The 72,089-nt window shown below is 43.2% G+C and overlaps 2 protein-coding genes across 3 annotated transcripts; both read right to left on the reverse strand.

Moving 5' to 3' along the window:
• Nucleotides 1-7,103: 7,103 nt before the first annotated feature.
• Nucleotides 7,104-12,431, reverse strand: ptger3 (prostaglandin E receptor 3 (subtype EP3)). The gene is made up of 2 exons (XM_060066625.1): nucleotides 10,156-12,431; nucleotides 7,104-9,229 (listed from the first exon to the last, which is right to left on the reverse strand). Exons 1-2 carry the CDS (start codon nucleotides 11,044-11,046, stop codon nucleotides 8,852-8,854), a joined length of 1,269 nt encoding a protein of 422 aa, XP_059922608.1. The 5' UTR covers nucleotides 11,047-12,431; the 3' UTR covers nucleotides 7,104-8,851.
• Nucleotides 12,432-12,587: 156 nt separating this feature from the next.
• zranb2 (zinc finger, RAN-binding domain containing 2) lies at nucleotides 12,588-16,959 on the reverse strand. Of its 2 annotated transcripts, none has more exons than XM_060066626.1 (10): nucleotides 16,699-16,959; nucleotides 16,073-16,125; nucleotides 15,878-16,001; nucleotides 15,700-15,782; nucleotides 15,531-15,607; nucleotides 15,024-15,176; nucleotides 14,397-14,614; nucleotides 13,773-13,832; nucleotides 13,057-13,227; nucleotides 12,588-12,782 (listed from the first exon to the last, which is right to left on the reverse strand). In XM_060066626.1, exons 1-10 carry the CDS (start codon nucleotides 16,761-16,763, stop codon nucleotides 12,719-12,721), a joined length of 1,068 nt encoding a protein of 355 aa, XP_059922609.1. In that variant the 5' UTR covers nucleotides 16,764-16,959; the 3' UTR covers nucleotides 12,588-12,718. The 2 variants fall into 2 exon arrangements, with proteins under 2 accessions (XP_059922609.1, XP_059922610.1); XM_060066627.1 differs by having other exon boundaries at nucleotides 15,878-15,986; nucleotides 16,699-16,920.
• Nucleotides 16,960-72,089: the final 55,130 nt, after the last annotated feature.

Genomic DNA, 72,089 nt, shown 5'->3' on the forward strand with positions numbered 1-72,089 from the left:
CTCAGCGGATTGAGGTTATTTTAAAGTCCTTGTAAACCAATTGCAGCTGACGCTTTGGGAAGGGTTCAGCACTAACCGTCTAACTACTGTGAGAATGAGGGGACCATTGATGTTGGATAATGGTTTAGATGGATTGGAGCGACAAAAATCAGTATGCTTGGTCCAGGGTTGATTGGATATTTCATTAGTTAATCGAGGTTTTGTGGTGACTTCCAGGAAGAAGTTGAGAAGGTAACACTTTATAATAAGGTGCCATAATAAATAGCAAACTAGTCATTACCTAACCCTTTGTTAATATTTGTTAATTGTTACTAAAATATCTATTTGGCACAAGTTAATAGTTTTTTCATCATAAATTAAATATAAGTTGTTTGCATTACCCTAACCCAACCCTAACACACAACACTAACCCTAACCCTAACACACGGCCCTAACCCTAACACACGGCCCTAACCCTAACACACGGCCCTAACCCTAACACACGGCCCTAACCCTAACACACGGCCCTAACACTAACACACGGCCCTAACCCTAACACACGGCCCTAACCCTAACACACGGCCCTAACCCTAACACACGGCCCTAACCCTAACACACGGCCCTAACCCTAACACACGGCCCTAACCCTAACACACGGCCCTAACACTAACACACGGCCCTAACCCTAACACACGGCCCTAACCCTAACACACGGCCCTAACCCTAACACACGGCCCTAACCCTAACACACGGCCCTAACCCTAACACACGGCCCTAACCCTAACACACGGCCCTAACCCTAACACACGGCCCTAACCCTAACACACGGCCCTAACCCTAACCCTAACACACGGCCCTAACACTAACACACGGCCCTAACCCTAACACACGGCCCTAACCCTAACCCTAACACACGGCCCTAACCCCGACACACGGCCCTAACCCTAACCCTAACACACGGCCCTAACCCTAACACTAACACACGGCCCTAACCCTAACACACGGCCCTAACCCTAACCCTAACACACGGCCCTAACACTAACACACGACCCTAACCCTAACACACAAACCTAACCCTAACCCTAACCAGCGACACTCTGTGGTCAGTGAAAAAAAACGATTAACTTGTGCAAAATAGATGTTTTAGTAATAATTAACAAATATTAACAAAGGGTTAGGTAATGACTAGTTTGCTATTTATTAAGGCACCTTATTATAAAGTGTTACCGTTGAGATAATCTCCCTGCTTTAGACCCTGTCTCATGCTACTACCATCCATATATCAGGAGTAAATGAAAGATTAAATAAGGGGTTCATATTCTTTAAAGGACGTTGTCGTTTAGTGTGGGAGTAAAGTACAAGTGTATTGCATTCATTGATTATAGCTTAAATAACGATAATTAAATGGTCATTTAATCGAACAATTATTTATTTCATTCATCATTTAGTCTAAAATGTCATACTTTCAAAATTATTTTGCTAAAACTTAAAGAGATACTTCACCGGTGGGAATATGAAGGTTTTATGAATTAAATAATTCAATGTATTATGAATGTGAAGAAAAAATTGAAATCGGTTCATCCTAGCCTGAAAAAAGGCAGAAAGAGTGTTTTCATGGTCTCTCTGGCTCAAAGTAAGAAAACCTCCAACTACCACATTGCATTGCGCTCGATGCCCCGCCCACCTGTCGGTCTCCCGTCCCCCTCATTCCCCCTCAGTACGCGAGCGTCATTTCGGGAGAAAATTAGATGAGAAAAAACGGGCCAAGGGGAGACTGGTTTAGACTGATATTTATTTATATATTTATTTATATTACAATCGCGATTTTATAATGATAGAACGCCGGTTCTAAATGGGTGAAGTATCCCTTTAAATGGGCTTAATTTGTCCCGCAAGTAGTCCAGAAAAACGTAGTCCTTTTAAAGTGAAGCATGAATGAAATATTTGAATTTAACTGCAACAAAGTACAAAGTGATTTTATTTTTACTTGATAAAGTTATAAAATTAATCAATTATAAAATTTTGATTAGATTTGAAACAGGAAATATTTTGCAGCACAGCGCACAAAGTTGTCTTTGATAACCGTTTTCTCTTATCCTCCTTGTTAATTGCAAAAAGTCTTCAATATTGCTTTTGATATGGTTACTTATTTGTTAATTATAGCAACTATGGCAATGTACATTTTGAGAAGAATTTTTGATTTCTAGATATTTTTTGATGATATTTTTACGATAGACTGAGTGGGTGGTGATGAGGCAGTACTGGTTGGGTCTTCGGCCTGTGATGCCGATCCCAAATGGGGGCAAAATCCTAATCTCTCCTAGCACCAGAACTGCTTGAGCCGGCTCTGGCATTGGGTTAATTGAGTTCATGAATACAGAATGAGGAATATAAATGGATCTGATGAATTACAACTCCCAGCACCAACTTGTATGCCCCTCATGATGGGAATACACGTCACTGTTTGGAGTTGCAGCTTGTATTACCCACATGACGGTCACAATGTAAGCAATCAATGTCAAGTTTAGACATGTAATCCATGCCCGTGCTGAGCATCTCAATCCACTAGTCATTATGGCAAGGCAAGGCCACTTTATTTATATAGCACTTTCATACAAGAGGTAGACTCAAAGTGCTTCACATTGAAACACAGTCATACAATAAAATTAAATAATTAAATATAATAGATAAGTAAAAGAAAACAAAGGCAGTGTTTGAAAGAAAGTGCAACGTGTTTAAGATTTAGTAGAAAGCTAAAGCAAACATACAATAAATAGAGGTAAAAAAATAACGGTATCGTTCTCCACATACACTTCTTTACGTGCATTGAACTACACAACTACTTGTGGTCTGCTGCATCCTCATTCTCCTCTTGTCTCCATGCCAGAGCATCGTTCATAAATTGCCTTTACGTTTGTTCATACGGCGCAGTGTGTTATGAGGAATAAAATAAAAATTGTTCTACACCCCAACGAAACGATACAGAGTGTATCGACCGGGAAAAGTCATGAATAACGGCGCCGTTTATGCCAACGATTATTTTTCCTTGCTGCACCGGCAAGCATCCCTCCTTGCGCTCTTACTCAGCAGTTCCAGGAACCACAGTTCCAGGATCCGTCAGGTAGAGTGGAGAGAGGCCGCTCATTAACAACATCATTTGATTCAGATTCAGAAACTCTAACCGGGGTCTGCAGAGGGGCCCTCCTATAGAGGACGAAATAGCAAATAAAAATCGATATACAATCTTATTACTATAATATTACTCAAGTTAGTCATGATGTGCGCATGTGCCAAGCAGCCTGCAGCCCCCGCACACACACACACACACAGCACGCACGAACGGATACATACTCCGCATGCACGCACATACACGCCGCACACACACACCGCACACACACGCACATGCGCACGAACATACATGGAAATGCACACACATGCGCACACAAACACACACACACACACGCACACGCACACACCCCACGTCAAGGCAAAGGCAGCGACAAACTCGCCGAGGCTAAACATTATGTTTCTAAACATAACGGCTCCGCCATCGTCACACGCGCAGGTAAGAACACAAACGCACGTGCACACACCGCAGCGACACTCGCCCTTAAACATAACGGCTCTGCCATTGACACACACGCAGGTTAGAACACACACACACACGCGCACACACCACAGCGACACTCGCCCAGGTAAGACGTTATGTTTTTAAACATAACGGCTCCGCCATCGACAAATTCTCCCAGGCAAAACGTTCTGTCTATAGATTGTAGAAATTGCGATAAAAGAAGGGAAGAGACAATTTCTCACCTCGACGGCAGGTCGTTCATTTTGTCACATAAAAACCATTAAATTCAAACATCGCGCCGACCGGCATATCAACACACAAGTCATGTGATCTTAAAGAGACAGTGTCCCTATAACGCAACAAAAACATGTAAATAACACAGTATGGTGAATTATGTCTATAGAGTCCACCAGAAGACTACACTTTGCTGCTCAAATGTAATATTACTCTTCTCCTTGAGCCTCCCAAAATGCCTTTACATTTTGTTGCTCAAACTTAATATCACTCTCCTCCTTGAGCCTCCCGAAATGTCATGCGATACTGATGTCCCCCTTCCCCCCAGTGGATTGTTTTAGTTGTTTTATTTTTCTTATGTTTTGTGTGTATGCTATGTGTGACTCAGTGACTGTAGGCTACTGCTGCCTGTCTTGGCCAGGACACTGGAAAAGATGTTTAATCTCAATGATGATTATTATTTTCAGAAATTTGTTGCCTTATCGATTGGGGTTTTCACATTATTGCTATGGATTTAATTACAACTAGAGGTTGAGCATGCCCAATGCACGCGCGAAAACTCTAGTATCAATGATGATTGAAGATAGCTTGTCACTGTGCAGGTTTTCTCTGATTAGGACATTTCTGAACACATTTACTGAATATATTTAAATCAATCATGTTGTTATGCAGATCTGTTTTTACTTTCCTATGTGATCATTTTTTATCTAAAAGAGGGCCATTATTATGATTATATGGTATGAATATAATGTAAAAGCCTAATCCGTTCCCATCATAAGGCATATATTCATCATATTTTACCACTCAGTTACTTCGGTCTGCTTATATCAACATCCTGTGACTTCCTTTACTCCCCCACAACCAAATATCAACATCCTGACCTAGGAGCACTGGCCTTGGTGTACACATGCACAGCATAATCATAAGCACTTTTAGGCATTTAATGCATTCACCTCTGTAGACTCACCACACATAACAGCTAAAGTTTATGCAGATGCCAAACAAATTCGGTATGATAGGTTAGGCCAGGCTGACTAGGCAAATTAAGTGAATAATGCACCCACCTGTGGATGATGAGTATGCGAAAATTATTATTTACATGCTCAGTCACGCTCTCTCTCTCTCTCTCTCTCTCTCTCTCTCTCTCTCTCTCTCTCTCTCTCTCTCTCTCTCTCTCTCTCTCTCTCTCTCTCACTCACTCACTCACTCACTCACTCACTCACTCACTCACTCACTCACTCACTCACTCATTCTCTCACTCCCTCACTTGTTTTTTACTTACTTTTTAACAAGGTTCTGTGCAAGCAGAGAAAACATTTTGTTTTTGTATGTTTAGCACACATTTAATTGCACATTTAATGGGCAATTGAATAGTGGTATGGTCAATATTTGAGTTGAAACAGAAGGCATGCTGAAAATGTAGGCATGCTACACAGACAATGCACCCACAATTTCCTAAAAGTTGTTACAGTAAGGAAGTAAACAAATGGCGTGGTGAAGTGTCTGAACGTCTGACCGGTTTGAAAAACCTTCAGACCTTGTGTGTCTATTGTCTTGTATGGCGTTAGGGTTCACTGTATTTAATAGAATACAACACCATTTTAGTTTAGTTATAAATCTGAATTTTTATTTATTTATCGAGACGCATCAATATCTTTAACCACCCAAGACGCGGGGCAAATATTTAAGCTCTAAATGGAGACCTTCATAAATAAATAGAACATGTCCTTTCCATATTTATAAAGGATACTTCATAATAAGCTGCTCTGCCTCATCTGGTAAACAGTGGAGTTAAAGTTGTCGCAGTGCTGCAAGATAAATTCCATGGCTCGCAGTAAAACAACAAGTAATGGCTTCTTCCGGCTTGTTTGTGTCGACGTCGACGTTTGATTGATTATTTAGGAGGGGCTCGGTCGCCAGGCTCACCAGGAGAGTGTAGGGGTCAGTTTGTTGAGTTAGCAGTTCTCCGCTACCATCCCAACGGGGCGGGGGGGGGAGAGAGATTGTTTTCATCAACCTCCCCGAAATGAACAGCCAACCAAAGGAAATAAAATATGTATTATACATGATATGTTACTGCTTTCCCAACATTATAGATTTCAAAGCATTATAGATGCAAGGTGCCTTCATCAGCCACCCTGTGAGATGAGACATATTGAGCGTGTTCTATAGCGGTCCAGCCTTGAGGAGATGGAAGCACCAGACCGACATCCCCTCCATCTGGCCAATCAGAGAGCGGGGAAAACAGGGGGTGGGGGGGCTCTTCTTCCTCATCTTCTTCCTCCCCTTGTTCTGATGATGGTAAAATCCAACTGACTTTATAACTGAGTTGTGTTTGTACGCGGTGGTGACCAGGTAGGTTAGAGACGTCATAACTGAGTGGTTGCAAAAAGGATAGTATTATTATTTAGTCATTCAGCTTTTATCCAAAGCGATTTACAGTGAATTCATTACGGACTAGGCATCTTGCACAGGTTGACTGCGGACATGGGGGATCGGACCCGGTATCTTTCGGCTGGGAGTCTGACTCCTGCAACACTACAGCCCATCTGAGGGTTAACTGAGATGCAGCTGGGGTGGGGGAAAGCGACACTGTAGGGAGTTCTTGGAAGGAGTTTATCCAACCTCAAGCCAATACAGGCCTCTATAAAGGCAGCCTGTCTATCAGCACATGGATGGAATCAGAAGATCAAACTGCATGCCGGACTGATCTGAGGAGAATGGAGCCAGCTGGCAGAGAAAGCTTTCTGAGAATCATAAAGCATTATTCACAGTGTTATGGCTTTCAGGTGGTGTTCACTGGAACCAAGAGGAATGTATTTGAATACCGTAAGAAAATCCGACCTCACCTGTTCTGAAAAAACTGGGTAATATTGATATAGAACTTCATATTCTTTTCAATGTTGACGTGGTCATTTATGTTTGTTTGGGGCCTCTGTGTTTTTTCCAAACACAAAGGAAGAAAATCCACAGTCAAGTAATTATTAAGCAGTGTCTAATTGATATGACGAAAAACTTGAACTGAGAAAAACTTTCCTCAAAATAAAGATATTGAAAACAATAATGAAAACATCCTTAAACGCTGGAGAAAAACAATAAGGTTTTCAAAAGCAGATTTAAATACTAATTAAATACATCCAATGAGATATTTTACCCAAGCAACTTGCTGAAAACGGGCAACAATTCATTTGCGATAAGAAACAAGGTAACCCACAAGCTAATTTCTGTGCAAACAAGAAAACATAGAAAACACACAAACAAAAAAATAAACTGAATTACACTTTGCCTTTTGTGTTGTGATCATTTTTTTAATGTCTTCACTTTCCATTCAACAGCCATGTTGCATGGAAATGTCTCCATGAGACATTGGTGCAGTTTGTCAATAACTTAAATGTACATATTAGATCTTCTTTCACTTTAATCCCTGACATAAATACTAATCATTAACATCAACAAAAATCTCAAGAGAGGCCTATACTGCTTTCAGGTGGCCACCTCCCACACAGCATTCTGACCAATCAGCTTTAAGCTCACATTTTGGTATGATCCCAACATGATTAGTCTGGTGTACCCGACACATAATACTATCGGCCAATGTGAGAAGATCATAGAGAATTCCTTGCTATCCTATGCAAACAGTATCCTACTGCTGCAGAGGAAGATGTCGAAGGACATTTGTCTTCTAACGTAGAATGGCACAAACATTGATTTACTATGGGTACAAAATGTAACTTTGCAATCTGACAATTATGATACACAGATGAAGTACAAATGTTTTAAGGAGACACGGGTGTTCACCCAATCAGTCCTCATTAACTGTCACCCAGGAGTAGTTAGCGTCCTCTAAACGACGTCTCTCTCTCGAGATCTTCCCCAGTACCGTTTGGCTCGGAGGGGCTACTTCACTGTCTCTGCATCCAAACTGATCCTCTTGTAAGCTTTGACATCTTGTATTGGCATTTAAGAGTTGGCATGTCTCAAATATATGCGAGAATCTTAGATGGAGAAAAACTAAGTAAGCTCCATGCCTTGCAGAATTCGAAAGGAATTGGATAGACGGTACGACATTCACATTTCAATGGCCTTGTTTGCAATCAACCCGGCGGGATACATATTTTAACATTTATAGACGGCATTCACCACAAATGAACAAGAAAATGTGCAATTACCCCAACATATAAATAAATCATTTTTTGCTTAACAAATATTTACAATGACCATTACTAATCAAACATAATTGTCTCTTGCGTTTCACCATTGGAACAATCCTGTACATGCGCAATACGATAAATATAGTTTTATCAAGCGCTTTAAAGCTAGTACTTATAGTATATAAGAAAATAAAAAAATAAACAATACAGCTTGTATTGAAATCCTCTTTTCAACATTCTCCGTCAAGCCTCTGTGAATGTACAGTAATAGCTTAACGTTGTTAGAAGCAGCCACAGTTCAGCAGGCACTATAAAAGGTTCTGAGAAGACTGCACCATTCGATTATAGTTTTACATGGAATTGATTCACCATCCTTGTTCCTGATGGATCATGTTTATTTAAACTAATAGGCCACAGAGGTTTTCTGAGCACAACCACATCAGCAACAATATCATAAGCAACCATGTTTGGTGAGTCTGCAGTCCAAAGACACAGTCAAAACAAAGATAAACACCCAAAAAACATTTCCTTTCAAACTACAATCGAAACTTTGCAACCAGTCTGCAAGGTGCCGTGACCACATGCTGGTTAGGTGACTTTGGAATGGAATATGCGTTGTTGTTTTTTCAAGCAAACAAATATGAGTGCACATTGAGAGGACTCAGCTGGTGAACATGTACAGTACTGCCGCACAGCTTCTTGACTCCTTAAACACCTTATGCACCCTCCTGTGTACAGTCTACAAAATCAAAGTTCAAATCCAGTCTCCCGTCGTGCAGAAAAAAGAAACAATCCGTTTCAGAACCGTCTAATGAATCCGTCAATGTGCAGGAAATCCGATCCGATCCGCGCCACAACCCCGGATCCCGTCCCGTCTTGTCTGCTTCTATGTAAACAATAAACCGAAGTGGGCCGTCTACTCCGTCTGCTGCTTCTGGAGGCGGTCCGCCTCCGGCGAGACCTCCTTGTGGAGGGCGGTCAGGGCCACCTGGTTCTCGTTGCGTCTCTCGATGGAGCAGTTGGACATGGCGTTGGCCACCATGCAGAACTTGCGCAGCAGGATCTCCCTGAGCAGCAGGTACACCCAGGGGTCTAGGATCTGGTTGAGCGAGGCCAGGCGGATGGCCATGAGGAAGAAGTTGCAATCCAGGTCTCGACCCGGGGCTAAGGAGGAGGTGGATGAGAACACGGAGGAGGAGGAGGAAGAGGAGGAGGAGGAGGAGGAGGAGGAAGAGGGGTCTTGCTTGCAGTGATGGGATGAGGTCTGGGTGGAGATCATCCGCAGCATTAGCACCTGTAACGGGAGGTCGTTGATGTGGATGCTGATTTGAGACAAATGACACACTTTCAACTCTGTTTGTTTTAGTTGATGATACCTTTTACCTTGTTGTTATAAGTGGTCCGAGTGATTCTTTGGTATGGATACTGAGTGTAATGCTTGAGCATGAGAGCTTTTCTGCACTCATATTGTGTTATATAAAAATTGGTTGTTCAATTTCTAGTTCTTCCAATATTAATATATTTGTGATAATTTACTTTTGGTTATACGTGAACTATTTTGGTCTTGTTATCAATCTCATGTCACTTTGGGAAAAATAATGTGTGTGCTGATGTTTGGTTATTAGACCATAACGTTTTATCCTCCATCCTATTAATATATTTGTGATAATGTAGATTTGGTTATACGTGAAAAAATTTTCTGTGCAAAAGAACATTTGGAAAAAAATGCTTATTGTTAATTTCAAAATAATATGAATAACTGATCATAATTGATCACATACGCAATAACAAGGACCACCAAAAAGGCAAAATCTCATTATCAAGCTATCACAATATATAAATGATAGACAAATAGTTTACAAGTCATTGGCTGTAGACGCTGGTTGCTTGTCATTACCCAGCAGCACCATTGCTAGTCCTGTGGATAATCGGAATATCCTCAACGGGGCAATAAAATGTTTGACGGATAATATATGACCTCATTATACAATGAGCAGACCACCAAACAGGGCCCGGCTAAGTGGATTCGCCCGTAATGGCAAATGGCATTAGTTTATCAAAGGAAGCTTGCAGGACCACATAGTAGCCTACTTTGGCTTTTTGGCACGTACGACAAAAATAAACCAGTGTGAAGTGTAAAAAAGCGTGCGTGCGTGTGGGTAAATAGATTCTAGAAGTGGAAAAAAAATCCCATGGATAACGAGATGATATATGTCATACCAGTAAGGGAGACCAGCAAATTAGCAGGACGCACATAATCCCCAACAGTTGGATGACGGTCTCCGTGGTGAGTCGTTCCCACTGCTTGGAGGACTGGGCCGTGCCAGACTTGTTTCTGCAGCGTATGACCAGCCCCCGGATGGTGGCCACATTGCAGGAGAAAGTCACAAGCAGAGAGAAGATCCCTAGTAGCGCGAAAGTAATGGAAAAAAACATGTTCCCGGGAACATCCCTGTCCCCCGTGCTTATGAAGCACCAAGTCCCTGGCCACTGCAAAGTGTATTTGCCGACCCCTACGATGGGCAGCAGAGCGAAGATCAAGACCAGACACCAGATGATCACCAGGGTCTGTTTGGTGACACTTGTCTTCATGTGGTTGGAGTACCAGTGTGGATTGGTGATCGCCAGGGCCCTCTCAATGGCCATGACGCTGGCCATAAAAAGAGAACAGAGACCGAAAGTGGTCATGCACACACCGAAAAACGCGCACAAGTTGCCAGACGGGTCGATGCGCTCCCACTTGAGGCCCGCCTGGTAAACTGATATGACGATCGGACTGGTCAGAAGCTGCCCAAAGAGATCGGTCAGCGCCAACGAGCCAATACAAAGCAAAAACGACCTTTTCCTTATATTTTCCTTCTTTTTGTAAGAGAAATACACCAGGATAAGAGCTAGAGAGTTGCCCACCATGCCCGTGAGCATCATAGTAATTGGATATCCAACGGACACCGAGCTACAAGAGCCACTGTTGGTGCCATTGCCTTCGCGTAAATGTTTGGAGACGTTGGAATTCAACATTTCTCCGATGTTCTGCTGAGCCTCGAGAGAATCACAGTTGTCGGAAGTCATCCTTTCCGTAATGTTGATAATATAAAAAAAACTAGAATCCATCGCACGTGTCCAGCATCCTATAATCCACTCCTGCTGCTTGGGCAAACTGAGGAGCGCGGAGGCGTACCGGACTCTTTAAGCAGGAGAGGCGGGACCGACCGCGCCGCGCGCCAGCAACCCCCCTACCCTGCGGGACGGCTTGGCACATTTTGCCTGTTACTGCGGCGGTTCAAATCCAGACGCCCGTCATCAGTTGTTTAAACTGATTAAATAGATGATCATAATTTGTCTGATTTATCAGGTGTTTGAAACAAACTTTTGGCGTGACTTCGTCCTCACGCCTAATAACATTTTGTAATAAATAAATAAATGAGACATGATCAATGGGCCAATATATAGCTCATTGATCACCTGTTAAAAAGATCCAGACACCTATTAATCATCTGGTTATTTTGTGATAACGGATTAATCATTACATTTCCGATGTTACACAATTTAGACCCTTTCTCTGAGCTGAAACACACGTTTATCACAATCCAAAAAGGACATGCAATTATATCGATGTTCAGCAGGTCGGTCGAAACGTCCCAGGCTGTTAATTGAATCCTTGATCTTACGTTTTAAATACAAGCGCCACCCTTCGAGTGGAACGAGAACAGCACTAGGCACGTAAATAGGAAATATTTTAGTATGTTACAAAGCCAAGACATAGCTGTAGGCTATCCTACGGAGACCTATGGCGCACAGAGCTGCAAGGACGAACAAAACGCACTCTTGCCGAAATGGGGGGATGAGGAGAGGTTTGACCTCGTGCCGGTTAATCCCATAATGCAATTAAGCACAAAGAATGACATGAGAAAATGATACAGCCATCATGCTCCACTAAATTTGAATCCATTAAGGATGATGAAACACAAGACCACCAGTTAAATCAAGGCATTTTATTTACATGTTGTTTTACATATTACCCTTTTTTTTTTTAACAGAAGAAAAACACCCAAAAGCACATTCTATCAATGCTGCGTCATCATGGGAAATAATTCGATTTTCTTAACGTGTCTTTTCTGTGACGGAGGGCCAAGGTTTTAACCAACCATTTGATATTTGATGGGGTTTTTTTTGTTGTCAGGATCCGCTATAAGATTTCAAACGTTATGCTTGAGAGAATGTGTGCAATTAATGACAGAGCAGACAAAAAATCCAAACAATAATCCAAAGTAAAAGAAAAATACTTACCTTGAACACAAAACGCAGCAAAACCGACCCAAACCTCAAGTACTACCTTGAAAATAGCCTATTTCTTGCCAAATTAAAATCCATTTGTTTTTCTTTGAACGGAAAAAAAAACTAAACCTAAATTGATTAGGTTTTGCAGGCGAATCCAATAAAATAAAATAAAATGACTTTTAAAATGGATACAACCTCTTCACAGTATGTCTTGTTTTATCTTACATGACCAGACATTTGTATTTTATTTTGACACCTAAAGTTACACACACGCATGTCACAGAGCAGAATGTATTAAGGAGTGGCGGGTAGCATGAGAAAACGGATAGCGCTCTCGTATTTTAAGCGGGGAGTCAGACAGATGAGCTGCAACGTTTTATGAAATCAAACAGCATCAGGAACTTGGCCGGTCTTTTTTTTTTTCTTCTTATTTCAAACACAACATGCACTTATAACTAGGGTCCTTTTTTTCGCCCTGTATCATTGCTCTGTTTAAGGGGGGCATCTAAACCGATTTCTTTTTTGAACTGGAGCCCGAGTGAGAGGATCCGGAGGAATGTCCACGGCGTCTGGAAGAACACGGGAAACATCGCGGGAAGAAGACGAAGGTGAGCCACAGTGCAGACAAACATCGATTTAAAAAAAAAAAACACACCAAAACGAACATGCATCCACCACAAAAAAAAACATTGAACTAAAACAAATCTGAAATTAATTTGCAAGCCCTCTCTCTTATAAGAACGTACAGAGAAACCGTAGACATTTGAATACGATACACAATACAAAAATAAAGTGAATTCAGTGAGTGGGCCACTGGTATAGCGTTCCACGGCAAACCCAAACCTTTCAGACGACTGGGTCCGTGAGCGCCTGCGCTTCCTCCCCCCGGACGAGGACCTGGAGCGGCTACGCTTGCGCCCCGCCTCGGGCGACTGGCTGCGCTTGGGCGTGGACGACCGGGAGTGGGGGGAGCCCTGCCCGGGAGAGGACCCCTTCCTAGACCGGGAGCTGGATCTTATGGGGGGTGGAGGAGAAGGGATATAAACCAGGCAAGATAATCAGCGTGAGCTCAACCAGGGGGGGGGGGGGGGGGGGGAGCAGGCATTTCATGAACGCTGAGCCCAGGAGTGCTTTGCTATGCGCTCCCGAAGGTGGATACAAGGCCAGGGTACATTAATGATGGCGCTCATTAGCGTCGTTATGTACACATGTATCAGCTAATATGTTCCTTGGGTGGTTGATGACTGCTGCCGGGCACCATTAGCCGCTGCTTTGAAGGATGAACAATTGTCGGAGCAAATCTCGCAGGCCGTTCTTATCGTAATTTGAAGTCGGAAGTAGAAGTGTATATACATTGCCGGGGCCTAAATGTATCTTGGAATAGTGTCAGAACAAGACGCAGTGCAGAGTCCCACCCGTTCGGAGGCTAGAGCAGCATAGGTCATCACTGTGAAGCCCCTCGTTAGTTTATCTAGAACCAGGCCTAATCGGCGGCCTTCCGCCCCGACACATGCACTCTCTCTGGGGGGGATAGAGAGAGTGCACGCCACCTCATTCACCTGGAAGCAGACCGGGAGCCGGATCCAGACCTGGAACTGGAGGAGCTCCGAGAACGGGACCTGGAACACAAGAAAAAAACCCTTTTTCCAATATTTTCTATGCAGAGGCCAGAACGGGGACTCTGTACTGTGCACAAGAGACTGGTGCACAGTACAGTGCAGCCACAGTCACCTGGAGCAAGAGAAGTTCAAATACAAAAATGTTAATATGTATATAAATAGATATTTAATAAAAATACATTTTATGTCAAAGAACAGCAAATATGAGAAATTGTTGTACAAATATTTCAGAGATAAAACATGCATTTCTTATAAAATAAACTCACTGGCTAAACATTTTAGAAAACGTCCTGTACTGAAAGTACTAAAACTGTCTTAATTCAATAAAAACCAAAGAGAACAATAGACCACAACGTGAGAACATATTAAAAGGGTCATTCGATGTATCGTAGAAGCAGACATTAGGACCGCAGATAGGACAAAATCGTCAACGAAAAAAGCAGTTAACACAAGAAATCAGCACACAAAAAATACCCAGCAGCACGTTGTGTTCAAGTGGACCAGTAGTGTGGAAAAAAGAGATTGAGAGCTGATACTGACATTTTGCCTGGCGTTACCCTTTACCTGGACCTCGACCGAGAACTGGAGCTAGACGACCGCGAGGAGGAGCGTGAACGGGACGAGGCCGTGGGACTGGCCTTGTCCTTATCGTCCTCCTTCTCCCCCTCCTTTTTCACTTCCTTCACATCCTGCTCTGCCTTCGCCCCCTCCTTGGCCTCATCCTCGCTGGCGTCCAGGTCGTACTTGGACAGGTCTCCGTCTTCATCATCATCGTCGTCGTCCTAAAGAGGGACCATGTTAACCGTGTTATGTATTGTTTGAGGTAAAGGTTGCATCAGCAATGCTAGGCCTAAACACAAATTATCACATTCATCGATCTTTCCCCACGATCCGCTAGCTGCCTGCCCCATAAGCAGGCCGTCAAAAAAACACGTCTCTGTAGGCATGCCTATGCTCCGAGATCACACACAAAACAAATGGTACTACCAACCACTCAAAACCGTGGAATTCTTTACAAGCCCACACAGGCTTCGCTCCCGCCTTGCACAGATGTTGTAAATTTGTGCTAAACAAATAAACTCTAAAATAAATGATATTTAAAGTCACATCGCTGATATAACTTTTACGGTTCGGTGTAGGGTATTTGATCGTTCATGAACGCTGGTTTCGGCCCCGTGTGGGTTGACTTACATCCAGTTTGTATTTTGAAAGGTCTCCTTCCTCCTCGTCTTCGTCATCGTCGTCGTCTTCCTCCTCGACCTTCACGGGAGGTTTCTTTGCGGGCTCTTTTTTTGCCGGTTCGCTGCCGGGTTTGCCGCGGAACTTTTTCTTTTTCCGGCCAAACTATTGCCGAGCAGAGAGACAAATCCATAGTTTGTACGTGAACAAATTCCAAAACGCACTCGCAGTAACAGCAAGACACACCAATTAAAGTCACTGGATTCATGAACTGATGCACATTGCACTGCTTTTCCTGTACTTCAGTACTTAAAAGGAAGAATAAATGCACTTTGGTCTCTGGCTCCTACAACTACGCTGCATTCAGTCCAGGGGTTTATTTTTAGAAACATGCTTGTGCAACACAAAATTATTTTTGTAGCTACTCTTTTTTTTTTTTTCGTGCTTATATCCTTCTCAGCCTCACTTTTTTTTATTATATGAAGGGAAATGAGTAACTACAATGTTAATATTATTCACCTCATCATATTCCCCATCAGAATCTTCCCTTTCGATGTACTCAACGTTCTCCCTCTCGTTGAAACCACCGCCATAGCCTGTCAAAGGAAAAACAACAAAAGTGTGAACTTCCAGATGAGATGCAATGCAGAGTAATGGTTCTCGGTTTGTGGTCGGGGTCCCTTCTTACCCGTTCTCTCCTCAAGCTTGGCGAATTTGGGCGTGTTGCACATGTTGCACTCAGACCGCCTGGCCCAGTTGACGTTGCCACACCTTAAACAAGAGTTAATGGGATGTGAGCGTCCATAAATAATGCAACGCGTTTGACTGAATGTGTTGGAACCTGCAGCTGTAATTGGGTGACGTACGTTTTACACTGCCAGTCGTTTGCACTGAAGAGACCTCTACTCTTCTCTGCAAGGGTTTTCCCAATCTCAGTGCCTCCTGCTTTCATCATCTTCCCTTCTGTTGTTTTCTCTGCAGGAGTAGAAACTGATGACGACGAATGTAAGATGCCTAGCTTATGCAAAACAAGAGTCTTCATTTTTCAGAACTGAACTTACCTCCACCGCATCTGTTGCAACTGGTTCTCCTTGCGAAGTTCACGTTTCCACATCTGCAGAAACAGAAATATATAGATATATTAATACATATCTACATATACACATATATATACAGCAACTACAACAAGATCGCTTGTCAATAGGTCTAGTCCTGGAGTCACAGTAGATGACGTTACAAAGATAACTAGTAAAACGGGACATTTGTTAACATTGTTTTGCAGTCCCAGTGTAACCTTGCAGCCCCTGATCACCTCTTCTGATAGAAATGATTCGTCATTAATGTCAGGAGCAGCCAGCCAGGCAGCAGCCCAGGGTCGGCTACTTGCAGACATGCTTGCTAGCTAGCTAATCACATGCCTGCAGCTCCCCAAGAACACATGTTGGTCCTTGCAATGGCTGGACATATGTAGACGATGATTGTTTCCTATCGTTGTCGAGATGATCATGCAATGTGTGGTTACTGATTCGCTGTGGGCATTGCACGAAGAGGCGCTAACCACTTCACAGGCCTAGCGCTTGGTTAGCCGATGTTAGCCTCTAATAAATTCACAAAACGCCCCACGCTAATGCAATCCGCCACCATTGAAAACATCACATCCACTATAATAATACACACACTGACTTACTTCTTATCATGGCAAACCCAATCCCCATCGCTGACCCGAAAGGTCTTTGTTCCCGACGTCGACATGTTTGTGTGTGTCCACACTACTAGCTAGCTCGCTGGCTAGGGGCTCTCTGGGTGGACTGCGAAAAGTTCCCGGCGTCAGAGGCGGAGAGTGCTGCTGGTAGGACGGTCTCCTCGTTTACTCACACCCCTGCTGGTAGGACGTTCTCCTCATTTACTCTCACTCCTGAGAGTAGGACGGTCTCCTCCTTTACTCACACCCCTGCTGAACAGCTCTAACGATGGATGGATGGATGGATAGATGGATGCACAACTGTGTTATGGTTGTTATTATAATTCTGATAGATGGCTGGATACATGCATAGGTAGATAGGTAGATAAATAGATAGGTTGGTAGGTAGTTAGGTAGATAGACTATCTACCTACCTACCTCCCTACCTGACCACCTACCTATCCCATAGGTAGTTGATCAGTTAGGTAGATAGATTGATTGATAGATTAACGTTGTTTAATGGTTCTGCATAGATATAAGGCCTAGATGGATAGGTATGGGTTGTTATGTTAGAATTATCATATTTAGCTTTTACTATAATTTGCAACGTAATACAATTGAATTCATAAAAAAAATGCAGCTTTCATAAGGCTGCCATAACGTGACCTAGACTTGGCCTGGCAGTCCATCGTATTTCGTAAATCCACTTGTCGCCACTAGATGACAGTTGGTGCCAACTAAATGGTCATTGGAGCAATATATATATTATATATATATATATATATATATATATATATATATATATATATATATATATATATATATATATATTACTGCCTGCTTTGCCGTGGCCATCTAAATAATGATCTAACACATTCTTCGGCCTTATCTGACGTGCTAAAGGCACATCTTTACCTGAACTTAATTATAAAGTGTTTTTAAACCATGTTTTTAAATACATGTCCTTCATCTAGTATTAGGATAGGAGAGTATTAGGGTTGTTTGAAGGTTCTTTCACTTGCATAGCGATCACACTGGGACCTGAAATGACGTGTCATTTCCAGAATTTTTATTTGAATTCTTTCTTTATTTCCTCATCAGAGGAAACACTCATCAAAGGTTTTAGAAGGTCCAGAGGTCCAAAACGACCAGATAAAGCCTATTATGTTACACACCTTAAGTTTTAGTCTCAGAAAATTTCTGAAAGCTCTTTTAAGTCATTTTAAGATTATTCATTGCAGGCTATTAAGACTAACAATCCAAGTTAATATAGAAAAGAAAAGAGGGCGCATAGGAGGTTCCAGGCTCCACGCTGAAAGGTACTCTTGATCAAACGAAAGCTGTCATCCCTCTCTCGTGTATTCAGAGGCAATGCTTGGGAGGCTCAATGATGTGGAGGCTTCAGTTGTGTTTTAAACAGTGGGAGTCAGTAGATTTGGCCCTAGGGCAGGTGTCTTCTCTACGTAAGGGCTGTGGTGAATCAGCAAGGATTCTCCCCTTCTCAGGGCTACGTTGTGGTGTTCACAGAGCTCTGTGATATTAGGGGGAACAGAGAATGTGCTGTTTTGCTGACGATGGCCTATTATTCTGAAGGAGTTTGTTCTCATTGTTGACACTAGGGACGTCTGATGTGAGGTTCAGCTTCATCGTGGTTGTCTGCAACAAATACATTGATCCTGTTTCTGTGAATAACAAAGCTCTCTGCTGTAGGCTTTGGTTTGTCAGATAGGTGTTTGCATTCCAGGTGAGTTCATAGTCGACCAGAGTCAGATTCTGTGTCATTGCCTCGAACGGTCACTGGAGAGAGCTGTTGTTTTCTGGATGGGAGGAATATGAGTCTATGACCAGGTCTTTTGTGTTGCCGGCGTTTAGTATGAGGGAGTTGTCTTCACACTTCAGTGAAAAAGGGTGTGAATTGCAGATTTATATGTGGCTTTCTGTGATGTGTTTGTGTGTGTTGTTACTGGCGTGGTTGTGTGGGTTTTAGCAGTTGTTGAACAGTAGCCAAAGTCTTAAAAGGCAAGACACTTGCATGATAACCTTTTTTTGTGTTTCATTGTTCAATAAACAAAATGTTTTATTTTGTCAAGGAATATAATAAAATAATGTAACAAATATGGATGCCACGTTATATTTACAATGCATTCAAACACTAATGTGCCTATAGAATATGAGCACCAAATACACAAAGGATGAGCCAAAGGCAATGGCCTCTTGTCTCCGTCTCTTGGCATAGGATGTTTGACATCTGCTCAAATCAAACAGCCGTGGACTCCTTAGTCACAGCGGGTCCATCACCAGGAGGCAACACCAGTGCGGCCATCTTGGCTTTTGCAACTGCACTCAATTACTGATTGCTTCCCGCTGCCTCCCACAGCAAATCCTCCCCCTCACTCTCAAAGAGGGCAAGAGGATATTGTTGAGGCATGTCCTTTATGCCACCGACAAGATGGGTTCATTTAATAGAGTACACTCTAAGATGAGCCGAACACGATTTTTTAATCAAACTGTGTTTTAATCATTAACTGTCTGCGGGAGCGACATGCGGTTGATTTATGGTGCTTGTATAAGATGGGGAGATGGGGGGGGGCTAGGCCCAGATAGAGGATCAGAGCCAGCGGGGGCCTATCTTTTAATTTAGCCTTGATCTGTCACAGGAAATGACTCTTGGACCACCGTAATAATGTTTCATGCCACCGGCGGAATCCGAAAGTTTTATGCCGCTGGCCACAGCTGAATGTACCCTCACCAGCTCCCCATCAACTCTTTTTTGGGTTGTTTTCCTCATAAAGCGACACCCCCCCATAGCTGCACCGCATCAGACCGGTTTTCTTCATTGAAGTCATATTTCATGGCGGGATCCTTGTGTCTTCCCGCTGATAGTGCAGGAAAGCATCTTCAACTGGAGAGATTCAGCTGAGCCGGTGCTTTTCTGCTCGCTCGCTGCGTCCCACCGTGAGACGAACGAACAGATGAGAGGATAGATAGGCGATGAGAGGCAAACAAAGCTGTAAATAACTCATGAACAGACGGCTACGGTGTTGTGCTATATCGGAGCTACGTGTTATGTGCATTTCAAATCCGTCGAAGGAGTTGCATTGTACGGGTCGCTGGCTCAACTCGGGCGTAAAAACAAAGACAGCTTTAATTAACGTTTGATAAAGTCAATTTTAAGTCTGGTCTAACTTCCAACGTGGGCTTTTTTCTCGGCACACCGCCATGACCACCTGATGATCGCCGTCTGGATCAATGGCGGCTAATAACAGGGATGCTCCGCGTGTGTTGTCGATGAGAGCTTCGAGGCGAGGCGGCTGCGCTGTTAACACTCCAGTGGGCCCGTCATGCCTGAGCTACCCTACTGTTCATGCACAGTCGCTCCCCTGAAAGAGCTGGAAAAAAGAGGCAGCCATGTATGAACTAGGTAGGAGGAGGGAAAAAAAACGAAAACCCTGGCGTGAGCCAACCGGGCTTCCTTACCCTGCGTTCACACCAAAAGATGCAAAAAGTTGACGTTCAAAGTGAATGTAGAGACGCGTTGCTGCTTTGCTGCCGCAGCATTTGCTGCCGAGAAAACGGGCAGCGCCAGCAAAATTTGATTTGCAGCGCAGCGTGCCCGCGGGCGGCGGGCGCGTTCACGTATTTTGCGGCGCGTCAAATGCTGCTCGAGTTGAAATATTTAAACTTTTCGGCAGCAAACGCGTGATGACAGCCAATCAGCGTTCAACAGCGTTGCCACTGAGTGACATGCCGTAACAGCCAATCAGTGTTACTCCCTTGGAGTGACTTTGAGTTCACTACCTGATCCAGATCAAAGCGCTAAAATGGAGGAGAAGATAATAATTGCAGTCTCCGCATACCCGGTGATCTTCAACACCACCGTGGCCAGTTATAAGTGTCCAATACATATATATATAAGTATAAATGTCCAACCGAGAGATCCTAGCACCGATCCTAGCTAGCAGGTCATCAAACTGGGCTGGAGTCAACCTCAAATAGCGCTGGAAGCGGTCGTCATCCAGACGGAGCTCCTGCAGAAGACGGTGAAATTCACCGAGCTCTGTACGGCTCCGAATGGTCTCATGAACCCATAAACGACGGGCATTCCAACGTCTCTCCCTCTTCCACAACAGGTAAAGACATGCAATGCTCGTAATGTCGGCCATGGTTGTGAATGAATTCAGAAGCACCGCGGGCAAAACTTGCCGCGCAACAAAACTGCGGCGCAGCAAAACTTTTGCCGCGCAGCAAAACCTTTGCCGCGCTGCAAAACTTTTGCGGCGCCGCAAAACTTGATTTGCGGCGCCACAAAACTTCGGCGGCAACGCGTTCGGGCAGCAAATGCATCTTTTGGTGTGAACGCAGGGTTAGAGCTTCTGACAGATGGCTGGCAGAGGAGATGTGGATAGAAGAAAGGGGGGGGGGGGGGGGGGGGGGGCGGCTGGAGAGGTGGAGAAAGTAGAGGAGAATAGGAGAGGAAATGAGGAGAATAGAGGTAGAGAAGAGGGGAGGAGTGGAAGGGAAACAGGGGAGAGGGGCAGAGGAGATGAGACTTTACGAGGGGAGGAGAGGACAAAAGGGGGATGGAAGAAGGGGAAGGTTGAGGTGACAGGGAGGCGGGGGGTATTAAAGGGTGTCTTTATCAACCCCAACAACCCCCCCCCCCCCCCCCATGCCCACATCATGATTCAGCGGTAATCAGGTTGGCGTGTATTCCCTGTGTGCGCCGGTGACATCGGTGGGACTGTTGTTTAACCGAGTTTAATAAGACACCCTGCCCTTGTCACAAGCATGTGTCAACAACTGCGGGCATGTGACTGTGTGCACGTGTGTTTGTGTGCACATGTGTCCGTGTGCACTTGTGTCTGTGTGCACATGTGTTTGCGTGCACTTGTGGTTGTGTGCATGTGTGTCTGTGTGCACATGTGTTCGCGTGCACTTGTTTGTGTGCACATGTGTCCAAATGCGCACGTGTCTGCGCGAAGGCGCGTGTGTTTTCACCTCTCCAGACGCATATTTTTGCAGCCTCCCTGCCTGCGCTTTGGACACAAGGTCGGGGTAGCGGCGTGCAGGAGAGGCTCTTCACACCTAAGCGGTGTCGAGTCGTCCGTAAGATACCAGCAGAGCCTTTCTTGAATTATATACAAGCCAGCCTGTTAGCCAGTGCTGCCAAGATGTTCTTTTTTTTTTCCCGTTCTACCACCTTATCTCCTATGCTGTGATACTAACTCTTATCAGTGAAACACATTCGTTTTGGGAGCCGGGAGCATGGGCACAAATTACAGTAGCACGACTTCTGGGGAAAGGCGGCGCACTCAAACAATCATAGCGGAAACAACATTTTAGGGAGCGACACAACATGGAAGATTAATCCATTCTCACAGCCCTTTATCAAAATGTGCACATTGTTAAAGTAGGCTATGGCAATAAATAAACGTTTTTCTGTGTATCAAAAAGTTGATGTTCCTAAAATGCACATTTGGTTTGATCAGTGTTTAATCCAGTGGAACAAGCTGTACAAATATGTCAAATTGTCTTTTTGACTTTATTTAAATATTCCTCTTCCTCCTTGGACCTTGTGCAGAGTCGTTCTGGGCATGAGCCAATCCCAGCGGGCCGTGGACGCGAAAGCTCATGAGAAAGCATAGCATGCTGATTCATCGTAGGGTCACACACGCGCACACACACACACACACACAGGAAGGGAAAGGTCTCTAAAGAACCCGACCTGCATGTTATCAGCTGTGGGCGGGAATCCAGACCTGCCAGCTCCACACAAAAGGAGCCACTTTATTGTTGTATTTTATTCTTTTTTTATCTATATAGCAGACATTTCTCTTCCGAAGCAGCTCTCAGTGAATCAGGCATTAGGCATCTTACTCAAGTGTGTAGTATAGGAGGCATACATTTGGGATTGAAGCCAGTTTAACCTTAGCCTTGGCCTAAGCCACTTACGTATACTGCTCTATTCTATTCTATTCCGTTTTATACAGCGACGTATGTCGCGAATAGACAGTAGCAGGTCGATTTTTAACAGTTCTTGCTGACAATATAAATTTGTGGCGGTAAACAGATCTTGGCAGGCCAGAGAATTTTAAAAAGATAGTATGGCACACCCGTCTGTGCACAGCCATTGTTTCTCACATATAATTGAAAAGAGGGTAGGCGGGGGGTCCACAGAATTGTTTACAATTTCATAGACTATCTCACACACGGATTCCTGGGTGACTATGCAAAAAATACAAATCCTATGTTAAAACGTCTGTTGACTTGTTTGAGACTTACTTGCAAAGGCAAATACATTTTGTAGCGGGCCAGTGCGTGGGGTTTCCACGGCACCAAGTTAAACAGATAAACCGACACAACCAACACACAAAGCAGTTCAAAGGGGTGATTTATTCACAGGGTAAATAACTTCACCAGGGTGGGGAAAAGGGTGATCCAAAGTCTGTAGTCCGTAATCTGTGTCCAGGGGTCGTCACCAGGGAGGGTCCTCAAACAAGCGGTCGGTACGCAGGAAATCAATAAACTTCAAGGTTTCGCTCTCTCTTAGGCCGCACCGAGCTTCCAGCCGATCACACAGATCCTGCCTGTAGCTTGCTAGCCTGCCGCTTGCTAGCCTGCCGCTTGCTAGCCTGCCGCTTGCTAGCCTGCCGCTTGCTAGCCTGTCGCTTGCTAGCCCTAGCTCCCGCCCTAGCTCCGGCTTGTGGTAGCCTGCTCTCCCTTTTAACTGCAAGCAGTCCAGCTTAATGGCCTTCAGGGCTGCCTCGTTAATTGGAGGAAGTCCATGTATGGCTTGGGGGTGGAGCCTGCAGGTTGCCAGACCTACCACTCTCCTCACTCCTCCCTGGCGTCTGCCACAATTTGTATGGAACCCTTCTTTTTGGTCCAAAAAGTCACAGAATGGAGACGATTCACACTTCATTCAACTACTGCTAGTGAGGTCAGTTCACACACAGACAAATGGAAGTGTGAACATGATCATAATTATTAATAATCAGACACATTCAAACAAACCTTATTTGTTTTAAGTGCGTCATGTTTCACAGATATTAAAGCTCAGAAGTTATTTTCTCATCTCATTAAAAAACACTGTCTATTCAGTTAATTAAAATAGGCCACCGAAAGGTGTTCAACCCAGAGAAGGCATTACCACATTTCAGAATGTAGTTTCCTTAAAAAGCACACGTCATTTAATCTAACGTGAAATGCATTTAAGTGGTGTGTCCTCTTGTACAGATTTGTAATTTTTATGATGTTAAGTACAGCGGCAAAAGAGAGTGAGAGAAAAAGATGGAGGTGTCGAGAGCTCTAGCAAGAGAGAGAGAGAGAGAGAGAGAGAGAGAAAGATCAGAGCGCCTAGCTTGTCCGAAATAGAGGGAGAGAGAGAGACCAAGAGAGAGGGAGAGAAAGAAAGAGACAGATACTAACGAAATGGGAGACTAGCTTAGCCAAACAACACTAAGACAGTAATTAAGCGACCTGACTCCAATTAGAACCATTCTGTGAGGAAAATAGTTTTTTTTTTTGCCTTTGATGTAGCCAGCCATGCATGCAACTTCCCCCCCAATTCTCTTCCAGTTGCATAACCCAGCCAGACGCTAAGTCATGAACGCTCTTAGTTAAATTAAGCTTGCTCTTCCCCACCTCTGCCGTCTGCCTGACAATGAGTTACTTAAGGGGTATCCTGATTGCCACATAACACCGGCTAATGTATTAGAAATCTGGGAGCATAGCATCGCCACGGTCCCAGCCGCGCTTCTGTCATCTGGCTGTGCTCTTGGCTGGCGGCATCGTCCTGGCAACGGTGTGATTAATGTGATAGGTGGAATTTGTCTCGTTATGTTGACACCGGCTGATAAATGCCTTGTAAACAGCCAGTCACAGCTGTTAATGCATCATCATAATCCAGGATTAGGAGGTTCCAGGCAGGACCAATAGATGCAATTAAGCGCTGACAAAATTAATTCGACCGTACCACGAGGGTTTGTGGATCCTGCACAACCCCCCCCCCCCCCCCCACTGCCCCCCCCCCCCCCGAATTCTCAAGGAAGCCCCCAGAGTGTCTGGTGATGGTGTTTGTGTTGGTGGTGGGGTGATGGTGATGTCACGGATCAGCACGTTGCGGCGTCTTCTGTTAAGCAAACAATTTCTAACTCAATTTGTGATTGTCACAGTGCCCGCTTTGTGCAGACTTCCAATAGGATCAAAAGAAATTACAAACACTGCTGTATTTTGTCTCTTCATATGAATGGTGAAGTCTGCCAGGGAGAAGGCCGTTCATAATCCAGGATACACGTTTCCGCTGCCGTACGTCTTGCAGAGGCAGCATCAGGGGAGGCGAGACAGGTGATCTAGTCGTTAGCGAGGCGGGGTCACCCAAGGCAGCCAATCAGGTTCTGTCACTCATCCTAGTCACGCCTCATTGGTCCATCCGCCTGATGCGATTCCTTAATGTTTTTAACTCCACTTATTTTCCCAGCACCTGAGACTTGGATGGTTGGTTGGATTTTGACTTTTTCATTTTTTTCTTTCCAACCGGCTTAAACTAACACTCTCGCTCCCCCCCCCCCCCTCTTGGATCGACGTGCAGCGCCATTAGGGGAGAGATGGTCAATTGAGATGATCAATTTGCATAATGGAGCGTTAAATTGGGCCCATCACACACACATCTCGCCCGCCTGCTTCCTATGCAGGACTCCGTGAGAATGCCAATGTCTCTTGAAGGGGGGGGGGGACTCAAAGGGTGTGTGTGTGTGTGTGTGTGTGTGTGTGTGTGGGGGGGGGGGGGGGGGGGGGGGGGGCACCTCCACCGAGCGAGACCTCGCTCAACGGAGAGGTTTTGGTCAGCGAAGGTTACGCTCGCGGCCAGCGGATACGTCCGGGCAGAAACAAGTTATTGTACCGGAATGTCTTGGGAAAAATCTTTTCCGTTGACGGCACGGCCAGCTGAGATTCATCATTCCGCAGTGGAAGACACTCGGGGCGACATCGGGAAAAGTCCTTTAACCGACCCCCCCCTCCATCGACGCCAATATACTTTCCGAGGCGGGAGCCCGCCCCCCACCTTCTCCGTGGTCCTCTTTTTTTACTCCCAAATGACAGAAATCCGTTGTTCCACAGGGCTCATCTATTCCCGTTCCGCTAACGACGTCTTTAATTGCACTGTCTCTCTCCCCTGCGGCGACCGGCGGCCGTTCTCGGACATGAAACAGATCATTTTGATTAACGCGTGCCCAGGCAGCGCGTCGCCTTCTAATCTTAGGCAGATTAGTTGAGCATTTTAGAAGCATGTCGGTGCCTAAAGATCTGTGACAAATTGTATCCAAGGAGCCGCTCTGGCGCTGGGGGTCCGTCGACCGCTGTGATCGATGAGGGGCCTCTTGAGTGGCAGCCCGGGCCCAGATATAGCCGTCCTTGGAGCTCCGCCAGCGCTGTGTTTGACGATGGCAGTCGGTGCGTGTGTGCGAGTGCATTTGTTTATCTTTGTGTCTGTGTTTGTTCTTGTGTGTGTGTGTGTGTGTGTGTGTTAGTGTGTGTGTGCGTGTTTATCTTTGTGTGCGTGTGTGGGTGTGTGTAGGTTTATCGTTCTGGCTGCTTGTGCTAGCGCGCGCGCGTGTGTGGTCTATGTGCGTTTGTGTCTCTATTTGCTTATGTGAGTTCGAAGGAGGATACATATTTGGGCCGGCAAATAGAAAATGTTACAGGCACGGATGTATACATATTTAACAATACCGTCATTGGAAAATATTACTGTTGCAGCAGTATTTACGGATTAGGCAAAATTCGTCCTAGATCTATTTGAAATATAAAGAAAGAAGCATCAGCTTTGATCTCTTTGGAGAGGATATTTGCTATACAAGTGATGTGCGCTGGTGTCAGCCATCCGTAAATGGAATATTCCCACAGGGAATATTGTCTCTTGGTGTCACCAGCTTCCTGTTTGGATGCAGCCAGCCCATATCAACCTTCTGTCCTGACAGCTGATTGACATTAAAGAACTGAGGGATTGGTCAGGAGGGGGGGGAGGGGGCGGAGTGCGGGGTTGGGGAGGGGGGGGGGGGGGGGGGGGTAGATACTTTTAAGTGGAGCTCTTCTTCAGATGGTTGTTTGTGACATTGAGATAATATAAAAAGGGGCCGGGGGACTCACTCTTTTGGCAGTTTTGAGGGAGCGCTCTAGTGACGGGCTGAGATGAGTCCCTGCAAGGAAGTTGAATGATCAGTCATACTCCCTTTCTGAGGTTCTACCATCACAACTGATTTGGCTTCTTTTTTGCACCAATATGAAGTGCTGTTAACGGCGGTTTATAGGGCTGATGTCAACATAATGTTAACGTGAATTTCCTTATAAACCGCAATTCACGGCTGCTATTATTTATGCTCAAAGGTCAAATATATAGATATCTTTCACGTATTCTCCCGAAAAGAATTCGAGCATCCACTTTTTGATATTCAGAATCAACAATGTCCTTGTCCAAGTCAAGTGTGTGTGTGTGTGTGTGTGTGTGTGTGTGTGTGTGTGTGTGTGTGTGTGTGTGTGTGTGTGTGTGTGTGTGTGTGTGTGTGTGTGTGTGCGGGCCTGAATGGGCCAGCATTAGTATCGTATGTTTGACTTGGAGATGACACACACACACACACACACACACACAGACGCGCGCGTGTTATCGACCACGGAGGCTTAGCATGGCCGCGCGGGCGTGTGTGTGATTGCATGTGCAAACCAAGCACCGCTCAGCCTAGTCGGTGGGGGGAATTAATTGTCTTGGCTCGGCATGCATGAACAGAATCTAATTTACCTCTGTTGGTTTGAAACACAATAGTAAAGGTGTCTAAGTAGGCAGTGATGAAATACATAGGGAAGTCTTGTTCCTGTTGCGCGTCCGGTCTGGTTAGGACTAATGCAACACGCTGCCTTCCAGTCGGCGGCTGGCACTGAGGCGTGGGGCCGACACACCTGGTTACCCGCGGACACGGTACGTGCTTCGGGGGCGCGGAGAGAGAGCCAGGCTCCTCCTGGGGAAGACGAAACGCATCAGGAGTGCTCCGCAGGCAATCAGTTGGCTGGAGCATTAGCAGTTATTCAGCAGGCGGTTTAGGATGAGAAGGTAGATTAACTGGGTTTGAGTTTTAGGAGTTATTGACTAGGATGTTTAGGTTAAGAAGGTATTCTAAACTGAAGGTAGAGCAACTCGGTTTGAGTTTTAGGAGTTATTTAACAGGCTGTTTATGTTAAGAAGGTATCCTAAACTGAAGGTAGAGCAACTGGGTTTGAGTTTTAGGAGTTATTGAACAGGCTGTTTATGTTAAGAAGGTATCCTAAACTGAAGGTAGAATAACTGGGTTTGAGTTTTAGGTGTTTATTTAGCAGACGGTTTAGATTAAGTTGTTAGAATACATTAGGTTTAGTATTAGGAGTTATTTAGCAGACGGTTTACAATAGGTAGCTAGAATAAGTTGTATTTGATATTAGCAGTCCTTTAGCAAACGGTGTAGAGTAAGTTGGTTCGAGTATTACCAGTTATTTAGCCGACAGTGTAGATTAAATTGATTTAAATGTATTCTACACTGTATATATAAATTGTTTAATTTAGTATCAGGAGTTTTTTAGCAGACAGTTTAGCATAAGGAGATAGAATACATTTGGTCTAGTATTAGCAGTTATTTAGCAGATGGTTTAGAATAGGTAGATGGAATAAGTTGTATTTAGTATAAGGAGTTATTTAGCATAGGGTTGAATAGAGATACAGTTAATTAGCGGGTACTGTCTAGGACATGATTGTACCAGGTTCTCTTGGGCTGGCACTTCACTTTTCCCACCTCCAATTTATTCGATTTGACTCTTTATTCGATTGGACCAAAAACACTGTTTTGTCTTAGAGGATGAGAACATACGAGATCAAAGCGGGAATAAGTAGGATCATATTTTAGATGGCTGTGTGTACCACGGTCCTGTGGGAGCCACGCCCCTTCCCTCCCCCCTCCTTCTCCCCCTCCTTCCCTGGAATCTGACTCTCCCCCTCCAGACCCGTTTAAATGTCACCAGCAATAAGACAACATGGCAGGAGTGTGTTTGCTCCTCTTTCCCGCTCCAGGATCCATACTATTAGCATAAATGTGGAATCAATTATTCGGAGCTCTGCTGCCACTGATTATGCAGAGCCAATACAGGGAAGGAGGGAATGAGTCATAATTACAAGATGGCTGACCCCTTCCCTACCCCCGGCTTACCACCTTCAGCGGGCACGGTGCTGGCATTTCAGAGGTGAGACGTTACTGCCTGATAGGTAATCCACAGATGGTTCAGTGAGAAACGTCACATGCAGACAGCAACATGCAGCGCAGAGCAAAATCTATTCAGTGTGTACAACGAATGCTCCCCCAACACACGCAAACAAATCCACACCAAGTACACCGCACCAGTACAATCGTGTGCCTTTTACAGCGTAAAACAACACCTTCATTCAAACATCGCAGCACTTAACATAAGACCCACACATGCAAAACAGATGTTGACCGTCCACTGCCCAGCAGCCTCCAACTGTACAAGTGTGTGTCGGGTTCCCGGTTGAGGCGTTTGTGCGGTGATATTTCTCAGCGCAGCGCTCTGAAGGCTGAGAGATACACTTCAAATGGCTCTATCTCCTGAGGCGCAGGTTGCTCTGATGTGCCAGCCGGCCGGACGGACGGACGGACGGACGGCCGGCCAACCGGCTAGTCGGCCAGCCAGGGATGCAGGCTGCAGGCCCGGGCAAGGGGAGCAGGCAGAACACAGACGTTGTGGCTTACTGCCCTCCATGTCATCCCTGCAGGAACACGGGGGAGAGGGGGGGGGGGGGGGGGAAGAGAGAGAGAGAGAGAGAGAGAGAGAGAGAGAGAGAGAGAGAGAGAGAGAGAGAGAGAGAGAGAGAGAGAGAGAGAGAGAGAGGAGGGAGATGGCTGGAGTAAGACCGTTTTTTTTTTTTGAGAGTAAGACTATAAACTGTGCAGAGAGAGGACAGAGAGAGAGGCGGCTAACTTTCACAGAGAGGGAGTGATTGGTGATTGGAGAGAGAGAGAGGGGGGAGGGAGAGAGAGGGAGAGAGAGAGAGAGAGAGAGAGAGAGAGAGAGAGAGAATGGGAGAGAGTTTGAGTGAGAGCAAAGTGATTTAAAGAGAGGAAGAGAGTAGTACATAAAGATAAATAATAGGGTTTAATGATAGAGAGGATGGTTTTAAAGAGCGACGTGGGGAGAGAGAGAGAGGAGAAAGCAATGAGAAATAGCAAGAGAAGATTTCGAAAAACAAGCAATGGGTAGAAGTGGTATAAAGAGGGAATGGGCAACAGAGGTAGAGATAGGAGAGGGAGGTAGATAGATATAAATAAGGAGGAGAGAAGGAGATAAAGAAAGTAAGAGATACAGAAAGGGAGGGATACAGAGAGATACAAGGGATTGAAGCTTGGAGAAAGAGAGCTAAATAGGGGAGGAAGGGAGAACAAAAGACAGCGAAGGAGGGGAAATAATGAACAACAGAGAGATCAAAAGGGACGGAGGAACATGGTAGATGGTGTACATTGGAGGGAGAAGACAGAGCTAGAAGGGTGACATACAGATGAGAGAGAGAGAGAGAGAGAGAGAGAGAGAGAGAGAGAGAGAGAGAGAGAGAGAGAAAGAGAGAGAGAGAGAAAGAGAGAGAGAGGGAGAGAGAGAGAGAAAGAGAGAGAGAGAGAGAGAGAGAGAAAGAGAGAGAGAGAGAGGGAAGAGAGAGAGAGAAAGAGAGAGAGAGTGGGCAGGTATAAGAGAGATTGAGAGATGTGGGGGAAAGATAGAGGAGAAGGTGTGTGAGAGAGAGAGAGAGGTGGGGGAGTTAGGGGAGAAGTTGAGAGAGAGAGGCAGAGGGAGAGGTGGGGGGAGGTATAGGAAAAAGTGAGAGAGAGAGAGAGAGACGGAGGAGAAGGTGAGAGAGAGAGAGAGAGGTGAGAGACGTGTGGGATGTAGAGGAGAAGGTGAGAGAGAGTGGTCTGGGAGGTAGTGGAGAAGGTGAGAGAGAGAGGTGGTTCGCTGCTGTATACGGGGGGAAATGTCACCGAGGCGATATTAAAAAGCCACCAATGACTATTTGCTTAATGACACTCGAGACGGCATCTTCTACATCAGCCGCACACATTAACTCCTTACCCACAGTTGTGCTCAAAGCGCCGCCAATCGATTCTAATTACAGCGCTGCGCGAGTGAGTCGTGGAAATGGGCCTTTCTGCTCCGCACTGAGCGGACCCCAGACCCATTAGAGCCCGCCAGAGACACAACAAGGCCTTTCTGCGTGGAAAAAAAATTACAGACTTTGTCATGTGGTGAAATAGGTCTCACCGTGCTATGAATTATTCATAACGATTGGGCTTTGAAGGTTTACCCCCCCCCCCCCCCCCCCCCCCCCGTGCCCCACCTCACCCCAACACACACACACCCGCACACACCTCGTCATAGTGTTGAGTGGCCGTGTGCGCATGCAGACGGTTGGGGCCGGGGTCTTGCTGGAGATCAGAAGCTAGACCACCTCCTCCACCGCCTCTGAGATCAGCTTTGAAGAGCCGGCCTGCGAGGATTAATGAGGACGCAAGGTCGCCGGGGATGGCTTGTGGACCAACACACACACACACTCATGACGCACATGCACACACATACATGCATATACACACACACACACACACACACACACACACAAACAGTGGCATGCTCTCACACACACACACACACACACACACACACACACACACACACACACACACACCTATCTCCATATATATAGAGATGCATAAAGTGCAATAGAGAGAGCAGGTGTTAAATCAAGTGTAGACAGCAGAAGGACCTGTACTTGACCTGGCTGAGCCTGCCAGCTAAATGCATATCTAAATTAAATAAAAGGAAATGTGTTACTACATTGGCTACTTAGAAACTGCCCCCATCGGCTGAGGAAGACCTTGAGGGCCCCATGTGAAGTCTAAATTAAAAACCTTCTACAGTAGCATGTCATATTAGCTGAGAGCCTTTCTAATTATCTTCCATTCCACGGGCGTCTCCTGCCTCGAACATCTGAACGAACATCCTACCCCGCCATTACCAACACAAACGCTCCCTCCTGGCGCTCCTTTTTCAGATTCCAAACGGTTTGTCCATCACATCGAGCAGCATTGCATCGCGAAGGACCTGATTGAGGACAGCTGGGCGGTGCCGAGGGCTGGCAGATGTCAGACCCAACCGAGCAACCTGGCCAAGCCTGCTGTAAACAGCCGGCCGGTCTGAGGGTGGTGTGTGGGGTTTGGGTGGTGTGCGTGGGTGTTTGGTGGTTCGGATGGTGGTTGGCTCTGGGCGGTGGTGTGCGCGTATGTAGGGTGGTTTGGGCGGTGGTGTATGCTCACAACATATTTGTCCACAAGAGGACACTGTTGATGTAGAAAGAAAAGAAGACAACTTCATTCTGACCAGCCGTGATGGTTTCATCTTGTAATATTATTACTTCCAACTATTTAGCGCTTAACATATCACGTCTTCAGATGGAAAGGTAAGTGGGAATATGTTTGCATCATCATCGTGTTAAATTGCATTATTAAATAGTTGAGTCGCGAAGCTGTCCATTTCATACTCCATTTGAGACTATGTGCCTTTCTGTGTATATGTGTGTGTGTGTGTGTGTGTGCGCCAGTGTGTGTGTGTGTGTGCTTGTGTATGCGTGTGTGTGTGTGTCTGTGTGTGTAGGCGGGCGTGCACGTGCGTGTGTCTGTGTGTGTGTGTGTGTGTGTGTGTGTGTGTGTGGGGGTCTGGACGAGAATATTGCTGTATGGATAACCATTTCACTCTCTAATACCTCTGTTGAAATGAGAGTTTGAGAGGTTGAGATAACGGCAGATTATCCCACTGTGTTATTGTGATAAGCATGCTAAGGAACAACGCCGGGACACTGGGCAGAGCACAATTATGAATATGAAAGCCCATTCATTGAGCTAAACCCCCCCACCAGCCTCCCACCCTTTCCCCATTCTGTTCTGACCGTAATGGCCCCGGCAACAATAGATATTCTCTGCTGATTCCCAAATGACTTCCTGTCTGGTTGATAGCGACTCTGGTCTAGTGCGAGGGTTGGGGTGTGTGCCGTCGGTGTCACTATCCATGGGGCGCATCTCACGCATCACGCTGGGACCACCGCCTGGGCCGGTTTCTATCTGTCGTGTGTTTTGTGCACATAGAACCTTTAAGGAGAATGGTTTCACTTTCACTTTCATTTTCTCCTCATGTTTATGTTGCCGCAACTCTTGCAGATGCAAGTGTGATTGGAGGTGGTGAAGTGAGGTGGTGGAGTGAGGTGATGGAGTGAGTGTGATCATGGCTGTTTGTTTTTCAACTGGCTGTCTTAGGGGGTGTTATTTGCCTGGATTTAGCCACACTGAAATTATGCTGGAAGTTTTTCTACTTTGTATTAATACATCGCCATGGCAAAGCACAATGCACTTATTATATGATGGCAACTTCTTTGGCTTATTATGAACTAATTGCTTTTCACAGGGAAAACAATCTAGCATAATATCATCCGGAGAGTTGTTTTTCTATTGTGCCGAGGCAGTGAGACGCACAGGGGCTACATGTTGCTAACACAACATCCCTCTCGAAGAAAAGTGGATGTTATTAGAGGTTTACCACAGGTCTGATTCAATCAAGGCGGTTTGTTGCTTGGTTACCATATCATCATACATCAAAGCATCCTCACCCACCCTCCTCCCCCCAAGCAGACGAGCGAACCGTATGCAACGGTGGAGAATGGAGTGCTATGTATATTTGGAGACGCCAATAATACAACGCAGAAGCCCGCATAATAATGACAACTCATGGCTGGGTGTGCACTCTAAACTAAGTGTAATAATTCATTGGTTTTCTAGTTTTACCCCTTATTTCCCTACTTGGCAAGTGCTTTTATCTTCCATCTCACAACAAGCCTGCGACTGAATACTGATCCAGAATTCCCCCCAACCCCCCTCTTTATGCAGTCTGCAGTGTGTGTCTGTGTGAGTGTCTGATAGACAAAGAGAGAAAGAGGGAGTAAGTCTGTGTGTGTGTGTGTGTGTGTGTGTGTGTGTGTGTCTATGATTCCTCTTTCCCGTTTATGTGATGTGTGTGTGTTAGTGTGTGTGTGTGTGTGTGTGTGTGTGTGTGTGTGTGTGTGTGTGTGTGTGTGTGTGTATAGGCATTTGCCGGCGTGTGCGTATTTGTGGTGAGAGAGCGAAATATGTGTATGCTTCCTCTATCTCGCTTGTGTGTCGAGTGTGTGTGTTTGTCCTGTGGTATGTGTTCAAATGATCCGCCGTCGTTGTGTCTGTGCCTTCACACGCACACGCACAAGTGAGTGCATATGTGTGTGTGTGTGTGTGTGCGTGTGTACACGTCAGTGTGGCACAGAAGAGCTGTCTGGGCTGTCAGCCTGGCCCAGGTTTTTGGAAGTCCCATCCAAAAACTCACAGCTGCCGCGTCCGTCCTCTGTGACAGAGCCGGCACACTTTAATGTCGAAATACACTCCCGCAATTAATTCTGTTTTCCATTATGAGCTAATGTCACATCACAGAGGCGATCGGGGCGAAGCCACGAATCAGTGAACATAGTGTGAGCGCGTTACGAAGTCGTCGTCGTCGTCCCCCCCCCCCCCCACCCGTTTCCGAAACCAATTCCCGCAGGAGGGTCTTTGATGAGTTTTTCACGTCAGGTCTGGCAAATGTGTTTGAGCGTCGACTGTCTGCTCGGGCCTGCGGAGTGGAAGGGCGGGGCACTTCCTGTGGGGTGGATGGAACTTACCTCCCTCCAACCAGGCGCTCTCCTCCCGCGACGCACCTCCTGGAACGGGGTGCTCCGAATGGGTGTTATTGGCAAGAGAGAGGGCGGGACTTCCTCTCATGCTTTCGAGGGAGCGTTATCCGTCTCAGTGACTTGGGTTAGGCGGGACGGGCAAGGGAGAGGGCGGGACGGGCAAGGGAGAGGGCGGGACGGGCAAGAGAGAGGGCGGGACGGGCAAGGGAGAGGGCGGGACGGGCAAGAGAGAGGGCGGGACGGGCAAGGGAGAGGGCGGGACTTCCTCTCATGCTTTGGAGGAAGCGTTTTCTATTTCAGTGAGATGGGTTAGGCACGGAGAGGGGAGAGATGGCAAGGGGCTGAAGGGGATAGAGGGTTATCCGTCTCCGTTACGAGTTTTGGATACTGCTTTGTCAAAATCTGGCCTGCCAGCACTGCTGGCATATTATGTTGATCTATCTGCCTGTCTATCAGTCTATCTGTCTATCTGTCTATGCGTCTAGCGATCTATCAATCTGTCTATCCGTCTATCTGTCTATCTGCCCATCGACCTATCTATCTATCTGTCCGTCTATCTGTAAATCGATCTGTCTATCTATCTGTCTCTCTGTCTGTCTCTCTGTCTACCTCCAGGGCAAATAGAAGGGTGGGGCCGAAGTGATGAACTTTATTTGATGAAATAAAGGCCCGAAAGTCATTTTCCTCTAAGGTTGGGGGGGTTCTGACTGCAATAATATAAAGCAATCTTCATGGAAATAATCGGGGATTATCCGGTCACCCTCGCTCACCCTCGCCCCCCCACACACACACACACACACACACACACACACACACACACACACACACGCACACGCACACACACTTAAACACACTTCCTTTAAAATGGTTTGGGTACAGCCCAGTGGGCAGGACAGTCCTCCCCCACGCCACTGTGTCCATCCTCCAGAGTCCACCAGGGCTTGGTGCCAGTTCCCTCTGCTCCCCCGGTCATTTATATTCCCTCTCACCATGAGGGGAACGGCGAGAGAGAGGGAGACAGAGAAAGACAGAGAGAGAGAGGGTGGATGGGAGATAAGGAGGAGGGAGGCACCCGTGCCAGTCCTCATGGCACATGCTTTCCGTGCTCAGAAGGGTGCTCCCGTGCCAAAGGCCACCCCCTGGGGTCGGCGGGATATCTAAATAACATAAGCAGGGATGGGATGCCCAATTTGAACTCCCTGGGCTCCTGATCCGTGGCGGTTTCCATGACAGCCGCCGCCAATCAATACCCCAGAGGCTGCTCTGATTGGCTCAGGGGAGAGTACAGTCTCGGAAAAAGATTTACAGGGATATTTTCGGCCCATGTTGATAATGCTTATTGACAGCCTTTGTGTGTGTGTGTGTGTGTGTGTGTGTGTGTGTGTGTGTGTGTGTGTGTGTGTGTGTGTGTCTGTGTCTGTGTCTGTGTCTGTGTGTGTGTGTGTGTGTGTGTGTGTGTGTGTGTGTGAACGTGTGTGTGTGTTTGTGTTATATAAATGTGAGTGTGTGTGTGCAGGGGGGTTATGTGTGTGTGTAAGGGTGTATGTGTGTGTTTAGGAGAAAGAGTAAGAGAGGCTTAACTTTTGTGGCTTTAGTCCCTTAAATATGGGAGACGGCACCAACCCCTTCGCTACTCCACTTTCGTCCCCAGTGGGACGTACTCTGAGTGCCATTGGGCAGCGACGTATGTACTGTATAATGGGCCCTTAGGCAGTGTTAATACCACTCATCTCCCAGCATCAACTATGTGTTGGTCAAATTGCAGAGTGCAGTCAGAGAGTGTGCAAGTGTAAAGCACGTGATGATGGGATATCTGCTGCTCTTGCGCATACACTTCTACCGCCTGAAAATGTTTCACCTTTCACACATTCTTCGCGTTTGTGTTATCACATAGCCATTGGATGTTCGCACATTCGTACGTAGGCTACACGTCTTCCCAGTATTACGTTCAGAATCAGATATTCTCCTCAGGAAGGTCCATCTCTGCTAATGGAGAGAGATTCAGCCCAGTCAAAAAAAAAAGAATGTTGGCTTGCCAAACTAATGGCGTGGACTGCAGATGGTCTCAGCCTGTTAACTAAGGCAAGACTCAGAAAAGATGTGAAAGAAAACAGATGTAACATGGAGACCCACTGGGATAAGGAAAGATAAAGTGAGATGATTGACTTGTTGGCAGAAACTTTAAATCTAAACTTGTGGACTAATAATACCTCTTGAAACCTGCTCAGAAGAAGTGGTCTCCTTGGGTTTACCTCAGTGTTGCGTTAAATCTTCAAGCGTCTGTGATTTTAAATTGTTAATATGTTGTACAAAAGTTTCCCTTCGAGCTATTTTGTCGCACCTGCTCGGAATCTGTTGCTGATACACTCTGTGATATTACATTTCGGTTTGGGATTTGCTATGCGTCCTACGAGGACACTTCAAGATGCCCAATCATAATATGCATTTGGCATTGAACTTTAGCCAAAAATTGCAATAAAAGTTTTCAAAAGCACTCCCTTCACCAACATGACCTTCAAAAACACTGCACAGAATGTGCATTCTCGGCGTTGAAAATCTGTCAAGTGTTATAATTTGCAGTAAAGCAATTATTTTGTGATATACTGAAGGAACATGGAATGTTCTGCTGCCGGATTTCCTCATTAATTTTCACTCTGAACCGGACCTAATCTATTTATATGCCTGTTGTCGTCGTCGGTGTGTTGCTTCGAATCAGGCCTCGGATCAAAGTGACAGCTTGCAGCGGCTAGCTGCGTCGGCCTTCTTGCGGTGCAATTTCCTCACCACGTCAGCGGTGATTCCCCTGAGGTAAACAGGCCACGAGCTGAATAACCTGCCAGCCTCACAAACAGCAACAACAACAACAACAACAGCAACATATAGTCACGTAACCACACTTGGTGTAACGATCCCAGACCACAGTCGACCATGCCTCTCTCTCCCAGCAGACCGGGGGAAGAGACAGGAAATAAGTGACAGGGGAGTGCCGTGTGTGTTGGTTTCGGGCATTAGGATCGCGTCCCACGGGCATCCTCCAGTTCCCGTTCTCTGTTGTCGATCCACGCAGGGGGCCCCCTGCTATGCCCGGACCAAGGCGCTGTGCGGATCAGTCGTGGCCCTGCTGGCGGATAGGGGTCTCTACTGCATCGCCATCGCAGAGGGAAGGCCCGTCATCGCTCTGATGATGGACTGGTTCTTGCTGTCCCTCTTCCTCCGCGTGTGCGCATGTGTCTCTCTCTCTCCCATCCCTCATCATCTCTTTCTGTTTCTGACGACGTGTCGCCCCATCGCTGTCTCGCTCGCTTCCTGTGTGTGTGTGTGTGTGTGAGTGTGTGTGTCGTGTTTGTGTGTGAGTGTGTGTCTCTCTCCATCTCTTATCCTCACTTCCTCTCTTAATACATGTCTCTTTCGTTCTGTGTCTTGCTCGCTCTCTCTCTCTCTCTCGCTCTCTCTCTCCCTCCCCTCTCTCTCTCTCTCTCTCTCTCTCTCTCTCTCTCTCTCTTTCTCTTTCTCTTTCTCTCTCTCTCTCTCTCTCTCTCTCTCTCTCTCTCTCTCTCTCTCTCTCTCTCTCTCTCTCTCTCTCTCTCTCTCTCTCTCTCTCTCTCTCTCTCTCTCTCTCTCTCTCTCTCTCTCTCTCTCTCTCCCCTCTCTCTCCCCTCTCTCTCTCTCTCTCTCTCTCTCTCTCTCTCTCTCTCTTTCTCTTTCTCTTTCTCTTTCTCTCTCTCTCTCTCTCTCTCTCTCTCTCTCTCTCTCTCTCTCCCCTCTCTCTCTCTCTCTCTCTCTCGCTCTGGAGTCATAGCCAGGGTTTTTCAGGGACGGTGAGATAGCCACAGTCTGCTGATGTCTACCCACTTTCTTCCCTTTCATCTGCCCCCTCTCTCTGCCTTCTTTCTCTTGCTCCATCCGTATCTCCAAGGTAAGTTGCACCTGTGTTTAGCGGCAAAAAACAACTGAAACCAACCACCATCTGACATTTTTTAAGGTCGTATAGCTCACAGGGAACGGAGATAACACTCATCTTTATTTATATAGCACCGCTTTAAACCTGTGTTACAGTGCTTAACAGGGTGAGTCACAGCAGTAACACACGGCAATTAACACAACAAAGACCAAGAATCGTACGTTGAATATGGGACAAAACATGAGGATGAAAGGTAAAACAGTATAAAATAAATAACCACTTTAAAAGGTGAAACATAGCCTACGTGGGAACCCGGCACCAAATGTTTGGCAAAGTGCTAGTATCACAGCGCATGGTTTAAGAACCCGAACAAAGACAAGGAGTCGTGTGTGTGTTAAGATATTAGTGCACAGCGGTGTGTGGTCGAGGTTTTAAAAAAACAAACCAAAACAAAACTCTGTCGGCGTTGTGTTTCCCCTCTCTGACGCCTTCAACACCCCTCGCTGGGTTCGTGGGCAGGCTCTGTGATTACGGAGACAGGAAGAAACATCAAAGGATACATGTGATAGAGTCCAATTATTGGAGTGTCTGGATCCAAAGCCGATATGTAGAGCACGATGTGCTTCCACAGCCTTTCATGCCGTCTGATTCTCACGCCACGGGGGGGATGAGGATTTCTCCGCCGCGAGGAGTAGAGACCCGCTCGATCGTGCCAAAGAAACGCACAAAAAACGATTCCTAATGCGTTGATTAAGGACGGTGTGTGTATACGTAGAAAACAAAACGGTTAATAAGGATTACAATGACTGCCGATTCCACATTGGTGTCTGCTAAATGGGAAATTATTATCTTGAATCCTGAATTATGAATTAGGATTAGTTCATGAATAAGGAAAAACAAATCTCTTTGTTTGTCTGTAGCCGTCTGCCCAGACAGAATTTACGCTGGAAGGGAGGGAATCACAGAGATGCCTTAAATACTCTCTTTCAATTCAAACAAATTGAATATAAATTTAACACAAAACTATATATTACGCATACGAATATGTCCCACTGTAAAGCTGTGGTTTGTACAGTCCCTCTCATCCTGTTGCGGGAGACATCATTCATAGAAATGAAGAAGGACGAATCATTAAATCAATAAAAACAGAAGATAACATTTTGTGTTATCACACTTAACAAGATAAATTGTGAGGTGGAATGTGAATGTCATGACTCATGAGGCAGATGAAAATCATACATTTATCAACGTAATGTAAGCGAATGTCCAACCATTGTTGTTCCATCGTTCGTTCTGAAAAACAGAAATCACTTTTGATGCTTGTAGCTCAAAGCCAGGAAAAGTAATAGTCTATTACAAAACAACAGGAAAGGCGAACAAACAATTTTCTGGTATCAAAGGCGAAGCGCTTCCATACAAATATCAAACCAAATCAGTTTGAGGGGTTGGTTTGAGCATCCATACAAATATCAAACCAAATCAGTTTGAGAGGTTAGGTCGAGATGTTTTTTGGGATGATCAGTACATTAGCGAAGGTTGCATCGGATCAGCAATGTAGGTGGTATCATTCCATCACACAGCAAGCCAAGTTTTGTGCAATTTCCTTCGTTCCGGTGGAAATGTGAGTGGCGTCGGAGTTTGGCAAAAATGATGGGTGAAAAAGTTATTTTTAGTTTGCAGAGAGCCTTAATCTACCGCCGGAGGGATGAATCTTGGAAGGGGTACGTGATGGATCTTCATAAGATGGTATCTTCCTTCTCACTTGGCCTTGGGGTGGTGGTTACCACAGCGAGGGGGAGGCTGCCGTTCACAGACTTTTCCGAAGCGTATGATTTTCTTTGTTTTCTTTATTTTTCATCCTTTGTTACCGAGATTCACCTGAAGCCAGAGGGGGAGAGCGAATAGAGTTGTCAGGGATTGTAAACCCTGGATTTTCTGGCTGTGTCCTTCTGACTCTTGACTCATGTTTTTCAAGGGCACCCCCACAGTGTTCCCTTGTATTCACTTGTCGACACAGCGATATCTAAAAAAGTCCTTTCACCCTCCCTGCTGGTATGGTATGGTGCAGCGAAACACGCTTTTTTTGTTGTCAACAGCACACGACATCATCCTCATCATCATCATCATCATCATCATCATCCTCATCGTTCTCCTCATTCTCCTCCTCAACATCCTCATCATCATCAGCATCATCGTTCTCCTCAGTCTCCTCCTCCTCATCATCATCCTCATCGTTCTCCTCAGTCTCCTCTTCCTCATCATCATCATCATCGTCCTCAACATCGTCATCGTCATCTTCCTCCTCATCATCCTCCTCATCGTTCTCCTCAGTCTCCTCCTCCTCATCGTTCTCCTCAGTCTCCTCCTCATCATCATCATCATCATCATTCTCCTCCTCCTCATCATCATCATCATCATCATCATCATCATCATCATCACCACATTTTAAACACTGCCCGCTACCGTACTGTTATCGAGCTCATGCAGATCTCAACAACAGCCGAGTGATTTAGCGGTCGGACGGACTTTAATCTGTTTGACTTCCTCTGCGGACCGCTCCAACTGCCCTGGGCAGGCGACATGGCCCTGTGCGTTGAGCAGCACATTGATCTGAAATTCCAACCCGGGGACCATGGGCCAGCTCTTAAATATTTGGTTTTAATTACTGCCACAACCTTTACTCTGGCAGGTTACTGTTGAAACATAATCCCAGAGGGAGCGCTCCAGCGAGCGCACCGCACCACTATTCAGCCGCCACAGAGGAAGTGTGGGAGCCTTTCCCCTACACCCCAGTGTCTGTTGTTATTAGGGAAATGGGACACGCACCCGGTAGACTATATAGGCCACTGCCACCGAATAAGTAGAGTGGATGTGGGATATGGTACAACGAAATGCCATGCCCAGACGCTATGTATAGAGGTATAAATAGTATATGCAGCAATGCGATGGAATTTCATACACACTCTATGCTGCATGGGCCTATATCTGTCTAATAATCAATAGCACATATTCGCTAATGATACAAACACGCATGAGTGTATATGAGATTTAAATAGAGATACACGTAGAAAAAGCAATCCAGAGCAACACAGAAAGAATATATTATATCAAATTATACGTTTAACATTGTCCTGTCCATCAGGGCCCTAACAGCTATGTGTCATTATTATTGTCTTTTTGTTTTTTAAACAGTTAACCGGATTACTTGCCTTGTTTGCTCGGTTTTGCGTCTCTGTATTCCGCGGCCATGCTCATCCAATTTGCACCCGTCAGAGAACAGAAGCTCTATTTTTAGCCGCCGCTCGTGGCCCACCAACGGTCATGCTAGGGTAGTGGAGGAAGCCGGGATCTCCTCGTAGATCACTCTGCCTGGGGCCAACATCTGCCATGGGCTCCTCAGCTGGTTCTCCTCAACTGACAACTCACATCCTTTTCCATTTTCCCTCAAATTAATTAGTCACCGAGGTAAAAACAATACTCTTGGTGACGGGATTATTCTGAAGGCATTTAAAAAAAAAAAAATAACATTCCTCCTCCTTCTGAATCCTCTCTCCCAAGGCCATCCCACATGAGAAGGGCTGTTTTTCTGTGTTTCTTTTCTGGCAAGGTACTGAGACCTATTCCTTCAAATGTGCCCATATTTCTTGAAAACAGCCTTACAGCCTTATACAACCCTCATACCACCAGCTCTTAGCACAGCGCTGATTTATGCTTTTGGGGAAGAACAATACGTTTGGAGCGCCGAGAACCTTATTCGATTCCCTGTTCTGTTTAAAAAAAAATAGCAGGGGTGGGGTACTGGTTTTAGTCAATATAATGTGTGTAAGTGTTGAGATGTGAGATTAAAGCCATAGTGAAAAGAATCGACTAGATCTTAGATATTCTCGATGCCTCTGTAACGCCGGGAATCTATTTAAAGGTATGTGATACCGTGATACAGTCGCTGTTAAAATAGATATCCTAGCGAGTTCTTCCGACCGCCAACCATCCCGGAGCAGGTGGGTACTGATTGAAAATGTGTGGTTCTATATTTGCTACATAATGATAGTAATGCAGAATCCAGGACTCACAAATGTAGGCCAAACATTTGGGTCTTACTATTTTTTGGGCAAATGTGCAAAGCAGTGCAAACTAGGGGTTGCACGACAGTGATTTATTTCGCGACACGTCAGCATAATGAAACAAAAACGTTGATTAGCTGTTTTCTCTCTTGTCCATAATTAGCCGTCACTGATGCTTGTTTTGCCTGGTGGCGGCTTGCAGCTTGCCAGCGCTAACATTAACATGTGTGGTCTGATGTTTCATTGGGATATGGTTACGCATAGTGTGGTGGATAAACCACATTTAATACTTCAACAAAAGGAGAGAGCCTGAAAGACAAAGACTTTATTATCACTCGTGAACAAGTCAGAAAGAAAACAAAGCTGGGCCACACCTCAGATCCCTGCCTATATGCTCCATTCTGCCCATACATCGTCCATCCATACGTTATTACCTCATCCTATGCGTTCTTCCCTTATTTGGCGATACTGCGCCGTTAACCAGCTCTCCCTACACATCCTGTGTCCCACCACATACAGAACACGTCAGCAACGCACATTATACAGGTCAAGCCTGGGGTCGCTCCAGAGGCCGACTGAACGCGTTCACCTTGGCCCTTGGGAGCCATAACGGTAACATATAGGCCGTTGTATGAGGGAGAGAGGTACCATGTTTACTCAATGTTTCTCCACACTTCCATATCCCTATGGATCCATATAGTGTATAGGCAAGATAGTAATTACATATTATCATTAAATGTAAGAGTACATTTCTACCAAAGTGGTAGCAACGGTCGACAATTAAACGCCAGCACTTGTGTGAGTGTTGATATCTATTGTCTTTTATCTTTCTTTGTGTAAAGAAGGTTGGCTCAACTGATACATCCTATTTGAACATTTGAATTCACACATTTCTCCTCTATTAAGCCCTGTAATTTTACCACCGCTGCACAAAGTAATCAAGCCAGCACCCAGTTGTCCATTTGCAAACTTAATGTGGCAGGAGATGCGTTGGTGTGTAAATATCAAGCAACACCGTGAAGCTGATTATTTGCCAATCAGAAAAATGCATGGAGTTCGTTAATACACAGTATATTCATGTAATTCTAGCTTTGTTTCATTCATGTATTTTTTTTGATGGAAAGCATGAATTAATGGGTGGAACAGTGGATTAATAGGAATGAGTCAGTAAATCAACAACGCTAACCTCTCATACAGAAGTAGTAGGGGTACTTCAACTTCAGAAGTACTAAATACTGCACAACTGCTGTGGTTTTTTGAGTACATGTTTGTGCGCGTGTGTTTTGCTAATTGTCTAGTCTGTTTATTTTGATTACGCCTTCCTTCATTCCACTGATAGCAGCTATCTTCTGACAGAAAATAATAAGTGGAATGGGGGTGTGGGGGGTGGGGGGGAGGAGGACTACCAAGTGTTTTGAAAATGCAAATCCCCCAGCAGCTATAAACACAGATAGACGTCTTAGGAGAGGTTATCGCCTGCATGAGTCTTGCATGGTCGCTAATGTGAAAATGGTGTAATTTGAAAACTCTTTTGACAGTCTCGCTGAAGAGAACGCATTTTTAGACCTTTGCTTTTAAAACACAGCACCGTGAAAATTAAAAATAATAGTATAATAAGAGCATTTTGCCACGCCATATTATTGATTGCCGCCTTTCGCCTTTTTGATAAGGCAGTTATTTATAGGAAATAGAGAAGCTAATCAATTAAATGATCACAAATGCAAGGCCAGTTTATTTATATTACACCCTTCAAACAAAAAGGTCATAGGCCTTACATTTAACATTATGGAGATATTAAAAGCACAATCAATAAAAGGCAATCTATGGAGGCAATTTAAGTTAAATGCTAACTATAAATATAGCGTTGGGCCCATGCTCCCTGTAAAATCACTCATGTCTGTATCTTTCCCCTTTCCACCAGCCCCACATTTAAACAATGTTTGTGGGTTCGTGCTGGGGATTTCCAACCGGTCTACCACGGTCGGTAACCCTTGGTAGCTGTACAGCAAATGAAAGTCTGTGTGTTCTGTTTGCGGGTCCTCTCTAAGGTAGGGGAGAGGTCTAGAGCAGAGGGAACAATCCTTGCACAGAAGAGGTGAATCACATCCAGAGTTGTTTGGTGGTATATGATCTCAGCCAAGAGGCTGGGGAGGCTAAGAGGGTCCTTTGACTGCTAGAACCAAATCCAAGAAGGGATTGAGACATCATTATTGGGTTGTGTACCCAATTGGGTTGCACATCCTTTCCATCAGAGGCCGTTCCTAATTAAACAACTGTTGAAGCGCTGGTAAAAGTTGCAAAAAACGAAGTTCATTACTTTGAAGCATGTTTGACTCTGTAAAACTGATTTGATGAATTGAAGATTTTAGGCTTCAGACTTGCAGAGATGCAGAGATAATTGTGAATGGAGAAATGTCTGAGAGTGTCTTGGGTGACTCATCCAGGGAGATCACAGAGGCTTTATACTCAGTGAGAGGCAGTAGGAGGCCCTTGTTGCTCTTTTGGTATGATCCTGTGCTGATGCAAAGTCTGCTTAGGAACAGGTCATCAGGCTCACCACAAAGGCAATGTTGGTTTTGAAGTCTATTTTGATCATCTCATTTCTATTTTTCTTTGTAACTCAAAACTACACACTCGTCAATTCCTGTGGAGCAGTGTGGGTTATACCGATTGTGTTGGTTTTACAGCCACAAGGTTAACCAAAAGCCAGATCCTTGGCCTTTGAGGTTTTCTTTTTTTCAGCTCCAAGCTGTTTCAAGGATGTGAGGCAGGGTGAAGTAGCTCTCTGCCAAAAACGTTTCATGTTGAAGACCAAGGATATGTTTTAATTAATGTTTGCAGGAATTATGGAAGATATGGTCTATTGACAACACAGAAGTGAGCACTTCAAGGCAAGACAGCTCCAGACAAAGACTAATCTATTTTCTGTCAAGTTTTTATTATTTTTTTACTTAGGAAACTTCGCACTCCTAACTTTTCCGTGAATACTTTGTACATAATTGCTGCTACCTCCTCACCATCTCGTTGTCCTCTAGGACCACTGAGTAAAAGTACAATGTATCCATTGAAAATGTGCAGATGGTAATGTTATTTCCCCAGTGAAAGATAGAGGTACAGACTTATTGATGTTTAGAAAAGCCACGTTTTTCTGACACTTAGCCGAACTGATGCTGATGACACGATATTGCAGGCAGGGATATGTTGTTGTCGTCTGAATACAGGGGGACATGTTTTCCCTTCTTAAGGGTTGGACGTGACCGGTGTGGGGAGACAGAGGAGGAGAGTGTCTGGCCTCTGCTCTTGCCCTCGCTCCCCAACTCAAAACACACACACACACACACACACACACACACACACACACACACACACACACACACACACACACACACACACACACACACACACACACAGACACACACACAGACACACACACGAACACACACACTCACACGAACACACACACACACACACACACACACGAACACACACACACACACACACACACACACACACACACACACACACACACACACACACACACACACACACACACACACACACACACACACACACACACACACACACACACACACATAAGGAAAGGGGCAAGTGAGTCCTGTTGCTAGGATACAGAGCTAGGCTCTTAAAAGGAGAAGGAAGCAGAGCAGAAAACAGGGCCAACGACTCTTCCCACAAACAATCCAGTCTCTTCAGCCATTGAAAGAAATACAAATGTCAGTGATTAATAATCGCAAACCATGTTTTTAAAATGACACAGGTTTCGCCTCATTGCATTCGCGAATGCTGTTGGGGAAACTACAGTGATGTCCCTCTTCATTGCTAACCCCCCCCCCCCCGCCGCCTGCCGCCCCCACCTACACCAGCACCACCACCACCAAGTGATCCATGTAAATTAAGGAATTAATTCATCATTCCCGGGTGCCCCTGGGTTATCGACACATTGAGCCTATCAATTTTCCATTTTGTATTCTTTCACCCGAGTTATCACTGTGCATTAAAAAAACATTAACGCTGAGCCTGGCCGCTCGGCGCAGCTTGCCTCCCTGCTCGCTGCAGCCAGGTGGGTGAAGTTCATGGTGGTTTGTTAAAGTGACTTTTTCTTCCCATCAATCAACGGCACTACTGACCCTAAAACCCCGCGCCGTAATTGCCTTCAGGATTAAAATGGATTGGAGGCTCCGCTGAAAATCCCGCATGCATTCCCATTAGTTTTACCAACAGGATGTCTTCCCGGCTCGCGCTGAAAGAAGTAAATAAACACATGGATTAGGGTCTTATTTTTTTGGACATAATTATATGAATATTCAAAACGGTTTCGGTGAGCAGATTGCCCAAGTCTAAAAAAGCACATATTCAGCATATTCTGTAAATGGCCTCAAGGCCTAGCGTGCACTGTAGGCTACTTTTTCCTTTGCTTTCTTATTGTATTTTTATAGTCCGAGCAGGTGATACCACAAACCCACCCTTTGTGTATAGCATGAGAAGGTGATGTAATTATATTGAAGATTACATTACATTACAGCCTACTCGCCCATTATTATTACAATGAAGGTCAAACGACTTAGATTGGGCATAATATGATTACCGTTGAGTCAATAGACGACAGGCGCCCCTGTTGTCGGAGAAGAAAAGAAAAGATGCAATCAAATGCATGGCACATAGGCAGTGTTGTCATTTGTGTGTGTGTGTGTGTGTGTGTGTGTGTGTGTGTGTGTGTGTGTGTGTGTGTGTGTGTGTGTGTGTGTGTGTGTGTGTGTGTGTGTGTGTGTGTGTGTGTGTGTGTGTGTGTGTGTGCGTGTCAGTGTGTGTGTGTGTGTGTGTGCGTGTCAGTGTGTGTGTGTGTGTGTGTGTGTGTGTGTGCGTGTCAGTGTGTGTGTGTGTGTGTGTGTGTGTGTGCGGCGCAAGCCAATTTATCGGAAAACAGCAGCATCACCAGAGATCCTCATTTGCATTCTTGAGACACGAGACATCCTTGGAATTTTCATCGTTCACCAAGCGCCGCTTGTGGGGTCTGCGACAGGACGTAGCACAGAGGCGCTGCCCAGAATAGAAACACGCCATTTACATGCATGGCTCTGAACACCATGTGACCTGCTTTGCCTTTAATGAAAGGATGTCGTCCGCCCATCCCACCTCCTCCCCCTCCTGGCTGTACTTGGGCCTTTGTGTGATTCATTCTTCGACATTGTGATCTGAATGTCCGAGAAAGCCCCATGCTGTTAGCTGAATTTCCACTGGTATGTGTTCGGGTGTAGTTAATTGCCGTGTGAGAGTGGGCTTGTGTGCTTGTATAGGGGACATTTATGGGACGTGGCTCGGCCACGGCTGCATAAAGCTGTGTTCATGTGTCGATTGGTATTCTTTTGTGCTTGTGTTAATGTATGGAATCAAATGTATCCATCATATATCCATGTTTCAACTCTAAATCATTTTCCATCTTGCGGGAAATCTTCTGAAACACTGGGAATCTCTCTCTCTCTCTCTCTCTCTCTCTCTCTCTCTGCTTCCTCCATCCTTCCTCTTGCACACATCCCGTCATTCTCACTCTCTTTCCCCCTTCATTCTCACTCTCTCTCTCTCTTTCGACAAATCTGTCCCATGACAGCCATCCCTGTCATTTTTTACATCTTTCAGTGTCTCTTTTCTCACCCCTCTATCCTTCTCTCTCTCTCTCTCTTCCTCTCCACCACTCTCTCTCTCTCTCTCTCTCTCTCTCTCTCTCTCTCTCTCCATCTCGCTACATCTCTCTCACTGTCTTTAAGTGTCAGACCTCTCTCTCTCTCCACAGCTAGTGGGTCCGTCTTCGTCCACCACTGCACCTGACCCCTTTCTGGTTTCTCTTGTCTGCCATTTTCTCTCTGTAACCCCCCCCACGCCATGTGAGGTCTCTATTAGCCAGAGGGCCAGCTCACACAGGAGAACACAGAGTAACACAGGAAAGGCTCTCCTCGCCTCTGCTGTAACAACAGCACAGTGCATTAGCCAGCGCTTGCCAGCCAAATGTTCCACTTTATGACCCAAAGTAGCAAATTCTCTCTCCCACTCTCACCCTCTCCTCCTTCACTCCCTTCCACGTTCCCACATATCTGAAAACACATTCAGAGTTCTGTAGAGACTCTTCGCTTATATTCATATTTTATTCCTGAAGAAGCCTGCAGTCTTTGAATGCAACTTTCCATATACTATGTTTATTTAGGGCAAATTATGTATTGGTTCATTACCCCCCCCCCCCCCCCAAAAAAAGTAGAGCTGATTTTCCTGTTCTTTAATTCAGTGTTGTCCTGTTTTACTGAAGTCAGAATATGCTTCTTAGTGCTATTTCAAGCGACCGGTTCGACCCCAATCAACTGCAGAAGTATTTTTCTCCAGAAAACTGTTGATGAGAGCATTGTTCAGAAGAGCAAAGTGCCAGAATTCCACAAAACTTGTTAGTTGTAAGTTGTTGTAGCATTGTGTGTTTGTGTGTGTGCGTGTGTGTGTCTGCAGGTCTGTATGTGTGTGTGTGTGTGTATGTGTGAGAGAGAACATGAGTGCACATTTGTGTCTGCCTGATTACCAAACTCATTTAATATAACCTTCTGTCCTCATTATAATATTGCATAAAGCAGGTGAAAATGGTTTAGACAGAAAAATAAATAATCTTAAAAGGACCAGCTGATTTTTTTAATTTAGTCTATTTCTGTTTGGGGTGGGGGCAATGAGTGAAAACTTGGCTTTTTTATGATGTGAGTGAGAGTGGGACTGAAAAGGTTGGACTGTGCTCTCACAAGATAGTAACTTTACAAAGAATCTGTTATGTCCCGTTTCATGTGTTGTTCCCCTAATGAAAGAAGTGCTGCAGTTAATTAAATAGTAAATAGCACAAATCCTCAACAGAGCACATCTGCTTTCAATTATGCCCAAATTCAGCCCATGAATGATTTGACGATTCTTCAAGGCATAAGATTACAGCAGACCAGTCAGTCTAATCAAGACTACTTAGTATGGGTTGTCTAAACTAAGGTCAGTCTTCAGGACCTATATGGTGTTAACTATGATCAGCTTCTACCCCTTTTTATGAATCTGGTTCTACTGTTGCCTCCAAATTAAACCCATTTAGTTCATAGTCATTGAGTGTTTGTACACCACAAAAGACCTTTAACCTTGACAGTAAGTAAGCTGTGTCCAGCAAATAGTGAGAGACCGCCTGGGATTCCCCGCTTCAGCAAGGCATTGAATGCTGAAATACAAACCCTTCGTCCTCTCAGCATTGAGCTGTGTAACTCAGGGCCAACAAAACGGAAAACAAAATGAAACATTTAACGACCTTCTCCCGTAAATACTTTTGGAAATAGTGTTGTAACATATGATGAACATGTTAAAGATTTGTTGGAACATGCTTATGAATCACTTTGGAACCATAATGAATTCAACTAGTTTTCTGAATATAGCAATGATTCTGCACGATTCATCCACACAGTGTCTTCAACAATGACTGAACAAGTCATCATAATGGTGTCTAAGACCATGAATCTGCACAAACCATCATAATGATATCTAAGGGAGATGAAAACAACGAGTCAGCACAAAATCATCATAAAGGTTAACCAAACAGTGATTTGGACACAAATCATCATATTTGTGAATAAAACAACGACTGCGCAAACAAAATCATAATAAGGGTAAACAAACCAATGACTCGGCAGAAATTATCATAATAACTCAGTGGGCCAAAAAAAAACATAACGACTCAAATTTCAAGGGACCCATTTCCCGCCGGTCAGCTGTGTGTGGATAACAAGTGGCCTGACTGCATGGCAGGGTTCACCCGTTAGAGTGCACCCAATGCCTCTAATCCATCCTGACACATAGTTAACCAGCTGTGAACCCCAACCCCGGCGTGACACATCGCCCCGGCAACCGCCTCTCCTCCTCGATCGCGCTCCTCGTCTCGCTCGAAGTTGACGTGCAGTGCCGCCGCTCCCATAACGCGCACTACGCGCTGCGCGTAGGGCCTCAAGTCCTGAGGGGGCCCCCAAAAAAATAATAATAAATAAATAATAATAATTCTTACTTGTATACTTCTGGTTTTAAGTTTGTATTTATGGATAACTATTTAATTTAAAAGATTTTGGACATTCCAATACTTGTGTGTACTGTATGTATGTTTTGGCTGTTCTGTGAACTGTGTTTACAAAGTAGATTTAACTTTTGCGTTTTAATAAAATGTTAAACTGGCAGAAACCAATTCTTTTTTTCGTGGGGGGGGGGCATAAAGGAGTTATGCTTAGGGCCCCAAAATAGCTAGCAGCGGCACGACCAATAAAAAACATCAGTGTTACCCCTTATGTTTTTTTTCATGACGACCAAAGTAAAACAACAGTGTTACCCCTTATGTTTTTTTTCATGACGACCAATAAAAAACAACAGTGTTACCCCTTATGTTTTTTTTCATGACGACCAATAAAAAACAACAGTGTTACTTATGTCCTTATGTTTTTTTTCATGACGACCAATAAAAACAACAGTGTTACTCCTTATGTTTTATTTGACAAAGACAACAGTGTTACCCCTTATGGTTTTTTTCATGACGACCAATAAAAAACAACAGTGTTACCCCTTATGGTTTTTTTCATGACGACCAATAAAAAACAACAGTGTTACCTCTTATGTTTTTTTTCATGACGACCAAAAAAAAACGACAGTGCCACCCCTGTCTACGTTTTTGCGGGGATCCAAAAATGAGCTGTTTAAAGTGTTAACCTCCGACCTTAACAATGCCCCAACAAGACACCGGACATAGGCATCACGAAGGTTATACTTGACTTTATAATTCACATGAAATAGATATAAGAGTCTTCCAACAGAAGACATCAACCGGACTTGAACCCCGGTCTCCAGGGGGTTATGCAGAGTGCACTCCACTGCACCACTGAGGCGATGACATTACACAATAATCAATCATCAATAAAGAGGATATACATGACATTAAAATGTATGTGTGTATTTCTATTATTTTCCTTATGTTTTTTTTCATGACGACCAATAAAAAACAACAGTGTTACCCCTTATGGTTTTTTTCATGACGACCAATAAAAAACAAGTGTTACCCCTTATGTTTTTTTTCATGACGACCAATAAAAACAACAGTGTTACCCCTTATGTTTTTTTTCATGACGACCAATAAAAAACGACAGTGTTACCCCTTATGTTTTTTTTCATGAAGACCAATAAAAACATCAGTGTTACCCCTTAGGTTTTTTTTCATGACGACCAATAAAAAACCACAGTGTTACCCCTTATGTTTTTTTTTCATGACGACCAATAAAAAACCACAGTGTTACCCCTTATGTTTTTTTTCATGACGACTAATAAAAACATCAGTGTTACCCCTTATGTTTTTTTTCATGACGACCAAAGTAAAACAACAGTGTTACCCCTTATGTTTTTTTTCATGACGACCAATAAAAAACAACAGTTACCCCTTATGTTTTTTTTCATGACGACCAATAAAAACATCAGTGTTTCCCCTTATGTTTTTTTTCATGACGACCAAAGTAAAACAACAGTGTTACCCCTTATGTTTTTTTTCATGACGACCAATAAAAAACAACAGTTACCCCTTATGTTTTTTTTCATGACGACCAATAAAAAACAACAGTGTTACTTATGTCCTTATGTTTTTTTTCATGACACCAATAAAAACAACAGTGTTACTCCTTATGTTTTATTTGAAAAAGACAACAGTGTTACCCCTTATGTTTTTTTCATGAGGACCAATAAAAAACAACAGTGTTACCCCTTATGGTTTTTTTCATGACGACCAATAAAAAACAACAGTGTTACCCCTCATGTTTTTTTTCATGACGACCAAAAAAAACGACAGTGTTACCCCTTGTGTTTTTTTTCACGACAACCAAAGTATAACAACAGTGTTACCCCCTATGTTTTATTTGATAAATATAGACCCTTATGTTTATTTCATGACAGCCAATAAAAAACGACAGTTACCCCTCATGTTTTTTCCATGTTGACCAAAAAAAAACGACCGTGTAACCCCTTATGTTTTTTTCATGACGACCAATAAAAAACAACAGTGTTACTTATGTTCTTATGTTTTTTTTCATGACGACCAATAAAAAACAACAGTGTTACCCCTTATGGTTTTTTTCATGACGACCAATAAAAAACAACAGTGTTACCCCTTATGGTTTTTTTCATGACGACCAATAAAAAACAACAGTGTTACCCCTTGTGTTTTTTTTCATGACGACCAAAGTAAAACAACAGTGTTACCCCCTATGTTTTATTTGATAAATATAGACCCTTATGTTTATTTCATGACAGCCAATAAAAAACGACAGTTACCCCTCATGTTTTTTCCATGTTGACCAAAAAAAACGACAGTGTAACCCCTTATGTTTTTATCATGACGACCAATAAAAAACAACAGTGTTACCCCTTATGTTTTTTTTCATGACGACCAATAAAAAACAACAGTGTTACTTATGTCCTTATGTTTTTTTTCATGACACCAATAAAAACAACAGTGTTACTCCTTATGTTTTATTTGACAAAGACAACAGTGTTACCCCTTATGGTTTTTTCATGACGACCAATAAAAAACAACAGTGTTACCCCTTATGTTTTTTTTCATGACGACCAATAAAAAACAACAGTGTTACCCCTTATGGTTTTTTTCATGACGACCAATAAAAAACAACAGTGTTACCCCTTATGTTTTTTTTCATGACGACCAAAAAAAACAACAGTGTTACCCCTTGTGTTTTTTTTCATGACGACCAAAGTAAAGCAACAGTGTTACCCCCTATGTTTTATTTGATAAATATAGACCCTTATGTTTATTTCATGACAGCCAATAAAAAACGACAGATACCCCTCATGTTTTTTCCATGTTGACCAAAAAAAAACGACAGATACCCCTCATGTTTTTTCCATGTTGACCAAAAAAAAACGACAGTGTTACTTATGTCCTTATGTTTTTTTTCATGACACCAATAAAAACAACAGTGTAACTCCTTATGTTTTATTTGACAAAGACAACAGTGCAACCCCTTATTGTTTTTTCATGACGACCAATAAAAAACAACAGTGTTACCCCTTATGGTTTTTTTCATGACGACCAATAAAAAACAACAGTGTTACCCCTCATGTTTTTTTTCATGACGACCAATAAAAAACAACAGTGTTACCCCTTATGTTTTTTTTCATGACGACCAAAAAAAACGACAGTGTTACCCCTTGTGTTTTTTTTCATGACGACCAAAGTAAAACAACAGTGTTACCCCCTATGTTTTATTTGATAAATATAGACCCTTATGTTTATTTCATGACAGCCGATAAAAAACGACAGTTAATCCTCATGTTTTTTCCATGTTGACCAAAAAAAACGACAGTGCCACCCCTGTCTACGTTTTTGCGGGGATGCAAAAATGAGCTGTTTAAAGTGTTAACCTCCGACCTTAACAATGCACCAACAAGACACCGGACATAGGCATCACGGAGGTTATACTTGACTTTATAATTCACATGAAATAGATATAAGAGTCTACCAACAGAAGACATCAACCGGACTTGAACCCCGGTCTCCAGGGGGTTAGGCAGAGTGCACTCCACTGCACCACTGAGGCGATGACATTACACAATAATCAATCATCAATAAAGAGGATATACATGACATTAAAATGTATGTGTGTATTTCTATTATTTTCCTTATGTTTTTTTTCATGACGACCAATAAAAAACTACAGTGTTACCCCTTATGTTTTAATTTACAAAGACAACAGTGTTACCCCTTATGTTTTTTTCATGACGACCAATAAAAAACAACAGTGTTACCCCTTATGGTTTTTTTCATGACGACCAATAAAAAACAACAGTGTTACCCCTTATGTTTTTTTTCATGACGACCAATAAAAACAACAGTGTTACCCCTTATGTTTTTTTTTTTATGACGACCAATAAAAAACCACAGTGTTACCCCTTATGTTTTTTTTCATGACGACCAATAAAAAACATCAGTGTTACCCCTTATGTTTTTTTTCACGACGACCAAAGTAAAACAACAGTGTTACCCCTTATGTTTTTTTTCATGACGACCAATAAAAAACAACAGTTACCCCATATGTTTTTTTTCATGACGACCAATTAAAAACAACAGCGTTACTTATGTCCTTATGTTTTTTTTCATGACACCAATAAAAACAACAGTGTTACTCCTTATGTTTTATTTGACAAAGACAACAGTGTTACCCCTTATGGTTTTTTCATGACGACCAATAAAAAACAACAGTGTTACCCCTTATGTTTTTTTTCATGACGACCAATAAAAAACAACAGTGTTACCCCTTATGGTTTTTTTCATGACGACCAATAAAAAACAACAGTGTTACCCCTTATGTTTTTTTTCATGACGACCAAAAAAAACAACACTGTTACCCCTTGTGTTTTTTTTCATGACGACCAAAGTAAAGCAACAGTGTTACCCCCTATGTTTTATTTGATAAATATAGACCCTTATGTTTATTTCATGACAGCCAATAAAAAACGACAGATACCCCTCATGTTTTTTCCATGTTGACCAAAAAAAAACGACAGATACCCCTCATGTTTTTTCCATGTTGACCAAAAAAAAACGACAGTGTTACTTATGTCCTTATGTTTTTTTTCATGACACCAATAAAAACAACAGTGTAACTCCTTATGTTTTATTTGACAAAGACAACAGTGCAACCCCTTATTGTTTTTTCATGACGACCAATAAAAAACAACAGTGTTACCCCTTATGGTTTTTTTCATGACGACCAATAAAAAACAACAGTGTTACCCCTCATGTTTTTTTTCATGACGACCAATAAAAAACAACAGTGTTACCCCTTATGTTTTTTTTCATGACGACCAAAAAAAACGACAGTGTTACCCCTTGTGTTTTTTTTCATGACGACCAAAGTAAAACAACAGTGTTACCCCCTATGTTTTATTTGATAAATATAGACCCTTATGTTTATTTCATGACAGCCGATAAAAAACGACAGTTAATCCTCATGTTTTTTCCATGTTGACCAAAAAAAACGACAGTGCCACCCCTGTCTACGTTTTTGCGGGGATGCAAAAATGAGCTGTTTAAAGTGTTAACCTCCGACCTTAACAATGCACCAACAAGACACCGGACATAGGCATCACGGAGGTTATACTTGACTTTATAATTCACATGAAATAGATATAAGAGTCTACCAACAGAAGACATCAACCGGACTTGAACCCCGGTCTCCAGGGGGTTAGGCAGAGTGCACTCCACTGCACCACTGAGGCGATGACATTACACAATAATCAATCATCAATAAAGAGGATATACATGACATTAAAATGTATGTGTGTATTTCTATTATTTTCCTTATGTTTTTTTTCATGACGACCAATAAAAAACTACAGTGTTACCGCTTATGTTTTAATTTACAAAGACAACAGTGTTACCCCTTATGTTTTTTTCATGACGACCAATAAAAAACAACAGTGTTACCCCTTATGGTTTTTTTCATGACGACCAATAAAAAACAACAGTGTTACCCCTTATGTTTTTTTTCATGACGACCAATAAAAACAACAGTGTTACCCCTTATGTTTTTTTTTTTATGACGACCAATAAAAAACCACAGTGTTACCCCTTATGTTTTTTTTCATGACGACCAATAAAAAACATCAGTGTTACCCCTTATGTTTTTTTTCACGACGACCAAAGTAAAACAACAGTGTTACCCCTTATGTTTTTTTTCATGACGACCAATAAAAAACAACAGTTACCCCATATGTTTTTTTTCATGACGACCAATTAAAAACAACAGCGTTACTTATGTCCTTATGTTTTTTTTCATGACACCAATAAAAACAACAGTGTTACTCCTTATGTTTTATTTGACAAAGACAACAGTGTTACCCCTCATGTTTTTTTCATGACGACCAATAAAAAACAACAGTGTTACCCCTTATGTTTTTTTTCATGACGACCAATTAAAAACAACAGCGTTACTTATGTCCTTATGTTTTTTTTCATGACGACCAATAAAAAACAACAGTGTTACCCCATATGTTTTTTTTCATGACGACCAAAAAAAACGACAGTGATACCCCTTGTGTTTTTTTTCATGACGACCAAAGTAAAACAACAGTGTTACCCCCTATGTTTTATTTGATAAATATAGACCCTTATGTTTATTTTATGACAGCCGATAAAAAACGACAGTTACCCCTCATGTTTTTTCCATGTTGACCAAAAAAAAACGACAGTGCCACCCCTGTCTACGTTTTTGCGGGGATCCAAAAATGAGCTGTTTAAAGTGTTAACCTCCGACCTTAACAATGCACCAACAAGACACAGGCATCACAAAGGTTATACTTGACTTTACAATTCACATGAAATATATATACGATTTTTCCAAACGATGACATCAACCGGACTTGAACCCCGGTCTCCAGGGGGTTAGGCAGAGTGCACTCCACTGCACCACTGAGGCGATGACATTACATATTAATCAACCATCAATAAAGACGATATAAATGACATTAAAATGTATGTGTGTATTTCTATTATTTTCCTTATGTTTTTTTTCATGACGACCAATAAAAAACGACAGTGTTACCCCTTATGTTTTATTTGACAAAGACAACAGTGTTACCCCTTATGTTTTTTTCATGACGACCAATAAAAAACAACAGTGTTACCCCTTATGGTTTTTTTCATGACGAACAATAAAAACAACAGTTTTACCCCTTATGTTTTTTTTCATGAAGACCAATAAAAATATCAGTGTTACCCCTTAGGTTTTTTTTCATGACGACCAATAAAAAACCACAGTGTTACCCCTTATGTTTTTTTTTCATGACGACCAATAAAAAACCACAGTGTTACCCCTTATGTTTTTTTTCATGACGACCAATAAAAAACATCAGTGTTATCCCTTAGGTTTTTTTTCATGACGACCAATGAAAAACAACAGTGTTACTTATGTCCTTATGTTTTTTTTCATGACACCAATAAAAACAACAGTGTTACTCCTTATGTTTTATTTGACAAAGACAACAGTGTGACCCCTTATGTTTTTTTCATGTCGACCAAAAATAACGACAGTGTTACCCCTTGTGTTTTTTTTCATGACGACCAATAAAAAACAACAGTGTTACCCCTTATGGCTTTTTTCATGACGACCAATAAAAAACAACAGTGTTACCCCATATGTTTTTTTTCATGACGACCAAAAAAAACGACAGTGTTACCCCTTGTGTTTTTTTTCATGACGACCAATAAAAAACAACAGTGTTACCCCTTATGGCTTTTTTCATGACGACCAATAAAAAACAACAGTGTTACCCCTTGTGTTTTTTTTCATGACGACCAAAGTAAAACAACAGTGTTACCCCCTATGTTTTATTTGATAAATATAGACCCTTATGTTTATTTTATGACAGCCGATAAAAAACGACAGTTACCCCTCATGTTTTTTCCATGTTGACCAAAAAAAAACGACAGTGCCACCCCTGTCTACGTTTTTGCGGGGATCCAAAAATGAGCTGTTTAAAGTGTTAACCTCCGACCTTAACAATGCACCAACAAGACACAGGCATCACGAAGGTTATACTTGACTTTACAATTCACATGAAATATATATACGATTTTTCCAAACGATGACATCAACCGGACTTGAACCCCGGTCTCCAGGGGGTTAGGCAGAGTGCACTCCACTGCACCACTGAGGCGATGACATTACATATTAATCAACCATCAATAAAGACGATATAAATGACATTAAAATGTATGTGTGTATTTCTATTATTTTCCTTATGTTTTTTTTCATGACGACCAATAAAAAACGACAGTGTTACCCCTTATGTTTTATTTGACAAAGACAACAGTGTTACCCCTTATGTTTTTTTCATGACGACCAATAAAAAACAACAGTGTTAACCCTTATGGTTTTTTTCATGACGAACAATAAAAACAACAGTTTTACCCCTTATGTTTTTTTTCATGAAGACCAATAAAAATATCAGTGTTACCCCTTAGGTTTTTTTTCATGACGACCAATAAAAAACCACAGTGTTACCCCTTATGTTTTTTTTTCATGACGACCAATAAAAAACCACAGTGTTACCCCTTATGTTTTTTTTCATGACGACCAATAAAAAACATCAGTGTTATCCCTTAGGTTTTTTTTCATGACGACCAATGAAAAACAACAGTGTTACTTATGTCCTTATGTTTTTTTTCATGACACCAATAAAAACAACAGTGTTACTCCTTATGTTTTATTTGACAAAGACAACAGTGTGACCCCTTATGTTTTTTTCATGTCGACCAAAAAAAACGACAGTGTTACCCCTTGTGTTTTTTTTCATGACGACCAAAGTAAAACAACAGTGCTACCCCCTATGTTTTATTTGATAAATATAGACCCTTATGTTTATTTCATGACAGCCAATAAAAAGCGACAGATACCCCTCATGTTTTTTCCATGTTGGCCAATAAAAAACGACAGATACCCCTCATGTTTTTTTCATGTCGACCAAAAAAAACGACAGTGTTACCCCTTGTGTTTTTTTTCATGACGACCAAAGTAAAACAACAGTGCTACCCCCTATGTTTTATTTGATAAATATAGACCCTTATGTTTATTTCATGACAGCCAATAAAAAACGACAGATACCCCTCATGTTTTTTTCATGACGACCAATAAAAAACGACAGTGTTACCCCTTATGTTTTTTTTCATGACGACCAATGAAAAACAACAGTTACTTATGTCCTTATGTTTTTTTTCATGACACCAATAAAAACAACAGTGTTACTCCTTATGTTTTATTTGACAAAGACAACAGTGTGACCCCTTATGTTTTTTTCATGACGACCAATAAAAAACAACAGTGTTACCCCTTATGTTTTTTTTCATGTCGACCAATGAAAAACAACAGTGTTACTTATGTCCTTATGTTTTTTTTCATGACACCAATAAAAACAACAGTGTTACTCCTTATGTTTTATTTGACAAAGACAACAGTGTGACCCCTTATGGTTTTTTCATGACGACCAATAAAAAACAACAGTGTTACCCCTTATGGTTTTTTTCATGACAACCAATAAAAAACAACAGTGTTACCCCTCATGGTTTTTTTCATGACGACCAATAAAAAACAACAGTGTTACCCTTTATGTTTTTTTTCATGACGACCAAAAAAAACGACAGTTACCCCTCGTTTTTTCCATGTTGACCAAAAAAAAACGACAGTGTAACCCCTTATGTTTTTTTCATGACGACCAATAAAAAACAACAGTGTTACCCCTTATGTTTTTTTTCATGACGACCAATAAAAAACAACAGTGTTACTTATGTCCTTATGTTTTTTTTCATGACACCAATAAAAACAACAGTGTTACTCCTTATGTTTTATTTGACAAAGACAACATTGTTACCCCTTATGGTTTTTTCATGACGACCAATAAAAAACAACAGTGTTACCCCTTATGTTTTTTTTCATGACGACCAAAGTATAACAACAGTGTTACCCCCTATGTTTTATTTGATAAATATAGACCCTTATGTTTATTTCATGACAGCCGATATAAAACGACAGTTACCCCTCATGTTTTTTCCATGTTGACCAAAAAAAAACGACAGTGCCACCCCTGTCTACGTTTTTGCGGGGATCCAAAAATGAGCTGTTTAAAGTGTTAACCTCCGACCTTAACAATGCACCAACACCAGACATAGGCATCACGAAGGTTATACTTGACTTCATAATTCACATGAAATAGATATAAGAGTCTTCCAACAGAAGACATCAACCAGACTTGAACCCCGGTCTCCAGGGGGTTAGGCAGAGTGCACTCCACTGCACCACTGAGGCGATGACATTACACAATAATCAATCATCAATAAAGAGGATGTACATGACATTAAAATGTATGTGTGTATTTCTATTATTTTCCTTATGTTTTTTTTCATGACGACCAATAAAAAACGACAGTTTTACCCCTTATGGTTTTTTTCATGACGACCAATAAAAAACGACAGTGTTACCCCTTATGTTTTATTTGACAAAGACAACAGTGTTACCCCTTACGTTTTTTTCATGACGACCAATAAAAAACAACAGTGTTACCCCTTAGGTTTTTTTTCATGACGACCAATAAAAAACCACAGTGTTACCCCTTATGTTTTTTTTTCATGACGACCAATAAAAAACCACAGTGTTACCCCTTATGTTTTTTTTCATGACGACCAATAAAAAACATCAGTGTTACCCCTTATGTTTTTTTTCATGACGACCAAAGTAAAACAACAGTGCTACCCCATATGTTTTTTTTCATGACGACCAATAAAAAACAACAGTGTAACCCCTTATGTTTTTTTTCATGACGACCAATAAAAAACAACAGTGTTACTTATGTCCTTATGTTTTTATTCATGACGACCAATAAAAACAACAGTGTTACTCCTTATGTTTTATTTGACAAAGACAACAGTGTTACCTCTTATGGTTTTTTTCATGACTACCAATAAAAAACAACATTGTTACCCCTTATGGTTTTTTTCATGACGACCAATATAAAACAACAGTTTTACCCCTTATGGTTTTTTTCATGACGACCAATAAAAAACGACAGTGTTACCCCTACGTTTTTTTCATGACGACCAATAAAAAACAACAGTGTTACCCCTTAGGTTTTTTTTCATGACGACCAATAAAAAACCACAGTGTTACCCCTAATTTTTTTTTTTCATGACGACCAATAAAAAACCACAGTGTTACCCCTTATGTTTTTTTTCATGACGACCAAAGTAAAACAACAGTGTTACCCCATATGTTTTTTTTCATGACGACCAATAAAAAACAACAGTGTAACCCCTTATGTTTTTTTTCATGACGACCAATAAAAAACAACAGTGTTAGTTATGTCCTTATGTTTTTATTCATGACGACCAATGAAAACAACAGTGTTACTCCTTATGTTTTATTTGACAAAGACAACAGTGTTACCTCTTATGGTTTTTTTCATGACTACCAATAAAAAACAACATTGTTACCCCTTATGGTTTTTTTCATGATGACCAATATAAAACAACAGTGTTACCCCTTATGTTTTTTTTCATGACGACCAATAAAAACAACAGTGTTACCCCTTATGTTTTTTTTCATGACGACCAATAAAAAACGACAGTGTTACCCCTTATGTTTTTTTTCATGACGACCAATAAAAAACGACAGTGTTACCCCTTATGTTTTTTTTCATGAAGACCAATAAAAACATCAGTGTTACCCCTTAGTTTTTTTTTCATGACGACCAATAAAAAACCACAGTGTTACCCCTTATGTTTTTTTCATGACGACCAATAAAAACAACAGTGTTACCCCTCATGTTTTTTTTCATGACGACCAATAAAAAACGACAGTGTTACCCCTTATGTTTTTTTTCATGTCGACCAATAAAAAACCACAGTGTTACCCCTTATGTTTTTTTTCATGACGACCAATAAAAAACGACAGTGTATACAAGTAAACAAGTATACAAGTAAAAAATCTTACTTGTATACTTCTGGTTTTAAGTTTGTATTTATGGATAACTATGGATAACTTTGTTTTTTTTCATGAAGACCAATAAAAACATCAGTGTTACCCCTTAGTTTTTTTTTCATGACGACCAATAAAAAACCAGTGTTACCCCTTATGTTATTTTTTCATGACGACCAATAAAAAACCACAGTGTTACCCCTTATGTTTTTTTTCATGACGACCAGTGCCGCCGCTCCCATAACGCGCACTACGCGCTGCGCGTAGGGCCTCAAGTCCTGAGGGGCCCCCCAAAAAAAATAAAAAAATAATAATAATAATAAAAAGAAAATCTTACTTGTATACTTCTGGTTTTAAGTTTGTATTTATGGATAACTATTTAATTTAAAAGATTTTGGATATTCCAATACTTGTGTGTACTGTATGTATGTTTTGGCTGTTCTGTGAACTGTGTTTACAAAGTAGATTTAACTTTTGCGTTTTAATAAAATGTTAAACTGGCAGAAACCAATTCTTTTTTTCGGGGGGGGGGGGCATAAAGGAGTTATGCTTAGGGCCCCAAAATAGCTAGCAGCGGCATTGTTGACGTGTTTTTTTTTTATAAGGTTCAAATCTTAGGACCTGTGTGAGGAGCTGTCGGAAGGTGAGGGCGACCCTGGTGAGGCGAGGCGGGGCCAAGCGGCACGCCGTACGGGTTTAATTGGAAGGTAATGTAGGAAGTGAGAGAGAGTCCCCGACGCGTGGAGAGAGAGGGCGCCGCGGCTGCCTATGCCGGCTACGGCGGGGGTGGCGGCGGCGGCGGCTTTCGACAGAGATCAACGCTCCTCACCCCGATTCAGGAAGGAAACATTCTCTAATGGATCCCTCCGGACTGCCTGGGAGCGGTTCTCTCTCTCGCTCTTTGCCACTTATTTATTTAATTTCTTCTTCTTCCTCTTATTTTTCACTTTAGCGCAGTGGTGCCATATGCTTTTTAATTATCCACACGAGGATTGCCCACGTCAGAAGAAAGCAAATAATTTATTTCTATTTTAATATACTGAATTGTAGCATGCAAACAATGGTGTTTTAACGCACCTCGTTACCAATGCATGAGACATGCCTTTGTGTTATGTAGCGAGGATGCACTTTTGATGATTTCAAGCCAAGGTTACACATTAATCAACTTGTTCCATATCAGATTAATATGTTATGCCTTGTGTTTTATCATGAATTATTCTTTTTGACTATGGAGGACAGTGTCATAATTATTGTATAATGTGTATTTTTGGTCTTTTACCATTTGCTACAATATGGTTGATGCAACAGAATGATTTGGTATTAGATGTCAAATAATCAGAAAATGTGAGCTGTACCATTGAAACTTTTCTTGAACGTGTTTGATGAACGTAAATACTGTATACTGTGAATACTAAATGATCAGTATCATTTCATCAAAAGGAATTTGGCAAAGCAGACAATGTAGGTAGGCCTACCTTGATAACACTGCCATACAAAACATAGACCAGGTGCCTAGTATTTAATAGGATTGTGAACTGGGTTAGGTGTTTCACTCTCAGGCTGAATGTACTGGGTGCGAGTCCCACTGTCCACAACCGACCTGCCCCCAAAGACCTGTATCTGAATTAATCTAGCAAAGTGTCTCCTATAATAATAATAATAATTATGATAAAATCTTGCTCTATCCACCTTTGAGCCATCATTGGAATATATCAAGGGTTGTCGCATTTCTGACATGTACAGGATGTAGACTTTCAACTGAGTTCAATTATATTCTTCCTCCAAGTGTGGGCAAGATAGACTCCTCACTTGGAGAACAGTGGTTACTCTGTAACCTGCAGCCCTCCCAACACCATTTTCCTATTGTTCTGAGGCCCGTGCTGATGTGCCCATCAACATTATATGTATATCTATTTTTGTGAATGGAGGTACATTTTTGAAACTGCAGCTGTAGTATCGCTTTATTGGTTAAGGCTCGGCAACACTTGAAATGTTGTTTTGAAAGGGATCCGAAATGCAGAGAATAGCCCAAGGATCCTTCTGAATGAGAAGACGTGATACTAAATCCCACATGGACGCCCGCAGAGAGCCAAATATGAAATAGGAATCATGGTTTATAGTTATATTATTTTTCTTCTTTTTTTCGTCTCCCAACAGTTATTCATAGAGATGAAATACCTTTCGTGAGGGGAAGCAATCTCAACCAAAGTATTCGTCTGAAGAAAGTCCACTCTCCGCAGTTTTTATTGGCTGGGTTTCAACCCACCACTGTACCCTTTGATACTGCAGAGGTTTCGACTCTGTGTGCAGTTCTGACATATTTTCTGTCTCTCTAATGATTTTCAAGATCAATGTTACGCGAGGAAATCCTTTCAAAGCCCTAGTGATAGGCAATAAGTTATACGTTCTAAACAATAACTTTAGGAATAACGAACGACTCATCGACACTTCCACATAATTTTTTTAACAGCACCGTGTTTTCAGCTTAATGAAAGGGAAGAAATTGTGCACAGCAAATAGATTTATTTTTTAAATTTCATGTGTGCGGTTTGGCTGCCGGAAAGATAACCTGTGGAGCCAATGAATAAATGACTGCTTTGTCCTCCCAGAAGCCAGCGGCTGACTTTGGCTCACACCTGGTTGCGTCTATTGTGGCTCTATTGTAAATCCCTGAGTTCCTTGATTACAGGCATCTGCTGAGCGACGTGTTCCTCCTCGCTGTAGCATTTCGAGTCTTGCATTAAAGGGGCGGCCCTCTGCTTCTCTGCCATCTTAAACAATGCAAAATAAAATGGTCGCCATGCTCGTTATTTTTAGGATGGAGCAAAATTGGGGAAGGTGTGTGTGTGTGTGTGTGTGTGTGTGTGTGTGTGTGTGTGTGTGTGTGTGTGTCTGTGTGTGTCTGTGTGTGTGTGTGTGTGCGTGTGTTTGTATGTGTGTGTGTGTGAGTGGCGGTTATATTCTGTTGAATAATCTGGGTGGGAATTTTGTGCTTGCTTTTGACAGCGACAGCATGGGAGTAAACGTCATGGACATATTTCATTGGTTATTATTTTTATTGCCTAATGCCCCTTCTGTCCTTTTTTCGGTATTATTTGTCTATTTTTAATGTTGATGTGTGCTACTGCAAAACACATTTCCCCTCGGGGTGAATTGATTACTGCTTTCGTGCATTTATTCATCCGTCCTTCTGGTCATGTGTCCGTCAGTCTGTCTGTCTGTCAGTCAGTTTGTCAGTATATATATATATCTATCTAGTTTTTTTACTAGCACACTTTTTCCTATATTTAAGCAATAGTCTGGACTGCATACATGTATTATACTAATTTGAATCCCAAATTAATTCATTTATTCTCATACGGACTAGGCCCGTGGCACTAATTCGGGAAATTACCAATTTCCCTGCTCTTTCGCAATCAACTAATGCAGTATTTTGCTTTCCATGCGAGCAGGGTTGTTTTTGAGTTGTGAACTACATTGCACATTATGGTTTGCTATTCATTATGTACGATTATTCACGCCGTGATAAGAGCGATGTACACGTTTAAGATGCGTGTTCACACCACACCTCCTCTGTAGTCGCCTACTGTTTTACCGTAATAGCAGCCCCATGGAGAGTAATCCGACACCCATTCCATCACGTACCATCTAACCACACGATGATACCGTTCATTTCACCGATATGCAGATCTTACTCCATTCAGCATATATTGTCTCCTCATATACATCTACAGATGATGATATAATGTATACTTTTATTAATCCCCTTGGAGAAATACTTTCTCTGCATTTAACTCATCCAGTAGTACTACTGCTACAACCGGAGCAGCGACTGCAATATATGGAGCCACTGAGAGAGGCACTCAGTATTCCAGGTGCCTTGCCTACAGGCACCTCCTCTGCGTCTTGGGTTGGATTCAAACCTACTCTGATTATCGGTCCAGCCCCTTAAACGATGGTCCACCGATGGTATACACATACAGGTGACACACTAACCAGCATTTCTGACATCATATATCCTGTCCCCCCTTCCCACAGAAACACACCATGATGAAACACCATCAGGGATGTCATGGATGTAACTGACAGTGACAACGCCTCACAATAACCCCACCGCCCTCCCCCATCGGATTGGTTACAGAGCTTACTGTCATTCTGCCACCCACGTGCTTTCCTCCCCTGTGCTCCATGTGGTTGCTGAAAACTTTCACCAATTAGCATGGCCCCCGTTCATAGGGATGCTGGCAGTCTGCTGCTCTCTGCCCGGGAACCAAGGGTCATCTCACTGTTGATCTACGGGAGTGAGAGACTGGACTGGACAACAGGAGTAGAGAGAGCGAGAGAGAGAGAGAGAGAGAGAGAGAGAGAGAGAGAGAGAGAGAGAGAGAGAGAGAGAGAGAGAGAGAGAGAAGAGAGAGAGAGAGCGAGCGAGCAAGAGAGAGGGCTGAACTCCTGCTGTAGTGAACTGAACTACTGAAACACTGCTGAAGTACAGCAGGAGCAAGAGGGATAGGGATATGGCTGGAGTAAGACAGTTTTTTTTTGGAGAGAGTAAGACTGTAAACTGTGCTCAAGGACAGAGAGAGAGGTGGCTTAACTTTCACAGAGAGGGAGTGATTTGTGTACTACCAGAGAGATTGATAGAGCGATAGAGAGTTGGCTGAACTACCAGAGAGAGAGACAGAGAGACAGAGAGACAGAGAGAGAGAGAGAGAAAGAAAGAGAGATTTGGTTGAACTACGAGCAAGAGAGAGAGAGAGAGAGAGAGAGAGACAGAGAGAGAGAGCGAGAGAGCGAGAGCGAGAGCGAGAGCGAGAGAGAGAGAGAGAGAGAGAGAGAGAGAGAGAGAGAGAGAGAGAGAGGCAGCTGAACCGCCGGCAAGAGTAAGAGGCTGAAATGAAAAAAAAACAGGGGCCAGCGAGGCTGGGATGATGCTCTCATTTTGCCCGAGCGCTGTAGCAAGACGGCCAAGGTGAGGGCAGCGAGGGCCACCGCGCGGGCTTTAATGAACTTCTGACTCTGCACCCTGCAAAATAATGAAGAGGGGAAATAAGCCGCTCAGAAGTCAGTGGATATAGATACATCAGCAACAACAGCAGGCTGAAAGACAAACACTTAAGAAAGACATGACGTATTACTCTCTCTCTCTCTCTGCCACTCTTTCCCTCCTTATATATTTATATATGTATATATATATATATATGTATATATATATATATATATATATATATATATATATAGGTCCGGTCCCTCTCAGCATGACTTAGCAATATAGTTCCTGGGTGGGTCGTTATTTTTGGTCACACTTGAGCCATATGATTTTCTCCACTGAAGGTAGAAGTGTAATGAATCTGCCACTTGAATCGATGGGGTAATGCGATACGAGAGAAAAACTCAATGTTTTTGGAAAACAACGATATTGGATTGTCTCTTTCTCCGGTTGCGTGGGTTACATCCCTTACAAAATGGTCAGTGTATCATGACACTAATCAGGTTGGAAAAGGAGTGACTGGCGAGGGTAATCAGCTCTGCAAAGTCGTAATAGGAAGGAAGTCACCTGAGCTGTGTGTATGTGAAGTGAAACTGGAGAAGTGTGCCATGTGCTCTCGTCATTGTGTGATCGCTACAACGATCTAGAATTCTACACTTGTACATTCACCACATTACCTCATCATATGTGCATCTTTGCTGCATTAGAAAGACACTATTTAATTATTAAAAGCTAGTCATTTAGTAGACACCGTTTTCCAAAGCGACTTTGAGTGAATTGAGGTACAGGGTCATTAATGAGCAAGGGTTGGGCTTCTTGCACACGATTTGTCTTCAGGAAGGCTACGGGCATTGGGGATCGAACCTAGAATCATTCGGGATGGGAGTCAAACATCGCATAAAACTACACAAACCTGCTTTCTGACACGTTCCCTATTTCAATCATTGAGTTGTTTTGTCTGTATCTAGTCCTGTTCTGTATAGATTTCCTCTTGGGAACTGAACTAATCGGATCATTAAAACTAAAATACAGCAGTAATTAGAGTGGTTCTGCAGTGTATAACTGCGCTCACTTGAACGCCAATGACAACGTCAACTCCAGTTTGGTGCCATTTTACAAGCTGATTGTTGCACGCCGTCGCCTAGATCTGATAGATTAATAACTTCAGCCAGTCATGCAGTGAATCTAGTTTTGCCTCTTTTTCCCCCCAAGGAAATTCCTCCAAAACATCAGTAAACGGTCATGCTTACGAGCACAAGCCATCAACGATGCTGTCGTTTAGGCTCTCCTGAATCATAGGACACAAACAAAACATTCTAATTTTGGCATAACAATGCAACGCAAATCGATTTTGAAATTGTTATCCAAATAAGCTGTGCTTTGTTGATATTAAACAGCAGCAACCAATACATCAGACAGTGGCATATCGTATCAAATATTGGCCTAAATCTGTTATTGGTATGGGTTGATGATGATAAATGATAAAAACGAATCGATATCAAAATAGGCATATAGAAGCTTATTGATATCATTACTGGCCGGAAATATCAATCACTGTTCATTCAGAAACCGATACTGTCAACATGTTAATCTTCCATACTTCCTAGTCATGATAGCCAACTCTATTCATGACAAACAAAACCCCACGCAGAGAGCACAAACGGAAGCGGTGTGTGCGGCTGTGTCAGGTTGTGTTTGCGCTCTAAACAAGCATTCATCATGATGAATGGAAAATATCCACCTGAGCAATATCGCCATTCAAATTTGTGTTGGTGCAGCATCGTTTACAAGAACCGCGGGCGATATCACAGTCGACAGTGGAGTCATTACCGGCGCGTGTGCATTGAGTGGTTTGTTTACCCCCTCACTTTGCTCACACTACACACTGGTACATCCACCCCTGTCGAAGTCCGAGCTTACACAAGATGGCCACCCTTTCGCAACCAGTATCCACAGCCTTGCACTGAGTCACGACTCAACACACGCTGAGGTTAAGTCTCCCATTCCTTTCCGCTACGCGGCGACAACATCATCGAGCTGTGAATCATAAGAGCAGGCCTCTTAAGCAGTGTGTATGTATACCTTATCTTTATTGTCATGGGAAACGAGGGAATATGGAGTTATTTACTCCTTGCGAGGTTCGGTGTTACTCTGGCAGCAAATTGTGCTCCTCCAACTGTGCGTGGCGTTTAGATGTAGAGGCCCCGATCGCCTGCATGTCGGACGGGGAGAGAGAGAGAGAGAGAGAGAGAGAGAGAGAGAGCAGTGTGATGTATGTTCCCGGAGACGAGGCTCGAACCTGCCATCTGCCCGCTTATCTCTGTCACAATATTATGGACACACATGTTATAGATGGCTTTTTTGCCGCTGTCACTCGGCTAGCACGAAGCTAGCACAGTGAATTATCGCCCGTCGTGTCTTTGACATTTCAGCCGAGGGGTTTGACGATGTCGGAGATATGAACTTTGTGCCGTTTCTTTGCCTCCCTCTTTTTTTGATTCCTTCTCTCCTCCACATTGGTGCCATCTGAGATTCAGCTGAAATTCTCTCGCCCCTATCATTGGCTCCATCTTAAGAAGGTAGATACACACACACACACACACACACACACACACACACACACACACACACACACACACACACACACACACACACACACACACACACACACACACACACACACACACACACACACACACACACACTAACATAGTCATTCACAGTACATAGCCCTGAGAATAGAGATCAGGGTTCAGATAGGCTGGTCTGTAATGCGCCGTGCCTAATCTGTAGGCAAAATGTTGTTTGTTGTTGTTGCTAAAGCGGTGAACACTTTCACCGGAGCTCGGACATGAATCCAATTTGTGCTAATGCGCTGTAGTGTGTGAGACTGGTAAACAAGGTCTACACCCATCCATAAGGCAACGGATAAAAAAAACACCAAAAATACATCCCCAAAGCCCTCCCTGACTCATAAAGTGATGATTTATTGTGTGCACAGTTTGAATGTCATGTAAAAGTTAGCTTGACGCCAGAGTGTTGTTACTTATTCACTGGCAAAAACATTCAATGTGAGTAAACTGCTTGTGGAGCACAGTGAGATAGATAATGAATCCAAGATCGCTGGGGGTTGTCACAGGGTTCAGGGTTATAAACGTTGAATTCCGGTGAAGACCGGTGCTTCTACATAATCGCCTGGTTTTTCCTTGGCTCTGTTCCGTTTTTTATTCGCCCTCCCATCGGGAGCGTTGGCCGTGATCCAAAACAGAGACAGAAGAAGAAAGCATCAGTGAATTCCCACGGGAGATGCTATCCTTTCCAGTGGATCGGGGGTCCTTTCTACCAAGTGCCAATGCGTTTCCCACTGTGTCCTAAAAACATCACGGTTCATGGTTTCATTTAGAAGAAGATTCACATTTTCTATTCCTAGGACTGAGAAGGGACGGGAATAAATAACGAAGCAAGACTTTCTGGTGATTCGAATAGAATAGAAGATGCAAACCGAAGTCATCCTCCTTGTGCCACCATGTTGGTTTTGTTACAAAGAGGTGTCAGAAGAGAAGTGTGAAGTTAAAAATAAGTTTGGACCGGGGATCGAAGGGCTTGTGATGGCTTGGTACATTTGCCAAAAATCAGCGAACTGCACATGTTGCCCTCAATTAAATCGGGAAACCAATTGAATTTGTTGTTTTCTTTGCAAAGTCTACAATTGGCATGGCACTCTCATTCATCACTTGATCATTTCTTACATGTTCCTTGCAAAATGCCAGTGTTTGTATTGCTTTACATTCGACATTCTTCCAAGCTGCTGTTGATGGTGTTATCTCATTAAAAATAGTCTGAAAAATTGATATTTCCTATTCTTTTTCAATCATTTCTTGAAGCTGTTGCGAAGGTTTTGAATGCGTTGACTTTCACAACGATAACATTAATGGTTAACAAAAAGTTTGAGAGTGAGGGTTATCAAAAGGGGACAGCAATTTGTTTGAATTTCTTCCGAGCCTAAACACTGTGACTTGAAGGTCGATTGGCACGCAGATTGATTTTGGTTGGCTTTCCTGTTGGTTGTCCCCGGAAATGATACATCCACCAGAACGCCAGACATTGAAGGATAAGTAAATATCGCAACATCCACCGGCAAGACATGACCTCCGCAGATGAGAAGCGAGGCGAGTTGTGACGGCGATGTTTAAGATCAGCAGCATTTGCACAGTGACGACGGATGACCAAGAAGTAATACAGAAGAGAGGCAGGAATGAAAAAGATTGGATTCCATCGTTGCAAAAGGGCCATCAAACACACAAGACAATATGCTGAAAATCCTCCAGAAAATGGCGGAGTCGCAAATAAAACAAAGAAGCTAACTTGTGGCGAAACATGCAATAGGAGCTTTGACTTTGTGAACAACATTAATCACTGTTAGTGGCATTGTGGGGAGACTGTAAATCTCCTTATCTCGTGTGTCACTGAAATGGCTTTTGCCCTCCTTTGTCTCAGTAGTTTGAGCCATTATTTCTCCCTTCTAATAGCATGTCATTCATTTCAAAGGCATTTTCCTAAATGAGCGGGCCACCTAGTTAACAGAAGGCAGAGCCCGGGAAAAAAAAAGCCATTAAAATGGATGCCTTCCTAATCAACAGGGTGTTACCAAGGAACACGGAGGCGTGGGTTATTGTCTCAAATCTCTTTCATCATGGACCAAAACACCATTACCGTCATTGTCTAGCCTGGGAGATTTGTATTGTCTTCGCAACGCGAGATGTTGGGTTGTTTCCTTTCCTGTTGTATTTTCCACCCATTTATTTGGAACTATGACACCTGATATGACACGGTTTCCTTTTGTAATTAGGTCTGATTATAATTACTAAAATAAGACAGTATATGGATGAAATAATAAATGATGTAGCTACTGGAAACAGAATGCTTACAGTAGCTATTGTATCAAGATGAATTCATAGGCTTTTGGTTTGATGGGTTTGGCCCATTTATAATATATGTATGATATCTAAATACCATATACAGCAACCTGAAAGTTGCTTAA

The sequence above is a fragment of the Gadus macrocephalus genome, chromosome 12 (genome assembly GCF_031168955.1).
Source record: "Gadus macrocephalus chromosome 12, ASM3116895v1".
NCBI classification, from domain to species: domain Eukaryota; kingdom Metazoa; phylum Chordata; class Actinopteri; order Gadiformes; family Gadidae; genus Gadus; species Gadus macrocephalus.

Coding starts and splice junctions, on each gene's coding strand:
- ptger3 (XM_060066625.1), bottom strand. CDS start 11,046: ATGGATTCTAGTTTTTTTTATATTATCAACATTACGGAAAGGATGACT. Junction 9,230..10,155: donor TTTGCTGGTCTCCCTTACTG/GTATGACATATA, acceptor CTCCCGTTACAG/GTGCTAATGCTGCGGATGAT.
- zranb2 (XM_060066626.1), bottom strand. CDS start 16,763: ATGTCGACGTCGGGAACAAAGACCTTTCGGGTCAGCGATGGGGATTGG. Junction 14,615..15,023: donor TTTCAAAATACAAACTGGAT/GTAAGTCAACCC, acceptor GTCCCTCTTTAG/GACGACGACGATGATGATGA. Junction 12,783..13,056: donor CGGACCCAGTCGTCTGAAAG/GTTTGGGTTTGC, acceptor GTGTTCTTCCAG/ACGCCGTGGACATTCCTCCG.